Below are 69,643 nucleotides of genomic sequence, written 5' to 3'. Positions count from 1 at the left end.
ATTTATGTAAAGTGCTTTGCAAACTTTAAAGTGCTATACCACCATCAGTTATTTTTATTATCTGTCTGTACAGTGTCTCTTGAATTGGTTCCCTCCTTTCCAAAACCGTTACCCTCACCACTCACATAGTGAATAGAGGGGCTGAAAGATGTGGGTTCAAACCCTGCCTCTGACATGTAGTAGCTATAAAACCCTGGGAAAGACCCTTCACCTCTCTGAGCCTCAGTTTCCTCTTTTGTAAAATGAAGGGGTTGGACTCAGTGGCCTCTAAGGTCCCTTCACCCTAAGACCCCAGTTCACACTTCTGTTGCCTCTTACCTGCAGGCTCCCTATCCCTGCCTCTCCCAGCTCCATCATGTCCCAAACACAGCTGCTCACTCAGCTTCCTAAAAGCCAGCTCCGATAACAGCACTCTTCAACTCAAAAACCAACAGCATTACCTCATCAGACAAATGAGGTCCAGCCTCCTTTGCCTGGTTTTCAGGGCCCTCCACAACTGCCCGACTTAACCTTTCCCATTTTATCCTAAGCTACTTGAATTCACACACCCCCAGTTATGCAGCTCCCGCAAACCTGAGTACATGCCCGGGCTTTTCTCCCTCCAAGCCTTAGCTTATGCTGCTCTCTCCTGATTACCTTCACCCCCTCACTATTGGAGCCCTTCCCATTTTTTCAAAAACCTCCTCAAACGCTATGTCTCCTGGGAAGTTCTCCCTGATACTTCCAGGCTGATGATCTATCCGTTATCCTTTATCCAAATTCCTGTAGCCCTTCATTTACACCTCCCTGGGAACTGGTGCCATTAGTCAGTCAATCAGCGAGTCTGTAAGCATTTATTAAGCACCTACTATGTGCCATGCACTGTGCTAAGCTCTAGGGATACAAATATGAAAAAAGGCAGTCTTTTTTATTTTTCTTTATCTTTTTATTATGATGTTATGGAAATGCTTGTTTTATTCCATGAATTAGAAAAAAAAATTCTTAAAAGACAGTCCCTGCCCTCAAAAAGCTTACAATCTGGGGGAAGACAATGTTCAAAAGGAGCTGAAATCAAGGCGGGGAAGGAGCTCCTTGTCAGTGAAGAAGTCCCAAGACAGCCCAGCCAGGTAAGAAATGCGACGTTTTGGACCGAACTCCCTCCTTAAATGGATGTTTCAGAGACCGCGGCTTCACTCTTCAGAGGGACCGGGATAAGCGTGAGGCGGCATCCCCAGGCTGATGCGGAGCGCCCGATAATGAACCTTAGCAGGTACTCGATGGTTTGTCCACTTGCCTCGTCTCCCCTCCTGGAGCGTGAGCCCCTGAGAGGCAGGGCATGTGTTGTTGAGGTCTTCTTTGGGTGCTTCACAGCCCTGACACAAAGCCTTGCACGCAAAAAGTCCTTTCTCAGTGTTTGCAGAAGGAATGGAGTACTCTATTGTGCAGTGAAGATGTTCCCGGCGCAATTTCAAGTTGGATTTCTCACTGAAATGGAGTCAATTTGCACCACCTACTGGAATAGAAAACTACGCACACTCAGATTTCAGAACGGTGAAATCATATTTAGAACTCGTGTAGCCGTATTCCCAGAATGTTGAAGAGAATGGCCCTTTTGACATGCTGGAAATACCAAATGCTAATTTACAACAGGGAATATTTTCTAAATTCAACTGTTTGGCCGTCAGATTTAATTATCGAGCTAAATTAACAAACGGTACTGTTGCTTATAAAAATAAAATGATTAAACCAATAACATCAACCAAAGAGATTAAAATGCAAATTAGAAGGCAAGCAGAAATCCATATATGTTATCATTTGCCCACTTGGTCTTATTTAAAAAAAAAAAGCATCCAAGCAGACAACTGGAGAATGATAGGAAACAGAAGCAAACAGGACAACAAAGGAAACATAATTCAGCATTCATTGAAAGAGAAGTCACCCAGTGAAAATGTGATAGCCTTTATATTCTCAAGCAATAATCATTGTCATGGCTTAATTATAGGCTGAACACAAAAACACAAAATTTTCATTTAGGCTTTTTGATGTTCCAAGAAAAAACCCAACCCCAAAGCTTTATTTCTGAGTTTAGAGGAGCAGCATTTAATATCATTGTGTAATTGACATGCCCTTAGAAAAACGACACCTGTAATATCTGCTACTCCCCCTGAAACAGCTTTGGAATGGCAGCCTAATCCCTTCTTCCTCCTCAAGACCATTTTTTCATTTTTTTCATTTATTTTGTACTTGTTATGAATAGTTTGTCTGAAAACTGATTTTTAAAAGATGTCAAATAAACTAGTTATTACTGGCAATGTCAACCAAAGCATACAGAAGGTTGATAAAAATGTTTTTATAAATAAGCCCTCCCAAAAATAACATACAAGAAACAAAAATCTGATTCACATTCACATAAGAAAAAATCATTCTGCATGTGGAGAATTCCAGATTTTCCTTCTTGGACAATTGACCTCATACAGGATGGGATCACAAGGTTTCATGGGAGCTACAAGAAAGATTTCCTTTATCTAATTAATTTTCCTTTTTTTATGATTTTATTTTAAAATATCACTTTTGGTAGAAAAGAAGGTTGTTAGTTTCAACTGGAAGGTCCCTTTATATTTAAAGTGACAATTTTTTTTGTTATACTCTTATTAATTTGTTTATTTTTAGTTTTCAACATTCACTTCAATAAGATTTTGAGTTCCAAATTTTCTCCCTATCTCACTCCTCCCCCACCCCAAGATGGCATGCATTCTGAATACCTCTTCCCCATATCTGCCGTCCCTTCTATCACCACCCACATCCTTCTCTTATCCCCTTTCCCTTCTATTTTCCTGTGGGGCAGGATAGATTTCTATACCTCATTGCCTGTATATCTTATTTCCCAGCTGCATGTGAAAACAATTTTAACATTTGTTTTTAAAACTTTGGGTTCCAGATTCTCTCCCTTCCTCCCTCCCCAGCCACCCTCATTGAGAAGGCAAGCAACTCAATACAGGTTACATATGTGTAGTCATGCGAAACACTTCCATAGTGGTCATGTTGTAAAAAACTATATTTTTCTTCATTCTATCCCACTCCTCATTTATTGTATTCTTTGCTTCTGATTACCCGCTCCCTCAATCTGCCCTCCCTTCTATCATCCCCCCCTCTGTTATTCCCTTCCCCCTTATTTCCCTGTAGGGTAAGATAGATTTCTATGCCCAATTGAGTGTGTATGTTATTCCCTCCTCAAGCCAAATCCTATGAGAATAAGATTCACTCATTCCCTCTCACCTTCCCCCTCTTCCCCTCCACTGTAAAAGCCTTTTCTTGTCTGTTTTATGTGAGATAATTTACCCCATTCTACCTCTCTCTTTCTCCTTCTCCCAGTATAATCCATTCTCACCCCTTAATTTTATTTTTTAGATATCATCCCTTCATCTTCAACTTACCCTGTGCCCTCTATCTATCTATCTATCTATCTATCTATCTATCTATCTATCTATCTATCTATCTATTTTTCTTAATACTATAATACTGACAAAGGTCTCATGAGTTACAAATATCATCTTTCCATGTAGTTTAAACAGTTCAAATTAATAAGTCCCTTATGATTTCTCTTTCCTGTTTACCTCTTCATGCTTCTCTTGAGTCTTGTATTTGAAAGTCAAATTTTCTATTCAGCTCTGGTCTTTTCATCAAGAATGCTTGAAAGTCCTCTATTTCACTGAATGCCATTTTTCCCCTGAAGGATTATACTCAGTTTTGCTGGGTAGGTGATTCTTGGTTGTAATCCTATCTCCTTTGCCCTCTGGAATATTATATTCCAAGCCCTCTGGTCCCTTAATGTAGAAGCTGCTAAATCTTGTGTTATCCTGATTGTGTTTCCATAATGCTTGAATTGTTTCTTTCTGGCTGCTTGCAATATTTTCTCCTTGACTTGGGAACTCTGGAATTTGGCTATAATATTCCTCAGAGTTTTCCTTTTGGGATCTCTTTCAGGAGGTGATCAGTGGATTCTTTCCATTTCTATTTTACCTTCTGGCTCTAGAATATCAGGGCAGTTTTCCTTTATAATTTCTTGAAAGATGATGTCTAAGCTCTTTTTTTGATCCTGGCTTTCAGATAGTCCAATAATTTTAAATTATTTCTCTCCTGGATCTATTTTCCAGGTCAGTTGTTTTTCCAATGAGATATTTCACATTGTCTTCTATTTTTTTCATTCTTTTGGTTTTGTTTTACAATTTCTTGATTTCTCACAGAGTCATTAGCTTCCATTTGTTTCATTCTAATTTTTAAGGAAGCATTTTCTTCAGTGAACTTTTGGACTTTCTTTTCCATTTGGCCAATTCTGCTTTTGAAGACATTCTTCTCCTCATTGGCTTTTTGAACCTTTTTTGCTATTTAGGTTAGGCTATTTTTTAAGGTGTTATTTTCTTCAGTATTTTTTTGGGGGGTCTCCTTTAGCAAGTTGTTGACTTGTTTTTCATGATTTTCTTGCATCACTCTCATTTCTCTTCCCAGTTTTTCCTCTATTTCTCTTACTTGCTTATCAAAATCCTTTCTGAATTTTTCCATAGCCTGGGACTGCTTCATATTTTTCTTGGAGGCTTTGGATATAGGAGCTTTGATTTTGTTATCTTCTTCTGGTTGTATGTTTTGATCTTCTTTGTCACCAAAGTAAGATACTATTGTCTGACTTTTTTTGTGCTGTTTGCTCATAATCTCAGCCAATTATTTGACTTTTAAACTCTTTTCTAAGGTAGGTGCCTGCTTCCATTGTGGAGAATGTATTGTCCCAAGCTTTGAGGGTTTTGTGCAGCTCTTTTCAGAGATACTTCTAGGGACCTGTAAATTTTCAGTTCTTTCAAGGTGGTATGATAAGGGGCAAGATGTTTACTCCTTTCCTGGCCTGTGTTCTGGTCTATGAGTGACCACAAGCACTCTTTTCTGCCTTGGAACTGTGAGGAGGAGTCTCTCTGTACCGCCACTACGAGCTTCACTGCTCCAGAGCTCCTCCTTGCCCCAGGATCACCACCCAGAACTGTGACCCAGATCCAAGCACAAGCAAAGTAAGAGAATCCTGCCTCAGCACCAGCAAAAAGATCCGTGCAATGCCCCTCTGATCAGCCACTTGATTCCCCTTCTGTCTATGGGCTGAGAGCTTTGGAAGCAGCCGCTGTGTTGGGACTGGGGCCGGACCAAGCTCCTCTCTCACCATGGTTAGACACACTTTTTCTACTGACCTTCTAAGTTGTCTTTGGTGTTTGTGGGTTAAGAAGTCTGGAAACCACCATAGCTCCCCTTGATTCAATCCCCTGAGGCCTGCTCTAGGTTCGCTTTTGTTTGAACTGAGCTCCTCTCCTAGCCTGGTACAACAGACCTTTCCAATCAACCATCCAGGTTGTCTTGGGCTGGAAATTTGTTTCAGTCTGTCTTTTTGTGGGTTCTGCTGCTCCAGAATCTGTTTAGAGTCATTTTTTACAGGTATTTGGAGGGGTTTGGGGGAGAGCTCAAGCAAGTCATTGCTTTTACTCTGCCATCTTGGCTCACCCTACAGTGACAATTTTAGGGGGAAAAATGGAGCTAATTTTCAACTTTTTGGGTGATTTTTGAATATGCCAATAATGACTTCCAGCTGGCCCTCTCCCTACCATGCAATGGTCCAGTAACAGCCCCTTTCCAGATCTCCTTTATATGTCACCTCCCCTTATTAGAATGCAAGCTTCTAATATTTTTACTACAAGGTATGGCTCTCTCGGGGGGAGGGGCATTAAATAAGGGGAAATTAAGTAAGTAAAAGAACACAAAAAAGATATTTTAGGAATTTGTTATAAAAAAAAAGAATGGAACTACTTTGAGGACCAATACTATCTTGGTTGCCTATATTTACATCCTGAGTGCTTAACACAGTGACTGGGACATTTGTTGTTCAATAGGCTCAGTGGTATTTGACTCTTCGAGACACCATTAGGGGTTTTCTTGGCAGAGATGCTGGAGTGCTTTGCCATTCCTTCTCTGGCTCATTTCATAGATGAGAAAACCAAGACAAACAGGGTGAAGTGACTTGCCCAGGGTCACACAGCTAGGAAGTGTCTGAGGCTAGATTTGAAATCAGGTTTTCCTTACCCTAAGCCTGGCACTCTATACACTATGTCACCACCTAGTGGCCCCCTGGCACATTGCAAGCACTTAACTTCCACCGCTATCATAATTATCTACATGAACTGCTTTTCCTTCTGTAAGGAGCTAAGTTACTTATTCTATGTGCCACTTAGTCTATACACTTATCCCTACCATGTCATGACTTTTCCGTTAGGTTGGCATAAAAAATTAAATAGGAATTTTGGGGGAGTTTTGTGGAAGCCACAGACAACACAAAGACTATGACCAAATACTTAACCCAAATTTTACAGCAAGGTACTGTACACACCCCATAAAAGAAAAAGGAAAAATTAAGACTTCTTCTCTGGTATGAAAGGAGGGCTGACATTTTTTACGTGGATTTTTGAGATTGTAGGGATGCCATGCCCCTAGAACTGGTTATGTGGAAGGGATAACCATACTCCATACAATTACTAGGTCTCCTTGAAATCTATGACAAGAGACTTATAGGTGAAGTTCACAAGGACTTGAACCCTAAGACTAAGAATCCAAAAGGGCCGTAGCAACTCTCATCGAGGCTGGAACCATTACGGCGAAATATCTCTCCGACAGCAAGGACCCGGCTGCAGTTTGGGCTGTGCCCTTCCCAAAATATGTTTGGCTCATGCCTCAATCCAGGAAATGTCAATATTTGACTCACTTTGCTCCCGCAAAAAGGCCCTCAACAGCCCTGAGAGTACATGGGATAAGTTATAGATTTGTGTGTGTGTATAAATGCACATTTATACATATACTTATAAACATACGTATGTAGATACATAATGTATATAAATGTATATGATTTACCAACAAAAAAATAGAAGGAGCTCATACACAGCCCATGAGCAGTTGAGAAAACTCTCCAATTTCCCACCAGTATCTCTACAGACCTTATGACAGTATTCCATATGTTCTGGTATTGCTAAAAAAAAATGGATGCCCCCCTCCCCATGATAAAATCCACATGACCAACGGGCCAAGCCTGGGTTGGCTCCTCCATGTTGTAAGGTTGTAGTTGTATGTCTTGTTTCTTGCTTCTCAGGCCCTGCCCCTCCTCAGGTCCTGGTTTCTATGGTTTCTTAGTATAATAGGGGTCTGCATGTGGGTCAGTCTCCCCATTACACTTTCAAATTTTGAAAAATTTGCCGTAACACACTGTCTAAGCCCCCCAATCCTTAACAGTCCAATGGGGTCCCTGGGGAGGCATAACTGCTGTCCCTCTCCTTACTCCCCCAGTGCTATACAGGAAAGAGTCTCAAAGCAGTCAATTTTGGCACGATCTTATTCATTCCCAGGTGAACAGGCAAGAATTACAATTATCCCCAAATACATGTTTTGCAGATTTAATAAGGAATGATTTACAAAATTTACCAAAGATAACTATCTGCTTAATACTCAAGCGCCTGACAATGCTCCAATGGCCTTCCTTGATCCAAAAGCAAAAAAAAAAAAAAAGGGAAAAGAAAAAGCAAAGATTAATGTAAGATTCCTGCCTCAGAAGCCTGCCAGGTCCACATCAAGCTTTCTAGATCACAAGGGGCTCTCCCTGAAGGGATTGACTCTGAGTGAATCAGAATTCCCACCCCTCCTCCCTCTCAAGGAAGAAATCAACTTGTTCAGGCTTGTTCCAGGCAAACCTGGCTGCATCTCTGGAAGGCTGGGCTAGGTCTCACTTTCCCTGTTCCCTCAGGCCCCCCTCTTCTCTCTGCTAATTAGACCAATTAATTCCCACTAATGTAACAGTGGTAGCTTGCACTCCTTCTCCAGGGTAAACAGAACACTTTGGGTGGGAGGCCAAGTGGGAGAAGTCCTGTTCCTCATTCCGTGTGAGTCAGAGCCCATGCAGTAAGCCCCATAGATCATGCCTCATGTGCTAGAATCAAGCCTTGGAAAGAGCTGCTGAGCCATAGAGAACCGTGAGGGCTGAGGGAAGAGGAGGGTTTTCCAGAATCTTCTCCAAGCATTCTTTAAAGCAAGACAGACATCTGTATGTCCAGTCAGTGACACGTCCCCTGTTTGCCTGGAGACTAAATGATTTCTAAAGGTTGTTACTGAAGTTGACTCTTGCACGTGGTTCCCATTACCATAGGATAGATCAAGAAATCATTGAGGCTTTCAGGAAAAACATGAAAATCATATTAACATTGTTTTGTCCAAGGATCAGAGGACCTTGGATTTAATGCCTTTCTAAGAATGTGCATGATCCCACCTCCAGAGCCTTAACCAGCCAAAACTGCACATGGGGTAGTGATGGATGGGGTGGGGAGGGGCAGGGGAGGAAGGGTGGTACACAGCAGGTGGACCCCCCAGGGTCACACTACAGAGAAGAGTCTGGGGTGGGAGTACAGGCATCCAAAATGGCATCTCAGGGGGATAGTGCCATCATGGGTTCAGTCATTCCAGGCTGAGGCAGCCTGACCCCTGGTGGGTCATAGGCATGGCGGTCACCGGGCAGTGAAGGCATAGGCTCCTACAAGTCAGCTCCTACAAGTCCGCTCCTTGGACAAAGCCTTGTTCACTCTGCATTAGTTACAGCCCATCCCTAGTCCACTGGAGTGATTTTGTGGGTAAAGAGCCAGAGGTCTCCTTCCAAGAGTAGCTTCTTTCCGGTCTTTCATCTGCATTGCTCTTTCCTTCTGACTGACCAATGGAAGAATAAAACTGGTCACGAAGACAAGGTCAGGTGCTTTTACAAAATGATGACAGACAAGAAAGCAAATGGATGCCAGACAATTTGGGGATTTTCTGCTTGTAAAGGGTCCTTTATACAGAAATTGGAAAGCACGCCAGGAAATGGAGACAGACCGGCCCTTTTGTTGATAAAAAAGTGATCGCAATCCTTTGTGATACAGAACTGAGCTCTGGACACTTTTGAAGTATAGCTGGTGGGCAGGAGAATGCTGATGGATGACCACCTCCAAGGCTTCTGCCTCCCCCACGTAAATGCGAAGGTTAAAAATGGCCCATGGGAGACCCCTTTCTGGATTCCCCCAGAAGTATGTGTCTGGTGTGACCTTCCCTTCTAGTTTATACCATCACAGGACTGCCCATTGAGTGCATGACAAACAAAGGGCTAAGGTATGTTTTCAAGGCCAGCAGGGAACACAATTCTTATATCAGATTTTTGGGAACATGAGCCAGTGACTGGAAAGCCTTATGCCCTAGTGCTGAGGGATGACATCCACACCCCCCACCCCTCAAATTACTTACTCTTCATGGAGACCAGGTGGTAAATGTGTGATTAGCAAAATGATTCTTTAGCCTCTATAGAGAAAGGCCCAGGACCCTGACTGAGAACTCACATGAGACCCCCAAGGCGTGCCTGAGAGTGGCATTGCCCAGGAGATTACCAAAGCAGAAGCTTTCCCCTCCAAAGGCTCTTGGGCTTTCTTGTCTGCAATGCATGCACATCCACAGAAGTTTCTAACCCTGTCTAAAATGTCATAAGACTAATGAAATTGCTTTTGGGATTACAGGGGCCCAAGAACCAGACAAAGGCTCTCTGTGACTACTGGGAAATTTCATGGGATCACAGATTTGGAGTCAAAAGGGTTGAGGCTGCTGAATTGAACCCTCCTCACTTCATTTTACAGATGAGGAAACTGAGACAGAGAACTGTTAAGTGACTTATCTAAGGTCAATCAGGCAGTTTTAAAAAGATACTGTTCCAGTTATGAAGCCAGTGGAAAAAAGGCTGCTCCCAGCCATACAATAAGCCAATGGAGAATGTCTACATCTGCCCTGGTTCTCTAGTCTTCCCGTGGCCAGTACCCAGTCTTCCTGGTGGGTGAGGATCTAGGCAAGTGCTGAATCCCCATCACATTTAAATTATCAATTAAACTTTTAGAAAAGACACAAAGTATCCCTTTTTTGGCCATCCACTTGCCTAGGGTTTCGGGCTTAACACAGGGCAATGGCGAGGTCTTGTAACCCTGGACTACCATGTTGGTCTACTTGCCATCACCAAGGGCCCCTCCCCCTTGTGTCCCCTTATCCCTCCTGCCTTACCCCCCCCCCAGGGCCAGACCCCACCCAACTGCCAGACCGCTTCTGGAAGAGATGGGAGTCACAGACTTGGTTCTCTCTGCCGAGGGGAAGGCTCACCAGGACTTGGGGCCTGGCCAGCCAAAGTCCTGAGGTCCTCTAGACCTACCATTTGCCCCTCCCTGTGCCCTCTAAACTGGGGCCCTGTCCTCTGAGCTACAGATACAACTCAAAAACCCCCTGGGCTGATCATCCACCAGTTTGATGGGTTCCCCATCCACTGAGAGTGTGAACTCCCACACCAGGGGGATTGTTCTAGCACTGAGCCCTGGGCTAGGCAGATAAAAGCCCTCCATCCTTCCTTTACTCACTCGGGAAACCTTTCCCAATGGCTTCTCCCTCCTCCCCTTTAGTGCCCTGAAGATTACTTTGTATCAACCTGCATCCAGTTTGTATTTATTTACTTGCCTTAGGTATTGCATATCTGATGGGCTGGGAGCTGTCTCTGACTTAATGCTCTCTAGTAAGGATTGGTACACAGCAGGTTATGGATTAATGCATCTGTACTGACTTCATGCAGTCTTTGGCTCTCCAGGCTGGATGTGCACTCCTCCCTCACCTCCACCTCCTGGAATCCCTAGCTGCTTTAGTCAACAAGCACTGATTAGCCTCCTACTGTGTGCCAGGCACTAGGCTAAATGCTGGGATAGAGAGGAAAACAGTCCAATGGGGGAGACAATGATGGCCCCCAAGATACCTGGAGACAAAGAACCCAAGGGTGGAAGTGAGGGGGTGGAGGGGATGGGGGGAGGTGGGCTCTGCCCTGCCAGGCTCCTCCCACTGGAAATTCCTTAGGGGTCGTCCAGGACATTCTCTACATTAGGCTCCAGAGCAGGGAGGGGCAAGGGTCACTTCCGACACCCTCTCATTTTTCTTAACAGGACAACTGAGGCCCCAGAGGTCAAAGGACTAGCCTAAAGTCGGGGAGGATTCACACTCAGGTCCTGACACCCCCTTTCCACAGTCCTATGGGGCCTCCTTCATCTCCTCCCTCTCCCCAGGGTAAGAGGGGCTGTTTCCAGTGCCTACTACGTGCACACTGTACTGTGTATAGAATAGGTGCTAAATAAATGATTGTACTATGAATGAATGAATGAATGAATGAATGAATGAATGAATGAAGGCCCATTTGCCCTCCCCTCCACCGCTCCACACAACAGGGATTCAGCCCGTTCCCTCCTTGCCCAACATGGGGAACAGGAAGGAGAATGCCTGCATTTGGGTCCCAGCTCCACAGTATATTCCCTGACTGCTGTCCTGGGCCTCAGTTTCCCCCCTGTACAATGAGCCCCTTAAATTGCGCGTCCTCAGGCCGAGCCCTCATCCCAGGCTCCCAGAGTCTCAGTTTTCCTCTTCAGGGAAATGGGGGAGCTGGTTGTCTTGCAGCCACGCCCCCGGGCGGCAAGGAGGGGAGGGGGGAGGAGAAGGGCGGGGGAGGAAGATTAGAGGAAGGCGGAGAGAGGAGCTATAAATCTCGTGAGACCCTGTCTGTCGCGGGGGGGGGGGGGGGGGGAGCCCGCGCATGCCCAGGGGAGAAGGGGAGGTGGTCAGAGCTCGCGAGATTTTGCATGGTTGCGCTTCCGCCTCCCGTGCGGCCGTCCTTCCTTCCTTCCTTCCTTCCTGTCAGGGGCGGAAGTGGTGCGGAGGAGCAGGGCGAGTCGCTGCCGAGGCGGCGGAGGGTCCCTCCTTCCGCCCGTTCCGGAGGGAAGCCGGAGCCGGGCCGGGGCCTGGCCTGCGGCGGCACCATGGCGGAGCCCAGGGAGGCCGGCGCCGAGGCACCACCGGGGCCCAGCGGGCTGAGCGTCCTCCCGGGAGAGGCGGCCGAGGAGCCGGCGCCGCAGGTAACCGTGAGCGGCCCGAGCCGCCGCTTTCTCCTCGGGCGGGCAGCGGGCTCGGGAGCAGCTCGTCTCCGGCGGGGGAGGGGCGGGCAGGCGCTTGCAGGCCTGGAAGCCCGTGCTTCCTTCCCCACGGCACGCCGGGTCGGGCCTCCCGGCAGCGAGCGCGTCTTTCTCCTCTTTAACGTCGGCGGGGTTTGGCCCCTGAGAACAGCTGCCCGGGCGGAGGGCGTGGGTGCGAGTCAGGGGGTTTGGGTGGTGCCGGACAGAGCGCTTCAGCCCTCGGGGCCTCGGTGGAGGGGGTCAGAGTTTCTGGCCGCAGTGGGGGTCTCGGCTTCCTGGCCGAGCAAGTCCAGCCCTAGCTCGGGCGGGACTCGGTCCGGCGGCCCGGGCATCTTCAGACCTGGGCGGTACCTGGCCTGCCCCCGACCTCGGAATCCGGGCCTGTCACTGTACCGAAGTGTGAGGTTCAGAGCTGCAAGGCATCTTACAGCCCCCCCCATCAATGCACCCAGTGTGATCTGTGTGCACCTAGTTACTGACAGGGAGTCGAGGTAAAGAAGGGATTAGAACGTTTGAGGTCAGCGAGGTGGCTTTTTTTCTCATAATAAACATGTACTGAGATACTACAAATACTTGTAGATGGACTCCAAAGTGTCACAGCTAGCCGGAAGCCCAGATCTTCTGGATTTAGATGTAAGATTTCTTCTGCTGCGCCAAGCTGCTCCTGTTAATTTTGTGGTTGTTCAGCTGTGTCTGACTCTTCGTCACCCCGTGGACCGTGCTGTCCGTGGGGTTTTCCTGGCAAAAATACTGGAGTGGTTTGACATTTCCTTCTCCGCGCCTCTATCAGTTGGTCAAAAGGCATTTATCAGGCACGTGAGCACGCCTTGCACTGATCCTTAGAGTCAAACTGAGACCTGGGAAGGGCCTTAGCTTAAAAGGGCCGGCGCCTCCCACTGCATCCAGAGCCGTTTCCAGTCTTGTAACCTATGGCTGGCCACTAGACCCACGTGGCTCCGGAGGGGAAAGTAAGGCTGGTGACCTTGCACGGCCCTCCCTCACTTAAATCCAATTCACTTGTGAGTCATGGTGTCACCTTCCTGATGTCACGGCTCTCTTTGAGAATGAGGGATAAACAGCAACGGCTGTTCCACTCCTCAGAGGGGTATGCATAAGAGGAAGACAGCACGTAAGCAGTCAGACAACGGTGCTGGCTGTGAAGGTAATTTAGAGGGAACGTGGGGAAGGAGACAAGCCGAGAAAGGCCTCCCACAGCAGGCGGAATTTGTGCTGAACTGGAGAAAGCCGGGAGACCAGAAAGTGAAGGTGGGGCTAGCAAGCATTCTGGCGTGGGGGTATAGCGGTGCAAAAGGAGTGGAGTCGGGAGATAATGTGAGATTGTGCAAAGTTCAGCAAGTAGGCCAGAGTCTCTTGGTTATAGAGTTTGTGGAGGGCAGCAAATGGTGAGAAAATTGGAAAGGTCAGAAGGGGCCAGGTTGGGCAGGGTCTTGTATGCCAAAAGAGGGGTTTATATTTGATCCCGGGAGTAAGGGGTGAGGTTGAGTTCTGACTCGTGACAGTGAGGCCTGTGCTTTAGGAAACTGACTTTGGCAGCAGAGCGAGGAGAAACCTGAGGCAGGGAGACCAATGAGAAGACCACGGCAGTGATGAGGTCCTGGCCTAGCCTAGCCTGGTTTCTTTTATTGGGGCTGAGGTACTGGAGAGATGTCAGGAAGGTTTCAGAAACACTAACCCGTGAAACGTTGGGAGGCTGGAAGGTTGAGGAGAGCACTGAGGAGGGAGGTGAGGGCACCAGGAGGTAATGGGCTACAGTAAGACCAGAGGTCCCAGACGTTAAGAGTAGAGTGTGAGGTCACGTTGGACAGGTTCACTGAGGAGTCAAGATAGGAAAGCCTGGGCCATCGTGGGGTGATGGTTGTGGTGAGGACAGAGAGCAGGTTCGGGGGTCCTAAGGCAGAGGGAAAGATGGAGTTAGAATAGATTTCGTTCAGATAAAGGAAGTGTGGCAGTCACGAGCATGAAAGTAGAACAGTTGTGTGAGGTGGCGAATGAAGGATATGCCTGTCTCTGGATAAATGAGGTAGAGTGGAAGAGTAGGTTATGGGGAGCGCAGAGTATGAAGAACTGGGAAGACACTTAGCATTTGTGAAGGAGCATCCCTGTGTATTTCAGAGTTCCCCAAGACCAGGTCAGAGGAGGTGGAGTTCTTTGAACTGCAGGGAGCTGTTTTATAGCCCATGTCGTCTCCTTTCCCAGGCAGTGCGCCATGTTGGAAAGGACAGCTTTACAGGGAACGCCTTCTCTGGGCAAGGAAGGTACAAACCTTGAAAGCACTTAGGAAGGTCTTTGTTGAAGGTTTATGAGATGTGTTTTCTTCCTATGACTGAGGGTGGTACTGGAGAGCACTTAGATTGTAGCTGGAGGCCCTCTGTTGCTACTGACTGATTGGCTCCTTTCAGTCTGATCTGGGGCTCAGTTTTTATATGTCAGATGAGGGAGTCTAAGGTCAATTCGTGCTGTAAAACCTGTGAATCTTTTATATGGGAGACGTCTTATCCTCGTTTGAGAAATAAAGAAATACTCAGAGGTTAAAAACAGCTCATATTCATATTCTGTTTTCAGACTCGAAAAGCACTTTCCTCATAATTCCGTGGGAAAAAAACGAGGTAGATATTCCAGTCTTACGAAAGGAAAGACTGGGGCCCCAAATCACCTCAATTTAGGAAAGTGACTTCCAGGGTCACACTGCTAGTAACTGACAGTCTGGGTTCCCTAGTCTCATACAGTTTTGGAGTCATAAATCTAAAAGGGACCATCCAGTTCACATAGGCCGCCCTTCATTTTACAGATGAGGGAACAAGCCCGGAGGTATGATGAATGACCTGCTGAAGATCACACAGTTAATTGGCAGCAGAGCCGGGTCTAAGGGGCTATTCTGAGCTAGCCGTGGTGTACCTAGCTGAGCCCCAGAGAAAGAGTCTGACTAGGGCGGGGCCTTGGGGAACGACCCCAGTGCCTGGGATGCACGGTCAGGCTTGGAGGGGATCCAATCCAGAGTGTATCTGCTGGCAGTGGGGCAGTGAGTGAGGGAGCATTTGTCCAGTGCTCCCCGAGTGGGGAGGGTACAAGAGTGAGTGCCCTCATGGAGCTACGTTCGTACTGGGGGAAGCAGTCCTTCAAAGGAAACTCAGCTGCAGCACAGATAGATGGGCCTGCAAGTGCAAGACGGGGGGGGGGGGGCAGAGGCCGCAGATGTCAGGCTGGGGATGGAGCCAGGGCCTGTGTGGACCTGGATGGCAGGGGGCACAGAGGGAAGGGTATCCCATTGGTCTACCTTAAGCTTTGAGGTTAAGCCCTCACCTACCCATAGAAATGACTTAACCAAAACCCTTTCTTGATTATGTAAATTACTTATGGCCTGTTTCTACATTTTATTTATTCTGTGCCCAGGGTCACTCAGCTACTCAGTGTCTGAGGCCAGATTTGAACTCGGGAAGATGAGTCCTCTGACTCCAGGCCCTGCCCTCTTTCCACTGTATCACCTAGTTGTCCCTTTACATTTTATTTAGGACAAGCCAAAAAGTAGCTTATGTGATAGGTCATTTGTAAGCTAAAGAGTAAAACATAAGTTATAATATTGACTAGTTGTGTTATTTTGAAATTAACAGACAGGAAGGGCCACCATAAATATAAATTTCTCTAGAAGCAGGAATTAACAATGTGGAATTAAGTCTAGTGTGATAATTTTCTCCCCTAAATAATGGTACAAAATTTTTGGTTCCTTTTAGTAGCCCTGATCAGAGAATTTGTTTTATTAAAAAACTATCGAGCATTTTTTTCTGTGGTTCTGGGAGAAACGTGAGTGATATGCTTTTGCCAAACAGGGATCGGTGTTACTTCTGGGAGGCAGCGAAGTGAAGAGTAGGGCTGTGGTGAAGTATTCATCTGCCCCTCCCCGCACTGCTTTTGCCCGCCTTGAGGAGAAAACGGACCTAAAGCTTCCGCCTGCCAACTGGCTACGGGAAAGTGCCAAACTTGGCCCAGCGGGAACCACCATTCTAGGCAACAGTAAGAGGAGCAAACCCTTTTCCAGGTAAGCCAGCGTCTGATACGGGCTGGACTCTCTCTGTTCTTGCTGAGACTTTACATATCTGTAATGACAGTCATCCTGGAAGCAGTGATGATGCTCTGTCTTTAGACCCTTTAAAAAAGTACCTGTGAAAGGGTCAAATTATCAAGTTTATCGTCTGCAGAATTTCCACAGGAATCCGTTTGAGGGGCCCTTGGCTCTTCTGAAATGCTCAGAGGCCTGCAGTCACCTGTTGCTCTTAGCCATTGGTTTTCTATACATGTAAACACCAAAACACCTGATCTCTCACTGAGTGAATGGAGCTAATATTTGCATGAAAATTGGAAACTTGGAGGGGTAGACTCAAATGGCGGGGATTGGGGTGTGTCCATAGGCATGAAGTGGCATGCTTTACAGTAACATTAGGCATCTTCACAGATACGTGTTAGTGTTTGCTGGAAATTCTGCTGATTGTGGAATGACAGGATGGGTATCTAAAGGCTGAAAGATGCTTAGAAATGGTTGCTGGGCCAGCTCTCTCTTTGTACATGCTGCAGCTGAGGCCCAGAGAGATGAAGCAGCTTCTCCGTGCTTGTATGGATAGTGAACGCTCTTGCTTGCAGTCCTGTGCCTTTTCGGCTTTCCAGCATGGCTGCTGTTCTGTATATCTATTGGGCCTGCTGTCAGTACACTGAGATCTGTGCTTGTGTCAGGGTGGGGCCTCGCCTCAGTGCCGACCGCAGCCCCACTGCTCAGTGGGTGGCCTCTGGACAGTGGTGGAGTTGCCACCACCGAACCAGGCGGAGGAACGTGGAGCCATTGGTCTGCTTATTGCCCTTCACAGGTGCTGTGAAAGGAGATTGTGGATCTGCCTGAAGGCTCATCCAGGAACCAAAGCTGTCACGTAGAGGAGTTTGAATCTGTGGCTTCGGTGTTTCATGCTTACTTTGCATTCATAAACTCCTCAGAGTTGAGAATTTGAAGGAAGTAGGGTGCTGGGCCCAGCCTCTCATTTTACAGAGGAAGAAGCAGACTCATAGAGGTCCTGTAGAACACTGCAAGGATTCAGACTGAGCTCCCTGATTTTAGAGCCATCATTTATAGCACTTGTTTATTTGAATGACTCCTGTCTGGAGGCTTATTTCTCTTTTCATTGAATCAGTGAGTCCAGGGAACCATTCCTCTGAACAGAGACTGCACTGGCTTTGGAGTCCAAGGCTTTGGGTGCAGATGCTGTCTGCTCCAGGCACCATCTTGAACAGGTCACTTCACCGTCTCTAGACTTACATTTTCTCATTGGTAGAAAGAAGGAATTGGATTAGGAAAGAAATGATCTCTGAGGTTCCCCCTAGGTCTAAATCCTGTGAGCTTCTACCTTGGGAGGCTGCTGGTACCTGCAAGGCGGGGGAGCTTTGACGCCTACTCCTCCATTGTGTCAGGAGAGTCACTCCTAATTGTGGCTACTAGGTATGGTCCTATACGTGTTACAGCTTGAAGAAATGGGAGGAGGACAGACAGGAATGTTGACAAATCTTATTCAAAGGCTGTGAGTCAGCTGTGTACAGCATCCCTTTTAAAAACGAGTCATTTACTGGACCCACATCTTTACGCCACTTGGCTATACTTAAAACTGTGAAATGGGGATGGTTCTCAAGATCTTTTAAGTCCTTGATATTTCCACAGTGTTAACAACCTGGGCTAATCAATATGTTCATCTCTTAATCTTCTGACATCTGTTCCCTGTATCCAAAAAGCAACATAGAGTGACCAGGCTAGGAGGTGATTTAATCCAACCCATTCATTTTACAAAGGAGGAACTGAGGCTTGGGCATTGTGTGATTTGCCCAAGGTCATGTAGCTAATAAGTCTCAGAAGTAAGACTTTATCTTGTGTCTTCCTGAGTCCATTGTCACTTAATAGATGAGAAATCCGAGTTCCAGAAGGTAAGTGGTTTGTCATAGCTTGTTAATGCTGGAACCAAGATTAGAACCCAGATCTCCTGATTCTGACTCTAAAAGTCTTGCCACAGCATAACTGCTGAGTCAGGATAATAAAATAACAAAATTACTTACTCTTAGAATTGTCTCAGGATCACTGTGATTTCTGCATTTCTGCATTGATGGATCTGAAAGACCACCAGATGTCATTTTGGTGTTCTGCTCTGTTTTTTTTTCCCTGCACCAAAAATTAAATATCTTTAGTTGGCCGATTCCTTGTCCACAAAGTGGATTTTAGAATTTTAGGGGAGGGGAACAGGCATTTATTAAACTCCTACTGTGTGCCAGACCCTGTGCTAAGTGCTTCACAGATGTCTCATTTGTTGAGTTTTATAATCATAACAATATTGAGTAATTTTAGTGATTTAAAACAGTCTCCTAAAACAGGGATTCTTAACCTTTTTTGCATCAAGAACCCCTGTGATAGCCCTTTGGCAGTCTGGTGAAGCCTATGGACCCCTTTTAAGAATACATTTTTAATTATAAGGGGGGGGGCAGCTAGGTGGCTTAGTGGATAGAGCACTGGCGCTGGAGTCAGGAGTACCTGAGTTCAAATCCAGTCTCAGACACATAACACTCACTAGCTGTGTGACTCTGGGCAAGTCACTTAACCCCATTTGCTTCACTTTAAAAAAAAATACATTTTAAAAAATTTGTAGTTAAAGGAAATGCTAGATTTCAGTTAAAGCATGATGAAAATAAAAGTGTGATTTTTTTTTCCCTCCACCCAAGCTCACAGGCCCCTGAAATCTGTCCATCAGCTTCATGGATACCAAGTTAAGAAGCCTACATGTGTTCCCTTTTAATCCATGGTTTCTTTCTCTCTGATAGTTTTGGTATGGCGTATGACTTCATTGACTCTGTTGGAAATGACGTGGACGTGGTATCTGATTCAGAAGTATGTACCCACCATTGCTCGTCCCTTGACGATGTCAGTCTTTAAAGTTGGCTGATTGGGAGTTGGTCTGGTTCATCTGCCCTTTGGGCAGAGGAATTGAGAGGGGGGAGACTTCAGTGCGTGGGGAAGTAGAGCCGGGATTTAGGGTGTCTGTGGCCCATGATTCTTACCGTTTTTGAAAACTTCAGCAGATTAAAACAACAACCAAAAAAAGATAGGTACATACCCATGTGAACATGGTTAATGTAGCACATTATGTAATAATTCCCTGATCCTGCTTTTTAAAGCTTGGGTATCTTAAGTGTAACTTTTGATAAAAAGTATTTATTTATTTATTTGTACCTAAAGAAACTCAGCTGGGTTGTTGTAATCTAAATGAAAGCTAAGACAAGAATTTCTTGCCACATTGGTGTTTTTTGTTTTGTTTTGTTTCTCTCTTCTAAGAACATAAAAAAGCTGCTGAAGATCCCCTATAGTAAGTCCCATGTGAGCATGGCTGTCCATCGCATTGGAAGGACTCTGCTTCTGGATGAGCTCGATATTCAGGAACTCTTCATGAGATCATCCCAGGTAAGATGGTTAGAGGAAAACCAGCCATCATCTTTGTTAAGATGTTTATTAGTGTGTTGTCAAGTGTCATCTTTGCTTAGGATGCATTCGTCTCAGTATTGCAAAAAAATAAATTGATTCTCTGATGTTTTGATATAGCAGAATGTGCTTTGAAAGATCCATATTTGCATCTTTATGGGTACATTTATGCTATCAAGGCACATTATAAGCTCTCCATGCCTTATTCTGAGCAGTTCTTGCCTTTGCTTTCCCAAAGTCCATCCTAGAGTGTCCGTCCAGTGCTCTGAAAACCTTCCTTCTGTTCGTTTAATATCTGGACGTACCAGAATGGCATTCAGATTGTTCCTTCTGCTGTTTTTCGTTCTTGCAACATGACCAGCCTATCTGCTTCATTCTCCAAAGTTTTGGTCTTAGAAACCCTTTATCATTTAAAAGATTATTGAAGACCCTCAAAGAGCTTTGTTTTGGGGCTTTATGTCTGTCAGTATTTGCTATATTAGAAATTAAATGTCTTAGTGTTATTGTGAAAATGATTTCGACATCATGGACCCCCTGAAAGGGCCTCAGGGTCCCCCAGAGTACACTTTGAAAACCACTGTACTAGACGAAGCTTTGTGAAGATGGGTACTGGATCCTACTTTAACTTTAAATTTTCACATAAAGGTCTTTTTGTTCAATAGGCACTTAATTGTGGTTTTTGAATTTAGTCAGGAATACATATTTTTCATCATCTGTCCGGTGCTTAGCACAGTGCCTGGCATTTAATGAATGGTTGCTTAATAAATGTGGGTTGACTGACTGGCTGTATTGTACTCACTTACAAGTCATTGTTAACATATTGCAGCCAGTTTATGGCACCGTATGTCTTCATTTGCTCTGCTGCTCTCTCCTAAGGACCTTCTTTACATGTGAATCCACCTCTGTGTGTGGTGCCCCCTCCTGGAATGTGAGCTCCTGGAGACCAGAGATTATCTTGATCTTGATCTTCTGTTTGTCTCTCTAGTGTTCAGTAACAGTGCTTTGCACATGGTAACTCCTTAATACAATGTTTAATTCATCCATTCATTTTGTAACAAATTCTTCTGATCTATTCTATGATCTGTCTATCTATCTAATAGCTATTCTATGATCCAGTCATATGGTGTTAAGTAGTTTTGCAAGATTAGCTGTTTGGGATAATGAAACTCCAATCAGTCAGTCAACATCTGTTAAGCACCTACTGTGTGCCAGGCCCTGTGCTAAGTGCTGGGGATACAAAAGGAGGCAAAAGACAGTCCCTGCCCTCAAGGAGCTTACAACCCAGTGGAAGAGATGACATATAAATGGTATATACAAAGCAAGCTCTATTCAGGATAAACAGGAACTATTGACAGAGGGAAGAGGCTAGAATTAAATGGGGCTGAGGAAGGCTTCCTGAAATAATCCAGAGCAGATCTCTGTAAGAACACTGACCCATTTCCTGTTGTGTCCATCTGTTGCCCTCTGGCTTCAGTAGATTGTCAGGCTGAACTAGCTATGATAGATCGCTCTCTCCTCAATTACTTTTGGATGTTTTATCCAGTGATATCCTGCTCTGTGTGTCTGTGTGTCCATATGTCTGTCCATCAGTCCTTCACAGTGGTTTTCAGTTATTTAAATTGCTGTCTTAAGAAATGACATTCATTAAAATTATCAGTATTCTGCAAGGGCATATTTTATTAAGTAATGTCTGAGAACGGAAGTTTTTTCCTGTCCTCTAGGGAAGGGACCTGTGACCCATGATTTTGACCAGATTTTATGGTGGCATTTAATGCCCTCTAATTTTGCTCAGACAGGAGACTGGACGTGGCTCAAGGAGTTCTACCAGCGGCTCATCGATCAGAAGTGGCAGAGGAAGAAGAAGAGCAAAGAGCATTGGTACCAGAAGGCGATTCTTTCCAAGTTCTTATATTACAGGTACTCAGCGCCATACTTTATCCTTCCTAATTAAGGAATCTCTGGCTTCAGACAGTCTGTATCTATTGACACTAGTGAGATGGCATTGTATTTATTTAAATGTTGGAGTTTTGTGTGCATAAAAGTTTTAAAAGTTTACTTTGAGCATTTTAGTCGAATGTTCACAAGAGGCTCCCTGTACTTGGCCAGACAGCTTAGCCTTGTCAGCAGGAAGCGTTGGGAGGTCCTGTTGGTGCCCTGGGCACCATTCTTGAATGGTGGCACTCAGGCATCTGGCTTTGTGTTTCAGCATTAATGGCGATGGTGCCGCTCAGCCTGTCCCCTCTGCGGCAGAGCCAAGAGCCCCTCCCAGCCCAAATCAGACACACAACGACACAGAAGGGGCTTCCTGGCCTGCCCCTTTTGAGATGCCGGCCTCTGTTTCTGATGATCCAAGTGCGTCTAATCAGGTCAGTCAGCCAGCACGTCAGTGCTCACTTGTGGCAGAGAATAAAGGGGACGAAAACTGAAGGGCTGAAGAGGAGGATGCACTGCTCTCCTCGGGACTGTGGATTTGAAGAAACAAGGACTCTTTTGTCCACTTAGCCTAAATTGTTGGGTTTCTAGAGCTCCTGTGGAGACAGAATTAGAATTGAAGATACAGTTAGTACACAGAAGTTCCCCGTTTTTTCTTAGTTTCACTACCACCTATGGGACTCCAGGCAGTGGTGAGTCTGTGGGTAGTCAATTGTCTACCTCATAGATTGTTTGAATTTTGTGTTTGGAGCACGTAGGGGTGCTTAGTCAATGATGCGACTCGCTGACCTGCCCAGCCTGACCATCCTTCATGGCTCCTTTGTTTAGGGGCCCCAGGAAAATAGCAGAAGTCCCCATCTCACTTTTCCTTCAGGCTAGACGCAAGAGAAGATGAACACTGAGGCTCGGGGCCTTTTTGTGTGTCTCCTTTTCAGTTTCTGGCTTCCCTTTTCCCCTCCGCATGGCTTTTCCCATCCCTGTCCCTGTTTAACAAAGAGGGGAGTGCCCCCATATGTGGTCAGATGGCATATTCTGTTTAGTCTGACAGTAGTGTTGACAAGCTTAGAAAACCAAATGCCAGAGAAGTGAGTGAGTTCATGTGGGCGTTTTCATTTTCTTCCATCACAGATTTAACAGCATGTGATCATTTTGTGTCCTTTTATTAACTGAAGTATTACTGAAGACGAGTGACTTTAAACATTTCCACATTCTTAATTCTAAACCATCTTATAATTCAGTCCAGTAGCATTATGCGGTGATATTTAGTCATATTACCCTTTTAATGAATTCATTTGAATGCTCCAGCCGGGCTAGGGTGTCCCTCCTATGCTAACCAGCTCTCTTTAAGGAAGCCTCCTGCATGTTATCACAGGCAAGAAAATTCTCTGTCCTAGTCTGTCCTAGTCCTTTTGGACCAAAAAAGAATGATTGTAACAAGTTCAGAATCTCAGGAATTTAGCATAATTTATTCTTACGGTTTCAGCCAATTGCGATGTCTTCCTTGTCAGGTTTAGAAATAGTCAGAGGATGAACCTTATGTGTGTGTGCCAATATATTATTACGTATAACAAGTCAAAAGTGTTCTTTGTTTTTAAGTTTAGAATGGGTTTTTAAAAAGCAGTTTAAAGCATCTTAAGGAAATGCCTCACTTAATAATGTGCCTGTATTTGTCACCTAAAATTAAGAAAAGTAAGCTTAGAACTATCTGATAAATATAGGCAATGTCCTTATAACTCCCTGCTTACAAATGACCCCTAACATACCCCTGGCCTGTCCCCCTCCTCTGCGGCAGTGAAGTTCCCTTTCCCACTTGGAGGTGTCTTGCAATGAAGCCTAAAAGCCAAAGGGTCAGAAATAGGTAAAGGGAAGAAGCTGGGGAAGGTGGGGAGAGTTTGAGGGAGCAAGCACCAGGCAAGACTCGGCGGCACAGCTGCCCTGCACCACGTAAACGTCTGCCCCTTTGCCGAAGGAGTTGGCATCACCGTGCTGCTCTGCCAAAGGTGCCATCAGCCAGAGGCATCAGTCAGCCAGGCGTTCCCTCGTCAGAATCTTTGGGAAGATTCGGGAGCTGTCTGTTGTGTGCCTCTTATGGGTAATCTGACTACGTTGGGTCCTGGGCGCTGGGAGATGAGGCAGTAGGCAGTGGCCCAGGGTGGGGACCAGCAAGAGGGGACTGGAATGAGAAGATGCCCAAGACAAACTCGGCCCCTTTCAGAATGCGCTGGGGGTGGGTGAATCTGCGCCCAGGAGGGAAGGAGACGCCTCCTTTTCTGTTTTCTCCTTGGTCCCAAGTCATATAAGCCCTGGACCCCAGAAGTTAGGGCAGTCATAATATAGATCAGCTACAGCAGGGGTGGAGAATCTGTGGCCTCCAGGTCACTCGTGGCCTTCTCGGTCCTCAAGCCTGGCCCTTTGATTGAATCCAAACTTCACAGAACAAATCCTTTTCTTAAGGGAATTTGTTCTGTGATTGAAAGGATTTATTCTATGAAGTTTGGATTCAGTCACAGGGCCATGCCTGAGGACCTGGAGGGCCACATGTGGCCTCGAGGCCGCAGGTCCCCCCCCCCACCCGAACTGCATAGGACGCACAGCGTCAGTTCTATGTTATGCCTGTTAGAGAGAGAGAGAGAATGGGTAAGAAGACTTGGCTGGTGGGAAGGTCCACACACACCCAGCTGCAAAGACTCGCCTTCAGGATGTGCACACTGAGCAGGTTCTGGGTCCAACCACAGTCTGAATTAATGGTGCTGCCTCCTGGACGAGCAGAGTGAGGCCGATGGCCAGATTTGTCCTGTGAACCAAGAGGTTTCTTCCTCCTCCTGCCTGTAGTGCAGTCAGCCACGCAAGCATGAGTGGGCTTCTCCCACCATTGCTTAGGCTTCTTTCCTTGTGTGAGTCTGTCCTTTTGGTCAGACCATTAGGTCAATGAGAAAACAAAAAACTGGACCTTAAAAGTAAGCTTTTGATGTTTTTCAAAAGGCAATGAACCTCACTTGAGGAAATTCTGGTCTTACCCTCCTATCAATAATTTCGGTGTGAGTCATTGTGGCTGGGGTGCTGCCCCAGCCCCCGGGGTAAAGATGCCATAATGGGGGTGTTGGGGCTCCGAATAGACTGGAGGATTGTACTACTTTGTACTTGGAATGTTTGGCTTAGTGTACGTGAAAAGTAGGCGCTTTTTTATGATGACAGCAGAATCACTCCTTATCCTTGCACTTTTCACAGGGAAGTGAGCCTCTTGAACCCTCATATATAGTGGGGCATGTGACCTCAGCCCCAAAAGAACAAAACCTGACTACTTTATTCAATGACGGTGAGAACAGTCAGGTATGCTTTCTGTGGTATCTGAGCTCAAAGACCTAATTCTCAATTTACTTAATCATTTAAAAGTTGGTCTCAGTTGGAATCAGTAGGGGAAGAAGTCCATTTACTTCTAGAAATAGCTTTTTGTAGCATCTGTGATACTTAAATAACTACTGTGATTGTATAGTGTAGTTTCTTTGTTCTTTTTTCCTTCATCTTTCTTTCATAGTCTTTCTGTGGATCATAGGTGAAAATGTGGTGCACTTAAGGTGAAAATTTCTAATTTAGTGATTTTTTTTTTAAACAAAGGGTCTTAAAAATGACTTTGTTCGGAATATCTTGTGGACCTTTGAAGACATACATATGTTGGTGGGCTCAAACATGCCCATATTTGGGGGAGGACGATATCCTGCCGTTAGCTTGCGCCTCAGGTAAGTTGAAAGTTGCTTCCCTCTCCTGATGTCCTTTTATGCATTTTTCTTTTACTGTATAGTTCCCAGTGTCACTGTGAAATTTGCTTTAACGTCTTATACTGAGAAAGTTACGAAGTCATGGCAAATGCACTGAACTGCCAAGAAATCTGTCTTCTCTGCTTATTAGCCAGCAGATTTCTGGACTCGATAATAGGAGTAACCAGAATGGCTCGGGGCCTGTGAAGGTCATGGGAAGTCACCTATGGCAAACCAATTTGGAAACTGCCAAGTGCCTTGTAAATGTATTGGTCTTCATCGTGATCACTATAATTGATAGGCTTGTTTTGTGGCACTGCGAAGTAGGATGACTGCTCCTTTTTGTTTTGATGTTTTCCCAGTTGTAGCTGCTGAAAAAGGGAACCAGGGCTTCTAACCTATGCTGAAAATCCTTTAAGCTCTCTTTTTGGCATGGGAGGCTTTGGGGGCTGGCCACTGGGGAGAAAAAAAAAACTTTTGTCTTGGTCTTGAACCTCAATCTCAGAGTTTTGGTGATAAAATTAGTAGGTAGAAATGTTTAGCTGTTATCTGAGAGGGCCTTTCCTGAGTAGCTATTGGAGAACTATCCTTGGGTAACTGAGAATATTTAGCCATCGCACAAACCCAGCCCACTTGTGTTCTGGCGTAGACAATCCACTTGTGCTGGACTGTGTGTGACGCTCGTCCTGGACTCGCTGGCTGTCTGCTGCGACGTTTCATTCTGATGTTAACTGCGGGTGCCCTCCTCTGCCCCACTGTTAGATTCAGCACGAGTTGAGCTTCTAGGAATATGCCAGCTCAGTCTGCTGACCCAAGAGTTGTTCATTTTCAGGGATAACAACAAACCGATTAATGTGCTGACTGGAATTGATTATTGGCTGGACAACTTGATCTGCAATGTGCCCGAGCTGGTGATGTGCTTTCATGTGAATGGAATCGTACAGGTACGGGGAGCTGCAGATAGCTGTCTTTTTTGTTGCTTGTTAGTACTGAAAACCGAAGTAGAGAGGGGTTTTCATGGTATTTCAGGAGAGGAAATCTATACTAACCAAAAGTAACGTTCAGGGAGAAACACCAGTGCTTGTGAATGTTTCACTGGTGGTGGTGATGTTGTATGTAAAATGGCAGGGACAGGGGGCAGCCCAGCATTTTCAGGAGGGCCCTGGGGGTCGTAGAGCTAAGAGCCTCGTGTGGCTAGAACTCGGGCAGAGGGCTGTTATTGTTCCCATTTTATAGATGAGGAAACAGGCTCGCTGAGGTGAAGGCTTTGCCCAAAAGCACCCAGCAAGGAAGCGTCTGGGGCCAGATGTCACCCCAGCTCTCCTGACCCCAGGGCCAGCGTTCGCTGCAATCTCTAGGTCTTCTTCAGGCAGGCGGCTTTCTGGCCATGCCCTCCTCCTTCTTGTACTTGTGAAGTGCGTATTCTTCCATTCAGTGCTATGCTAGAGTCCGTGTATATCTTAGCCGTCCCTCCCAGGTGTGTGCCCTCTGCCGCTTGAAGTATGCCTGGGTCCTTGATGGTGCCATGAGGCCGCCCTGAGCCAGTCAGCAAGCATTCAGGTGCCTACTGTGTGCCACGCTCCAGGCTTGGCTCTGGGGAAAGAGACAAAGAAGTGTAGGGCCTTGAGGCCTCCTTTCCCACGGATGTTGAACTATTGATAGCAGCTTTGGGGCTGCAGTCCTTCAGCAGGTTTGAATCTCCTGCCGTGTCAGTCCTCACCCAGGCTGCATCTTTCTCCTCCTCTTTTCCACACTCCTCAGTGGCTCCCTCTTTCCCCTACTATAAAAGTACCCCTGGGGAAGCCCTGGGGTCTGCCGTTTTCCCTTGTGGCTTATCCAGAGGCTATACCTGCACAAGTCTTCTGCTCCTAAGGTTTTCTTTTAAATCTAGTCCTTCGTCTTTATCTTGATAGAAATATGAAATGATCAAGACAGAAGAGATTCCCAATTTGGAAAACTCCAATTTTTCTACTAAAGTGATAAAAGATATTGCCCAGAATATTTTGTCATTCCTGAAATCCAATTGCACCAAAGAAGGGCACACCTACTGGCTGTTTAAAGGTAAGCCAGTTTCTGGGATGGCTCAGAGCTGAGCGGGACCATCGTTTGGGTGGCAGAGCCTTGCGAAACATTGGGGTCTCTCTTTCAGCCAGCGGCAGTGACATCGTCAAGCTGTATGACCTCACCACCCTTTGTGAAGAAACTGAGGACAAATACCAGAACCCCTTCACGGTACCTGTGGCCATTCTCCTGTACAAGTGAGTGGGGGTGTGCCTCTTGGGGAGAGGGCGCCAGAGAGGAGGAGCATCCGGTCTTCCACAAGGCCGTGCAGACTTCAGCAGGAGCTGTGATGGGGTGGGGGCGGCTCCCATGGAGTCGTCTTGGCCAAACGTCTGTGTGTGGTTCTGTGTTCTTTTGTAGGGTTGCTTGCAACATGATGATGAAGAAAAATCAAAATAAGAAACACTATGGAACAATCAGAACATTGCTTCTTAATTGTCTGAAATTACTGGACAAGGGAAGACACCCTCAAGTAAAATTATATTTTATATGTGCTTTAAAATTGTGCCTTCAGAGGTCTGGTGTGTGTGATCATCCGGAGTCATCTCAAATGCGTTTAGTCAGCATGGGGAAAACAAGGGATGTGGGGGCCTTTGTTTGGTTTGGAACGTCATCTCCTTTTTAAGAACGCCCCGGTTAGTCTGAATCATTCGGATGTTGGGGAAGTGAGTAGATGTGTGATAAAGTGTTCTGATGGAGGGTGGATTTGCCAGGTGTTCTCAGGCCACACTGCTTCTTACTGTGGTCATGTCTGATTGTGGGTGCTTGAGAACCCAAGGTCAAGATCGATGGAGAGGTGACAATGTACCTTCCTATCTAAATGTCTCACGCAGTTCATTGAGCAGAAAAATGGGATGTTTGTCTTTTATTCTCCCATTCTCTGGTTTCGCACCAGTCATCTGGCCTCTCTTGGCATTCAGAGCCTCCCTGTTGCCAGGCCCTTTGGGAAGGCGCTGCCAAGAAGGGGTAGATGAGGCTAGCAAGTGGATCAGACCTCCGAGGGCGGCCGTTACTTACCGTCCACTTTCCAGAGCCATGGACCGAGAACAAACTACGACGCCCTCGTTTTGTCAGCTTGGACTCTCTACTAAATCTTGGTGGCTGCAAAGAGAAATTCCAGCCTCGCCCTTTGGGGCCTTTTCAGTTGGAATGGGGCCTAGTGAGAAAAGTGCTTCTTCAGGAGCTAAGGGCCTAAAGCTCGCAGCCCATGTCTGCATGTGTCCTTTTACAAAGTGCCTTCCTCAGTAGGGGAAAAACGTCAAGCCATTGATGAGTTGGTATAGGAATTCTCTCCACTTTGTGCAGAAAATGAGATAACTTTGCCTTGCCTTAAAATGGACAGTAGTGTACATTCCGACAGTGTAACAGGGAACCTTTCTCATTTTGTGATGCATAGATAGCAGTCTCTGAGGATTTTTAAACATCCTCAGTTTGGTGACAAGAAATTATTTTGAAGAATTGACCTGTTCTTGGCATGAGTGCTTTGGATGGCTTTCCTCCAGAGCTTTCCTTTCTGTAATACTTTTTCAGTTTCTCTGATCGTACCAGTGAGAGCCTTTGTTTGGTCCTGTTCTGTATCTAAGCCTTGTCATCCACCCTTGAGCTGGAGGGCTTCTGATCTCCCTGAGAGGCCTGTGTGTGGAATGGGACTCGTCAGCAGGCATTTCCTGCATTGGAAATCGGCTTTATTGGGATGGTTTCAGTTCACAGTAGTCACTCATCCCTATTTCTCTGCTTCTTTTTTGTTCAGATTATTGCTTCGGCCAATTATATGCTCTCCGAGCTCTTTCAGTTGGATGAACCGAAAAAGGAAGAAAGTTCAGAGTCTCCTTTAAATGAGAACTCTGAGGAAAGTTACAGCGAGGACGAGGAGGAGATGCCGGACAGCGACGAGAATGGGTCCTATGGCACCAGCTCTGACCCCCCTGACGACCAGAAGGCCGTGGCCGTGATTAAGTCTGTGGGAGAGCTGTCCGTGCCCGAGAAATACAAATCCATTCATCAAATCCGAGTGAGCCATTGCAGATTAATAGTGTGATAGAGATACTGGTGCGGTTGGGTGACATTAAAAAAAAAAACCAAAACTGGTCAGATCGTTGTTCTTGACTTTAAACGGTTTCACTGTGCCTTAGGTTTACGTAACCAAATTTCAGCTTGAAGACAGCCGACTTCCCCCCCAAGTCTTCTCATCTCCAAGGAACCCTTCCTGGCTTGTTTAGCTGGGGCTCCTTCTCCCTTCCCCATCCTGGATGCCCTTGGGCTCATGATTCACTTTGTCTGTTTTCAGTCTGAAGTTTAGAATGTAACCTCTTTATCCGTATTATTATTAAATATAATTTTCTTGTTTACTTTGGCTTGTCTTAGTTTACTGAGGTCTTTGGATCTGGACTCTTGCCTTCTAGTGTGTGGTTTTTCTCCAGACTTCATGTTATCTGAAAGAAGTCCCGCGTGCCTTCTGTCTTTCGTTTTTATCAAGTCATTGATAGAAAAGTTGGATACAGAGACAGGACAAGTCAGCACTGACCCATTAGTTCTGTTAATGTGCTCTCAGTACTTTTAACCCTCAGTCTTCTAACCCTGATAAAGTGTCTTGGTTTATAGGCTATACTTAAAGGTTGAATGATAACGTAAGATTAAAATGCAAAGACTTAAGTTATTCCTGCCATTAATTGTTTTCCTTAAAAATTTTATGAAGTTGCTATTGCTGTAATGACAGCCACATAAGTTTGTTCGATTTTTTAAAAACTGATCTTTTAAAATCTCCAGTTTCAGAAGTTGCATGTTAGCTCTTTATATTGTCCAAGAATTCCATTAGTACAACAGGAGCTTGAAGGTTTGACAACAATGAAGGTTTAATTAAGAATTCCTAACGAAGATAGAGTCTTGCGCTCCACTTATGACATACGAGTTATGCCCTTGGCCACATAATTGGGGAGCAGGCTCCCGTGTGATGCTTTGTGGTTGCTTGGGGGCCGCTGGAATATCGGGGCACCTCCTCAGCATTAGTTGCCTAAGTCATTTGTGCTCTGCAGGGCGAGCAGAGTCACTGAGGTCCTCTCTGTACTTGCTCTTAGCCTGGGCTGACTCAGCAAGTTAGCTGTGTGACATCAGGGGCCCTGTTTGTGAAGGGAGAGTAACTGTGTGCTCATCGGGGATTGTGTCCAGTGCGTATTAAGGTAACTCTCCAATTTGCCTCCTTCAGCCCAGTTGTGCGTTCCCTGTTTGTCACGACACCGAAGAGCGCTGCAGGCTTGTGCTCAGCTATGTTCTAGAGGTCAGTTCACTTTGACTCTGCATGAGCCAAGCCACCTTTAGGTTGGTGCATTTCTGCAGTGTCTGGGAGGCCGTTGGGAACGCTTGGAGGGGGCCGGCAGCTGCCGTCCACGGCTAATGTAAGCAGTGGATGGAGAGCCGGGGGAACTTGAGTTCAGAAACAGCCTCAGACACTTACTGGCTGTGTGACCCTGAATGAGTCACTGAACTGCTGTTTGCCTCAGTTTCCTTAACTGTAAAATGGGGCTAACAATAGCAGCTCCCTCTCAGAATCAAGTAAGATGAAGTTTGTAATGTGCTGCTTAGCACATAGGCGGTACTGTAGAAACACTGATTATTGTTCTTTGGCAGAAAGAGCACGGTGAGGTAATTTCTAAGCCGCTACAACCAAGGGTTCCATCGTTTTCAGCCAGCGTAGCTCTGACTGGGGGCGGGCACATGCAGAAGCAGTTACTTATTCATCCAGTAGCTCACGTCTTCTGTTTATACCTAATATTTAGTGGCCTCCAAATTAAACGCACGCTCAGTGCTTTTCTTTCTTTTTCTAAGGGTCTAAAATCTGTGGATGGCAGCATCAAAAAAGAAAGTGACCTTCCTGCTGCTGACCCTAACACCCCGATCCCATTAAAATATGAAGATGAATCGACCAGTGGTGGTCCCGAGTGTCTGGAAAAGCAGATGGCCTTGTTTTTAGATAAAAGTAAGCTGAATTGATGCAAATAAGACCTTTGGAACGGAGCTGCCCTTTTATAAGGCTTGTATCGAGAAGGCTGAGAAAAGAGTACCCCTGAAACGGGACAGGAAAACTTGACATTCCAAATATGAGGAGAGGGAGCCAGGTTCTTCCTGCCAGAGTTGGGCCCTTTTGGAGGCCCTGTCATCCCCTGAGCTTTCTGTCACTGCCTGGTCATTAATTAAGTCATTTAGGAATCAGAGAATCTCGGCTGGGAAGGGGTCTGGGGCCAAGGAGGCAGGCCTTGTTTAAGGAGTCGACCCCCTTCCGACCTGGGAGTTGGGAGCAGTGCTTCTACGGAGCTTGAAGACAGCTCTCATTTTCCCTGAGTTTTCTTCTGTTCAGGCTGCTGTTGTGGCTGGCAGGGGGGTGGGGCACGTCTTTGCTTCCAGGCTTCCCTGGGAGACCAAGGATTAGACGAAGATGGGAGGGAGTCTGCCTGTGGGCCTGGAGCCTAGGGCCTGGAGCCCGGGCTGGGGCCTTTTTTCCTACCCAATGCAGTGTTGTCCTCTCTCTCTCTCCTAGTGGGCTCCCTCCAGGAAGGCCACTGTGCCAGTCAGTCTGGAATGACCCCAGGTTCTTGGCAACATAAAATGAAACTGCAGCTAATCCTCAAGTCGTCCAAGGCCTACTACATCCTGTCGGATGCTGCAATGAGCCTCCGGAAGTACGGACGGGCCCTGCGCTACATTAAGCTGGCCTTGCAGAGCCATGGTGAGTGACTGAAGGTGGTGTAGGTCAAGTGGCTTACTGACCGTCAGAGCTGGAGGCGGGGCGGGGGTAGGGGTGGGGGGTCATCCCACTGAGAGCCAGGGCAGCCCCAAGTGATAGGGAGTCTTTGCTCACGTTAGGCCACAGTCTGCCTCGGGGCCACTCCACCCCTTGCTTCCCCCCTGCACATGATCTTGGGAGGCAGCTCCGCCATGGCCTCAAGTCTGCTAGGCTACACATGGCGCGGAATTTCAGCTTGGACCTCATGGTCGCTAGTCTAGGAGACCCTCCCACGAGGACTCATCGTCTGCTTGGTGGTGTTCCTTGCTCTAAACCTTGCACTCCACCTTCCTGCCCACTTCTAAACACCCTCTGGTTATGGGGCAGAAGTGGCACAAGGGAGGTGACTGAGCTGGAGGGAAATGGGGCTGGGGACCCCAACCCTTTAGGTTTGTTTTGTTGTGAGATATGTAGCCCTTCTCTGGTTGGCTGGCTGTGTGCATCTCCTCGGCACCTACTGTGTGCCAGGCTCTGTGCTTAGCCCCACAGATACAGACACAAGCAAAGAGAAACAGCCCCTGCCCTCCAGTGGGGCAGGAGAACACGCAGTAGGGAGGGGAGCTGAGGCATGTCTGAGGGCAAGGAGGGGGGTCCTCGTGTAGGGCAGTGGTGGCAAGAAACTGTTAGAGTGGGAGGCCTAGCCAGGGTGAGCCAAAGAGTGGAGACCCCGGCCAGTGGCTCGCCCAGGGAAGAAGGGCTCCAAGAGGGTCAGAGATGCCGGGGGGGAGGGCCCAGGAGTGAATCCCTCCCCTCCCCTCCCAGTCCCCCTCTGCAGGGGCTGCCCTTCCCCATCAGAAGGGCTGTCGTTGAGAGCCTCCCACCCTCTGACCACAGCCTCCTAGCCTTCAGCCTCTGGGTCTGTTCTCTCTGTAGGCCTGGTCAGCTTTATGCTGGCCTGGTTGTCCTGGCCCACTCCTGGCCTACTGAGGTCTCCCACTGCTACAGGAAAGCTGGTTCACCAAACCCCCTCCCTTCTCATCATCTTGATCATCGCCAACTTTGATAAGGGCTTTATTGTTGGCAGAATGTCTTATTTGTCTCTTTGGATTCTCACAACAACCCTGGGAGGGGGAGCTGTTATCCCCATTTTACAGATGAGGAACTGACCTGCCCAGAGTCACCCAGCTAGTCAGGGCCTGAGGCTGGATTTGAACTCAGGCCGTCTCCATAGTACACCTGGCTGCTTTGCAGTCTCTGGCTTTTGTCCTCATCACTCGAGTGAAACAGGCTTCTTCAGTTCCCAGGGATATCTCAGTTCATAAATCCAGTGACCCTTTCTCAGATCTCCTCCCTCTTGGCCCCCAAAGCATTTAACTGAGCATTTGGGATTCTCCTGCCCGCGTCCTCTGCCCCAGCATCATCAGGGGTCCTTCCTTTTACCAGGCTCTGTCCTGAGCCCTCTTCTCTCTCCCCTCCCCTCTCCTCTTCTGGTCTTATCAACTCTTAAAGGCTGGATGACGTCTCCCAGGTCGGAAGGTCCTGGCCCCCTTTGTTGGGTCGTCTCAGACTCACGCGGCTGACACCGAGCTCCCTTTTCACCAGAGGCCCTGCCCCTTCCTGGCTTGGCTCTTTCCCCATGTCTCTCGTTTGCATCCATTGCTTTTTGGGCATTCCCACAGAGGCTGCCCTTGGCCGGGCTCTGGCCTTCCGGCAGGGCAAAGACACGGGTCAGACCGGGTCGTCCCCTCCCCAGGAAGCTCTGGGGGCCCCGGCCGTCCTTGCCATCCGGCACCCCTCTAGCTTTCCGTCCCCATTTGATGGCCTTCCTTCCCTGAGGTGGACACTGCATCCACTCAGAGCGGCCTTCCTGCCTGGGTCTTTCCTCCCCTGGAATATTTTGGAAGCCATTGGGCAGATGCTTTGGGCTGTTTGGGTCAGCATGTGTGTGTGTGGGGGGGAGGGGTGCATGTGTATGTGTGATCGCCCATCATGTCTTCCCCTTGAGGGTCGCGCCTGGGCCCCGCACATATCGGTCACTCCGTAGGGGCCTTTTGAGGCGCCCTGCGTGGGGCGGGGGAGGGGCAGCTCCGGTGGCTTCAGGCGCATTAATTCTCGTTTCTTTTCCCTCCTCCGATTTCCCTGTAGATACTTATTGCTGCCTCTGCACCAATATGCTTTCTGAAGTCCTCCTGTTTCTTTCTCAGTATTTGACTCTTTGTGGTGATATCCAGTTAATGCTTGCCCAGAATGCAAATAACAGAGCTGCGTACCTGGAGGAGTTTAATTATCAGACCAAGGAGGACCAAGAGATCCTGCACAGCCTGCACCGGGAGTCCAGCTGCCAAGGTAGGCCGCGAGGGCGCTGGGTCAGTCTGGCAGACAGGGGGCGCCTTTTGTGGGTGTTGGAGGAGTGTGCCGCTTTTCTCATACGCGGGTGTGGTGGAAATCTGTCCTGGTTAATGATAATATTCCCCAGCATTTCTGTAATACCTGCTATGTACCAGGCACATCTTTTTGATCCTCAGCAGCCCAGGGAGGTGGCCCTGTTATTATCTCCATTTTACAAATGAGGAAACTGAGGCAGGCAGTGGTGAAGTAACTTGACCGGGGTCACCCAGTTAGTAAGTGCCTGAGGCTGGATTTGAACACGTCTTCCCAAGTCCAGACTCAGCCTGTGTCCTGTGGCGCCCCCTAGTGGCCTCAGTGAGTTATATTGAGCAAGCAGTGTTTTTGACTGAGTAGAAGAGGCTGTTCTTTGCCTCATTTTTTACCTAGCCTCAGTCACTGAATGGGCGCTGCCTCAGACAGATGGAGACCTGGGAAAGTCCCCTGCTGCACTACATCCCAGGCCGTCTCTGGTCCTGATCTCTTATCTTTCCCAGGCTGGTGACTTTGCACAGCCCTCTGTCACTGTAATCCAGTGCACTGGCGAGTCGTGGCATCATCTTCCTGATGTCACGGTCCTCTGTGAGAGCGAAAGACCACAGCAGACGTTGGTCACACACGTCATGCGGCTGCTCGGGATCTCATAGAGTGATTCTTGGGCCAAGAATGCTTCTATCTCCTTTTTTACTTTCTTCTTCTCATAAGGTTCTCCCATCTAACTCCCTTTTGCCGTGGGCTTCCTCTCTGGAGAGGACAGCGCTCAGTGAAAGCCAGTTTAATAATTCGCTTCCTGTGGGCTGGGGAGAGACGGGCCGCAGGTGGGCTCACCTACCTTCTGTAACTATGCAAATAATGTTTATTCAGTCTAAGTTAAGACTTAATGTGGCGAGTCTGGCCCAGTGAGGGAGGGGAGGGACAGAGCCCGTTCTATTTGTGGTACATGTCACTCTGGCATTTATCTCACTCTCCAGAGGTGATAAAATGTCCCCAACAGGTGACAGGAAGAAGAAAATAGAATGTGACGTTTTCTCTGGGGTTCATTTCCTCTTTAAAATACATAGGGGCATTGTGTGTCTGTGCCTCCTCAGCAGTGTCCAAGACAGATTTGTTTATGATGAACGCGGTGGCAGATTCCTCCCTTAGAACATCCTCACATCATGTTTGTGGCTAAAGTGTTTATTAAAGCATGGTACCTTTCCCGTATTTAAGCATGACGTCGATCACCACGTGTGAGTGACATGTAGCTGGACCTTCTTGATGCCTTTCCATCTGGTGGGGGGTGACCTCTAGTCCTCAGTAGCTTAGATGAATAGCCTTTCTCTGCTCTGATGAATAAACCACTGCATACTGGTGGGTGTCACCTTATGCTGTAAACCCTGTTTGGCCTGGGCTGGCAGAGCATAGTTTGCATGATGGCTTTGTTTAGGAAGCTTCTTGCATTCTTAAATCACCTTCATTTTTCAGTCTACCCTACCTCCTCCCTTACTCCCCAAACTTTATAAAATGAAGAAGAAAGAAGGAGAAGTGGCCTAATTGGACAGGCTGTGTGGGGGCCCCCCTCCCAGAGAGTCCTTTCTGGGACAAGGTTGTGCCCTCCAACGACAGACTCTTAGTTGTCACGAGCCAATTTGTGGGCGTCTTCCTGTGCTCGGTCACCTGGCCTGGGTTCCACTCACCATCTCTGCAACTTCCAGTCCGAAACGGCCCTCTCTGGCCGTCATTCCACAAAGCCGCCTGTTCACATGTGAGCTCCCCGTGGGCAGGGTGGCCTTAGCACAGTGCTTGGCACATAGGAGGCTCTCCACAAGTGATTTTTAATTTCTGTCCGTTGCCCCTGGAGGCGTGGCCCGCTTCCTCATAGTGCTCCTGGGTGGGCACGGGATACTGGGAGTGATCTGGGGCCACCCTGTGCCTCTTCATCTTCTGCTCTGAGCCTCCTATCCCTCTGTCTGGGGAACGTTCCCTGAAAACTTTCTTCGGACGTAGTTGGGGTCGGATTATGCTTCTGTCTGGAAGTGGTCCTGACTTGTGCTGACTGAAGCTTCTTTTCCCTGTTTCTTTGTAACAAGTACCTAGGTCAGGACAGAGGGGAGTTTCTCGGGAATTGGGGATAGAGACCTTTGGTGGACTCTAGCTGACCTTTCTGGCTCCTGGGTAACCTGTCAGTGCCTTGCACACAGGAGGCCCTTGTCTGCTGTCTTCTCTTGTCTGCCCAAGGCCTTTAGATCTTCATCGGACGCCCCTTCCTTACGTGCCAGTCCTTGGGTGTAACGGGGAGAGGGATGCAACTTTGGTCTGTCCCAAGAACATGTCTTTAAGACTTGTGGCTGGAGGGATTGGGTATGCGGGCATGTCTGTCTTCTGTCGGTGAGGGTAACCATTCAGCTTTCTTCCTGATCCTGTCCTGTGGAAACCCTAGAACATGGGATATGACCAGCTAGTGTTCAGTTTCACGATGTTTTATAACAATTGCTTTTATTTCTTTTTCTTAAAGGTTTTGCTTGGGCAACTGACCTGTCGACAGACTTAGAATGCCAGCTTTCAGTTAGCTGCAAGTGCTATGAGGCTGCTAATGAAATTTTGCTGTTTAGTGACTTAAAAAGCCAAAACCCCGAGCACTACGTCCAAGTGCTGAAGAGAATGGGAAACATTCGCAACGAAATTGGCGTCTTCTACATGAATCAGGCTGCCGCTATCCAGACAGAGAGAGTGGGCAAGTGTTTCTTCTCCCCCTGCTTCCCCCCGCCCCAACAGGCCAGGAGCTTAGTGACAGCATCTTCTCAGAAGGGGTTAGGAAGACACCATTGCTGCTGGAGGGAAGCCTTCCAGAATGTGAGCCCTGGGCGGCCGGGATCCTCGCTCCACCAGCCCTGCCTTTAACTCTATCACAGAGTCTTGAGCACAGGCTTGGGCACTGGGGCAGGGCGTGGCCCCCCGAGAGGGTGTGCTGGGAGCAGGTGGTCTCAGTGAGAGTGGTTTCCTGCCTTCTCACCTTCATACTTGTAAACAGTTATCAGTGTTGATTGGAAGCTCAGAGATGTTGCGGACCCCTTTGATTTGATTTCCTAGCATCTGGAAGAATGCTGTTGGCAGGCAGGTAGATGGTCTTGGCCGTTCCAGGGCCACGTGCGTGCGTGATTTGGTGCCTGTCCAGTGTCCTTGCCCTGAGCCACTGGGTGTGTAGGAAGAGGAGCTTTCTGGGGCGGGTTTATCCTGAGACGAGCTGTGGAGTAAATGGCTTTTTTTCCCTCTGTTAAGTGAGCAAAAGTGTGTCAGCAGCAGAGCAACAGTTGTGGAAGAAAAGCTTCTCTTGTTTTGAAAAGGGAATTCACAACTTTGAGTCGATCGATGATGCCACTAACGCCGCGCTCTTACTTTGCAACACGGGCAGACTCATGCGCATCTGCGCCCAGGCCCATGGTGCCGCAGCCGCGGCAGCCGGCGGTGAGGAGGCCAGGAGGGAGTTCTCTCCTGAAGAGGCGCTGTACTATAATAAGGTAACAGCCGGCCCTGGTCATTAAGCACGTCACCGCCCCTCCAGGTGGCTCTGTAGAGTTTGGCTGATTTTCTTAGGGTTGGGTTTTGTTCTTTCTGAGTCAGTGGGTTCAGGTCATCATGGAGTGGGGGTAATTCCTCCTTCTTCTTGCTTGTATCTGTCAGCTGCGGGTCCTGGGAAGGCTTTAGGGGCTGGCGAGGGACAGGCCATCGGTTTGTCTTGGCTGGCAGAGGCTCTTCACCTAATAGACGAGATGGTGACGCTTGTGGCCACAGCACTGAGTCTGAGTCTTAGGTCCCAGAAGACTCTCAGTCTGCTTCTGTGCAGGGAGGACCAAGCCCTTGGTCATTGAAGGAGGGAGAGTTGGGTCTAGTTTTTGAGTGATTGGTCCATGGCCTGGCCTGCCCTCGGCAGCAGTGGAGCCATCTGTCCAGTCCGGGTGCCCCAGTATGCCAGAAGCCTCTGTGCCCGAGGTGTCCCCGGTCACCAGTGGCACCAGAGTCACTGTGGAGCGCCTGGGGGAGTGTGGAGGAGTCCTAACCACCACCCTGCCAAAACTGCCAGGACGGGTGCAGGCCCCTCCTTCTGTCCCTGGGGCCAAGAATGCAGTATGTGCTTAATAAGAGCCTGTCCTCCACCTGGAGACCGTCCCCACCATCTTGTGCTGCATCTCCTCTGGCACATTGGAGGCCTTCCTCCTGTGACCAGCCCTGGCCCACGTCGTCCTCGCCTGCCATGCCACTTGGATGCAGCATGTCTTGGGGACGTGTGGCAGCCTGCCGAGAGTCATAGCGCCCCCTTCCACCGACTTTTGTAATTCAGTTTTTCTGCTAAGTGTTTTTGAGAGTCACAACCAGATGGTCACAGTCAGGTTCCTTGGGGCGGCAGGGGGATGGGGAATAGCTTAGGGGTCGTTTCCCAGGAAGATCCCTATTCATTTCTCAGCCCATCTCGCTGTCTCTGCAGCATTCATCCCAGATAGGTCTGTGAATGGAGGAGCTGCGTCTCCAACTGCAGGTTGTGATCTAGGCAAGATTTGTTGAGTGGTTAAACCTGCCTCTTATGTTGAAGGGAATTTCCCTAAGGAAGTTGGGCCAGTGTTCTTGGGATCCCCGCAGGGAGTCTGAAGTTACTTGCAAAAAGGAGAATTTGGAGGCTGTGCGCCTCAGTCTGAGTTTGGGGGCAGGCGCAGCATCTCCTGGGAGGTTGGCAGACATGGGGCCATTGTCCGGCAGGGGTCATGTCCATCAGGGAGACGTGGAAAGGGACAGCCTCCTCTCCACTCTGCAGTGTGTGTGTTTTGACTGTACCAAGAACACAGTGGTGTCTGATGCCTTCTGCCCTTGTCTGGCTGTCGTGTGACTGGAAATCTTAATGTTTTCTTTCGTTCACCCCTTGGGTTTTGTTGTAGGGTTCGGGTCCTGCCTCTGATATGTGCTGGCTGTGTGAGGCACCTGGGGCAGTGGGGAGAGTGCAGTGTATGGGGTTCAGGGGCTCCCTGAACTTCATCTCTTCACTTGAATCCAGCATTCCCTCCAACTATCTGAAGTCATTCTTCTGAGAAGGGGAGTAGGTATAACCCAGCAGTCGGTCGCTTCTTTCACAGGCTATCGATTACTACTTGAAGGCCCTGCGGTCGTTAGGTACAAGAGACGTGCACCCCGCCGTGTGGGACTCGGTCAATTGGGAGCTGTCCACCACTTACTTCACCATGGCGACCCTCCAGCAGGACTATGCCCCGCTGTCCAGAAAGGCTCAGGAGCAGGTCACTCCCAAATGCCCTCCCAGCACCCTGAGCCCCCTGTCCGCCATGGCCCTCAGGGGCCCCTCTTTGCCCCTCCTCAGATGAGCTCACTGTGGGCTTCCTCTGACCCTTCTGCCCCCGTCCTGGTTCCTCTGCTGGTGCTTCTGGTCCTTCCATGTTGTATGGTGGGTCAGGCCCGCACAGGGCTGCGGGGTACTACACATGCACCCCAGAGGGCCCCGTAGGGCCCGGCGCAGAGCTGGGGGCCCCAGGGAAGCCGAGCCAAGGCTCAAGGGAACGAGTGGGGTTGGTTATCAAGGCATTTCAGCTTTCTTGCAGGTTTGAGCACTTTTTAAGTGCTCACACTTAATCCTGGTATTTTTTAATAGGTTGAGAAGGAAGTTAGTGAAGCGATGATGAAATCCCTCAAATACTGCGATGTCGACACCACATCAGCCCGACAACCACTCTGCCAGTACCGGGCCGCGACGATCCATCACCGGCTGGCGTCCATGTACCACAGCTGTCTGAGGAACCAGGTAGGCCTGCCCTCGAGGCCAGCTCAGGGCATAGTGGGAGGGCCTTTTTCCTCAATGCCCACATCTCTGTGTTGTGGGCTGCTTACAGGTGGAGGTTGTGGAGAAAGTGATGTGGGTGGTTGTCCACTTGAGGCGTTGTATTTAGGTCACAAAAACGGCTTCGTGGTTTGTTTTCATGATCCTGTTGAATCGCCATAGTGTGTGAGGAAAGCTGGTAGCTCCGACCTCCCTTCTCCCCCTCCCCCCACTTCTTTCTTCATAAATTGTTTTGAGAGCTCAGGAGAAGCCAGTGCCCTCAGTGACAGGACTGCGCCTCCCTCAGATGAGCTCGTCCTGTGGATGTGGGGCGTCTGGGACCCCAGCAGGCCCCTTGTGTCCGGTGTGCATTCCAGTCGTAAGGTCTGAGGTAGAGGGCCGTTTTTAGATCTTGTCTGCACTCGGTCATCATCATGCTCTTGGACAGTGTCTCCAAAGAAAAGTTTCTGTGTGTGGTGTGCCCCCCATGAATCAGCCTGAAAAGTTAGGGCCCCATAGCCATACACACGCCCCCACCCCCGCCCTCACTTGTTCCAGAGGCCCCTGACCACACTGGTTTTATTCCCAGCTTGCTTTAGGGCAGTGAATCCCCGATAATTCTAATTCTTTTCCAAAATGATTTTCTTCATGCATTGAAGTGGAACTGAGTGACAGGTAGTGAGTGGCCTTTGAGGAGAGAACATCGCATGCAGAGAGGCTTCTGGTGACTTGTGTCCAGAGATGCTGGAAGGGGAGGCCTGTGGTCAGTCTGACCACCCCCTCCGGGCACTCCTTAGGCTACAGAGTCAGAAGCTGGGCCTTAGGATGACCCCACCAAGGGGCACTTGGGACCTAAGCTCTGTCCCAAGGATGCAGAGCTCTTCACATGTTTTCTGATTTGATTGGCAACCAACTCCCCCATCCCAGAAACCTCTGGTCTCTCCCAGGGCTTTGTGAGCCCTCTGTGGAGGGTCCCGAGTCAAGCGGTCACCCGCTTTTTTTTTTTGGTTTCAGGTTGGGGATGAGCACCTTCGGAAGCAGCACCGGGTCTTGGCTGATCTCCACTATGGCAAGGCCGTGAAGCTCTTCCAGCTGCTCACGGATGCTCCGTGTGAGCTGCTGCGGGTACAGCTCGAGAGGGTGGCCTTCGCCGAGTTCCAGATGGCAAGTGAGTCTGGGCAGGTCATCCCGGCCGTCCTGTGCTGGAGGTGGGCCTTGGGGGGAAGGGAAGGCCCATTTTGGCATTGTCCGCAGGTCTGTTTTTTACCTGCTTCTCTGAAGTGAAGCAATTATTTCTAATGATCTTGCGATCCTCCAGTTATTGGGGCTGGTCCTCTGAGAGTCTTTGCATGACCCTTGGATTATGCTTCACCCACACAGAATGGAAATTGGTTGAAAATCATCTCAGCCACGATCAGAGCTGAAGCTGTAATAGCCTCTTGGGTCTCATATGGCCTCTGGCCCTTCCAAGAATTGACCTCACAGGTTGTATGAGCCATCGCTTTTCTTTTCTTTGGCTTTGAAATACAGTTGATTTTTAGACACAATTAGGATGGTGCATTAATTGTTTAGTGAACTTATTGTGTATATGGTTTAGGTCAGTACTCCTGCAGAAGAGAGAAAGGGAAGGCTTTTACTGTATATTCAGCAGCAACCTATTTCATGCTACTCTGGATCTGTTGATTTGATTTCCATAAACATGCTTTAGGGTTGTGAGGATCCCATGGAGTTGGGGAGCCAGCTCCTCCTTGCAGCATTGACTGTGTGAGCCTGGGCCTGTTGTTTACCCCTCAGTCCTCTCCGCAGCTCTGGAAGACTTTAGATTGTAGAGAAGGTGCTGACTCTCCCCCCCAGAAGGCCTCATTCCTATCCCTGTCCTGAAGTTGGGGCGGGAAGGTTTTCATGCTCCTTATTGATCTTCCGTGGCCTTGAACCGTGTGAAATTCTTCACTAGAAGCTTCTCTGGGTTGGTGAGTCACAGCATTGGCAAGGCAGCAGGGGCCTTGGCCGCCATCTTGGCTAACCCAGCTACCACAGGCAGCCTCTGAAAGGGGAAAACCTTGAGTTGGGAGGACCTACAGCCCTCCAGGGAAGTCCATTGCCATTCCTGACGTCAAGGCTACGTTTGCCTCTTCTGCGACGTCCACCCATTTCTCCTCTGGGGCCTCGTCCCTTTTCTGTGGCCCTCCTGAACGTGCCCAGTTCCTTCAGCCAGGCTTCGTGACGCAGCCTGCAGACCCTGACCCATCCTTCATCTTTGGCACAGTCTGTCCTCCATGCCTAGTAGCTTTCCCTCATCTACCTCTTAGGATACCTACTGTGCCTCAGAGCGCAACTCAGACAACAGGCACGCTCTTCTGCCAAGCACCGTGTTGACCGCTGGGTACACAAAGACATGGCTGAACCAACCCTTGCCCTCTGGAAGCTTACATTCGAGAGCAGAACATAACCATCGAGGGGAGGCAGGAAGGTTTCCTGTGGAATTGGTGATGGAGTGAGGAGGGAGAATGTTCTGGGCCATTCTGACACATAGTAGGGGCTTTGTGAAGACTGGTTGATTTTCACTTGTGTGTTGTTGGTCCCAAGGAAGACTGGATGCGAGTGAAGAGGGTTTAGCGCAGAAATGTCGTCCCACTGAAAACTGCTGAGAACAGACTCTCCTGACTAGCGTCTGTTCTCTAACAGATGAAGTGTGCCATGGGCCTGGGGTGGCCAGACTGATGGCCCACGGGATCGATGGCGGCCTGAGAGCTAGCGCAGAGCTTGGGGAGTGGGTTAGCGTGGAGAAGGCCCATGGGTCTAAACCTGGCCCACCTTGGCGACCTCACCTCTGTGGCTTTAGTCCCCCTGAGGACCGGGAAGGCGGTGAGCTTCCTCACATCTTCTGTGACCTTGATTGGTCCTTGGGAGCCCAGAGTTCACATTGATCTCTGCCCTTTGCCCCTCACCTTGTTTTCTGCTTTCCTCAGTTTGCCCCATTCATTGAACCCTTCCTCCCAGGCATCTCTAGGCACCGCCGGACTCTGTTCTGTTCATGTAACGTAAAGCATTTAGCCATTCTCCATCAGGTTTAACACTGTATTCATTCACTGGCTGTGGCGATCCCCGTACAATGTCATGTTATCATTACGAGGCCAGAAAAACTGAGGTGACCCACTTGTGTCTAATATTGTAGGTCAGAACAGCAGTGCGGGGAAATTGAAGACCTTGTCTGGTGCCCTAGACATAATGGTGAAATCTGAGCATGCGTTCCAGTTGATCAGAAAGGAGCTCAGCGATGAGTGTGACCAGGTCAGTGTGGCACGGAGGGCAGTCCAGGCGGAGGTTCTGGGGAGTGGCTGGCCAGGCTGTCCTGGATCTGGGCAGCTGGGCAGCTGTGAGGGGCTGATGATGCCGATGCTGAAAGCTGAATGGTGGGCCAAAACAACTCTGACTTTTCCCTTCCCGGCCATGGAAATGAGTGGGTTTGCTCTTTAAAAAGAGGAAACCTCCCAGGAAACAAGATGATTGGTGGTCTTTTCAGCAGGCCGGCTGCCGTTCCCCAGCCCCAGGTCCTTACTGTTTGGACCCTCCTCTTCAGAAAGGATCCTGGCCTTCATTTCCCACCACTGCAGATTTGAGCCTTTTGAGAGATTTTATTACTTTGGCTTTATACTCTGCACTCCCAATTGGATTTTTCTTCCATTTTATTTAGATAGTAGCTTCTTGAAAACAATCCTTAAAAAACCCTTAATCCTAGATCAGAGTTACAGATGACTTACAAAAATAATTACACAGCTGGTATGATTCGATCAGATAAAAATCAAAGCACAGATTCTATATTGGAGATAAATCTTACTTTGGGGGCAGATTATGTCTTGGAGATGAGTGGCGGAGGTGCTGACTTGGCTTCTAAATGGGCCCTTCAGCTTACTGCTTGCTTTCTTTTGAAATCTGAGCCCTCTGACATCCCTTGTGGTGATGATTATGCTCATTGTCGATATGATTTCTGACTGATGTCATTCAGAAGCATAGTTGCAGGTTTTTATGGATTAAATTGATTCCCAGTTACTAAGGAAAATGCTAGGAAGGTAATTCTAATGAATAAATGAATGAAGCATTTGCTCGGTGTTTACTATGTGGCGAGCACTGTTCTTCTCAAGCATTTGCTTTGCAGGTGTCAGTAACATGTGTTTTACAAATCACATTTTGCCAAGCCAGGATTCACACCAGCCACGTCTAGTGGTGCCTCTAGTGGTGCCTGGGCAGACCTTTGCTGCAGCTGTCCTGGGTCCTGAAGCTCACACACGGCTGTTGTTGTTCAGACGTTTCAGTCGTGTCCGACTCTTCGTGACCCCGCGTGGGGCTTTTTCGGCAGAGACACCAGAGCGGTTTGCCAATTCCTTCTCGGTTCATTTTTACAGATGAGGAAACTGAGGCAAACAGGGTTCAGTTTCTTGCCCAGGGTCACAGAGCTAGTGAGTGTCTGAGGGTGAATTTGATCTCAGGTCTTCTTGACTCCACACTCTATCCGCTGCACCACCTAGTGCCTTCACAGGTCAGTAGGGAAAGGCATTTTTGTTATTTCGAAAGCAGTTGGATGAAGTGTATCATTGTGGCACATTTGGTGATCCTTTGAAAAATGCTCAAACCTTGACCAAACAGAGCTGGGATCTCAGACCCAGAGGAAGTTACAGCAAAGAGGCACCAGCGTGGCCTGGGCAGCCCTGGAAGCTGGGGACCAGTCCTGGCTTGGACCTTGGGGTGGCTATGTTGGGGCGCAGCCCCTTCCATCAGTGGTTGTCACGTCCTCGTTATGTGGGAGGCGTCTTAGGATTCTTCTGATGAAACGAGGCTTTCCAAAGACCCTCCTCAGAGAAGTTAGCCCAGTGGTCACCCGCCCCTCTGTCCCCTGCCCTTTGTCCACCAAAATTCTTTAGTTTAGCCAAACTGATTGTGGTGAAATGAGTCACCATCGTCCTTGACGGAAACCCCTCTCCTGAGAAACGAGGGCAGGGGAATGACGAGGGGCGACCTCCGCAGCATCCCCCCCCAGGAGATGCAGGAAGTTGCTGCTGCTTCCTTCCCGCGTCCTGGCCCGGACGTAGACTTAGTCACTAATAGCTGTCTCACGTACTCCTATCCCTTGGAATCTGGACCACACAGAGCTGACGGGACGACTCTTTCCTTGCAGGTCAAGAGTGAGGAGAGCGGCCTGGCCCCCGACCCCTCAGCCACAAGCCTCCACCGAGAAGAGGTCATGAAGCTGCTCAGCATCTTTGAGTCGCGCCTGGCCTTCCTCCTGCTGCAGTCCATCAAGCTGCTGTCTTTAGCCAAGAAGAAAGTGAGGTCGGTGGAGGTGCCTGGGCATCTGTCCCCGGGTGTAGAGTCGGCAGAGCTTTCTCCAAGCCTGTGGCTCTTCCCTTCCTTTTAGGAAGCTGTTTTGAGCTGATGCTGACCCCCTCCCCAAAGGGCCAGCTGGTCAGGATGGGCGGCCGGCCAGAGAGCTTTCATCTGCCCTGGCCCATCACAAAGTTACCCTCACGGGGAGCAAATTAACTTCAGCGTTTACCAGTGATTTGTGTGGAAGTTGTGTTGTTTCCCAACAACCCTCTGGACCCTAGCATTGTCTCTGAGACAGACAAGTCTGAGAGCCGGATCTAATGTATTTACTCCCCAGGTGACATCAAAAGAAAGGTTTTGCCAGTGCCCTTTCATCCCTGTGTAATAAAAATAACCATCGATGTAGTGGTTCAAGGTTTCAGAGCACTTGATCATTGGAGTCTCACACTAGCTCTGTGGAGTTGGTGCGACAGATTTATGCCCATTTTACAGGTGACTTGGGTGGCTAAATGACATGTCTTGGGTTGCACAACCAGTGGGTGTTACACGTGGGATTTAGACTCAGATATCCCCAGCTCTGGGCCCAGCACTTGTTACCCCACAGTACCGGCCATTCTCTGTGTCCAGGCTGATGTGGATGTGGTCCAGTCAGCGCAGCTGGCTCCCTCCTGCTCTTGGTGCTGAAGGTATCTAAAGAGTCTAAAGGTGGCAGTGGCGAATAGCGTGTGTAAGGATGTGCAGCTGGCAGAGACCCCACGGCCCCTCTGGCCAGCTGGGCCTACGAGGGGCTCAGCTCATTGTCTTTTTCATCTCCACGAGATGGTGCCAGTCTCCATTGTGATGTCTGGCTAACGTTCAGGTCTCCCACGCCATTTCTTGTTTTCTCAGGGCAGGTGAGAGGTCCTAGGGTCTCAGGGATTTTCCTCGGGGGAGGGCGGGCTTTTTTTTGAGGTTGCTGAGAGTCAATTTCAGTTCTCTGCCAGACGCAGAATTTCCGGTTTAGCTCATTTGTGCTGGTTTTGTCCAAGGTTTGCTAAGTAAGCTCAGACTGTTCATGGGATCCTTTTCTTTGGACAATTAGTGCGTTTATGTGTTATTTCAGGAGTTGTCTGACTGTTGGCAGGGAGAAGCTTGGCTGCTCACTTACATTTTTCTTCATTAACCTTCAAGTGAATACTAATCGATAATTCTGGTTATTCAGGAGGGAAAAGTGTCCCTCGTGAGCCTCTGGGTGGGGTAAGGCCCGATCGACCCCACCAGACTCGGCAGCATCCATGCAGAGCCAGAGCCTCGGGGAAAGCAGGGTGGTTGGCTGCTGCCGTGTGTGACACTTGAACACTTTGTCTCTTTTCCTTTTCACCGCTGGTTTTGTGGGACGGAGAGCTTTGGCCTGGGCTCTACTGAGCAAGGCATCTTGTTGCTTTTAGCTAGTTAGGCTAAGCCAGTCTGTGAAAGTGGGTGTTGCCATCGCTGTTCGTATTGTTAAAATGCTCTCTCTCCTGGCAGATTTTCATTTGTTTTTGCAACATGTATTAATGCTCAGTGCTCAGCAGATTGCTGGGAGACAGCTAGACCTTCTGGTGGCTTTGGGGTTTGTTTCTGGAGCAAAACACTGTCACAGAAATGCAGATGACCTGCAAGGTAATAACTGTCCTGGAGAGGTCTCTGTGGAGGAACCAGGATTCCATGGGTTTTATCTTGAAGAGATCTGAAAACTTAGGGTTTGGTGAGGTTAGTGGGAAGAAAATGTTCCAAACATCAGTTACTCGTCTTCTCCAAAAAGACAATCAGACAGCTGTAATATCCTTCTGCACATTGTACATTGGTCGGGCTGAAGAGCTGGTTGTTGAAATTAAAAGCTAGAAGTGTGATCAGAGGCAAACGGGGCCCTCTGGGTCAGACAAGGCTGCCGGACAGGGGCTCGTGGGCCTCTTGTGCGGTGATGTCCACTTACCAGTGAGAATGGATTCTGGTCGTGGTCTGAGCTGCCGAGGGGAATTATGTGGTCAACTGGCCAGAATGACCCGGCAACTTTAGGGTTCTGGCCACTTTACCACATTCCAGCTCTTCTGTGCTATTCTCATAATTATAAGAGTATGGATATTCTTTGTTCAACATGAACTGTAAGACTGAAAGTACATCACTGATATTTTCTCGCGGCAGCATGATGTGACTGCAGGAGTCCGGGCAGGTCCCGGGTCACCGTCCGGTTTGGCCACTCGCTCCCTGGCTACTTATGACCTTGGGCACGTCACTGTGAGAGGGAGACAGTGGAACTGGGTGACCTCTGATGTCCCAAACACCAGCCATGGGCACCAGAAGTCCAAGTGGCCCAGATGTAGACTCTTCCCCCTACACTCCTGCCTTTTCTTTTGCCTTTCAGAGTTCACTGAATTGCATTCCAACCCTCGTTCCAACTCCTTTCCCTTCGTGAGCCCCCCAAGATCCTCATCATGGCTTCTGTGTGTAGGAAGTGCTAGTCCTGAAGACTGTCAAGGAAAGGGGGCATTTAGGAAAGCCATGGGCCTAGAAGGCCTCTAGTCTCTGCTCCACCCTCCCTCACATCACCCGTTGTTTGCTTGGGCAAGTGGCCTCGTCGGCCTCAGTTGCATCATGTGGTCCGGCCCTCTGGAGCTGCGGAGAAGGGCTGGGTGTTCTCAGAACTCCAGCTTGTGGGCAGAGGCCTGGACATTCCTAGCTTGCCAGCCCCAGGTTTCTGGAAACAGATCTTTAAGCAATTGGGGAATCTCATGGAAACTCTCGTAAGCTTTAGGACTGTTCTGGAGTAAGGATCCCAGGAAAGCCGGGCTGAACCCTGGGAGGCCAAAATCAAGTTGGACTGGCTGGCCCCCGGCCACTGAAACCAGGCAGTTTGTCTGCCTAGGACACCCCCACCCGCTGCAGTGACTTTGTCTGTGGCCCAGAGAAGAAGTGAGCTTGTTTGACTTGAGGGTTGACCCGAAAAGAAGTAGAATACATTGGTGAAGACGGGGTCAGGAGAGATGGCTGGGCAGGGCAGGTGCGATGGGCAGAAACACCTGGTGTGGGCTGCCTGAGGCAGAAAGAGAGTGTGTGTGTGTGTGTGTGTGTGTGTGTGCGTGCGCGCGTGTGTGCGTGCGCGTGCGTGCACGTGCTCATCACTGACCACTCCCCCTTCTCCCAGCAGTCACTCTGAGGACGAGGAGGCCCTGCTCAAGACCAGCAAGCAGGTGTACTCCCAGCTCCTGCGGGCCACCGCCGGCCAGCATGCCACCCTCCTGGAGAGAATCAACGTGATCCTCCACCTGATGGGCCAGCTCTCGGCCGGCAAGGAGGCCGGAGAAGCCACGCCACCGCCCCCCTGAGCGGCCGGCTGGCCCATGGCAGAGCGTGATCAGTGCCTTGTAACCATGGGGGGCTGGGGCTGGCCGTCCGTCTGGCCGTCCATGTGGTGCTTCGTTTCATTGATGATGAGGGAGATGCCGCATCCTGACCGCAAGGGAAGGACAGGGAGGCCTTTGCCCTCCTTCCAGGACAGGCAGACTCTGACGTGGTTGGGCGGGGTTGGTGCTTGAGGCGCTGCCCGGAGGCCTGGACGGGCTCGTGATCCTGAGACTCTGAGCGCTCTCCCGCGGCTGGGTGAGCCGGGGCCCGGTGGGTGGGAGGGAGAGGTGGTTAACCTCGGATCCGAGCGGCATTCCCAGAGGACGTCCAGGAGCTGCCCACGGAGCCCTGAGAGTTGTGACCGTGCACAAACAGGTGCCTTTTTGAGCTTCGAGACAGGAGTCTTCAAACACAGTTTGGCTCTTGGGCGGTTCGCTTGAGTATCTCACGCTCCGGAAGTCTTAGTGCTACTCTGACCTACTATGGCAGTTGATCAAGAAAGAAGATGCTATTATCCCTCTTTTCTTTTTGAACTTGAAACTGTGAATAAAAGGCGAGAAAGATATTTTAAATAAATAAATGTATTTATTAAAAATAGATGCATCCATCTTTGAGTGTGTTTTGCCTTTCGGCCCCTTCTCATCAGGGCTGATTCAAGTAGGAAGTGGTTCCAGTGAAGGCAAGAAAGCCTGAGGCACTGTGTGCAGCCCTGGTCGGCTGGTACGGTGCCCCATTTGTTTCTTTGTGGAAACACTTACAATTTCGAGCAAATGCACGTTTCTTACATAAACTCTCCTGCGCTCAACTCTGGTGGCCATGTTGGTGGTGGTGTTACAGAACCTGGTGGGCTGGGCTGGAGACAGCTGTCACACTCAGGTTCTAAATTGTCAGGTGGGCTTTGCTTCACTCCCCTGAGTCCTTCCTGGGATGCCCCCTGCAGAATGATGGCCCACTTGGGTGCCCGGGGCCCCCCAGCTTTGAGGGGAGGTGGTGAGGATGCATCTCCATCATCTCCACCATCTCTACCATCTCTCTTCTCCAGCATAGGGATCCTCACCATCTGTCTTATCGATTGACAATGTTTTTCTTATCAATGGCACAGATTTACACAAATTAATCACCGTGTACCCCCTTCAAGTTATAGTTGCAAACTTTCCACTCTGTTTCTCTTCGTAGCTAATAATGGTAAAAACAAAAACAAAACACTCTTGGGAAGCATGAATATTTCTTTCCCTAGACACTGGGCATTTGGTAATGCCCTGTCTCATTGCTATGAGGGTTTTTGTGCTAGCCTGTGAACAGAAATCTCCCAGGACAGAGAATTGGGGTGTTCTCCCAAGCTCACCCGGCCAGTCGAGTCACAGTGGGGCAGGGACTCAATCCTGCCTTGCTCACTTCCAGGCCAGCACCTTCCCCTCCTCTCTGCCTCAACATCCAGAGCCATGGACGTCTCCTGGGACCGATTCCCTCGGACTGCAGTGGAGAACGTCTCTCCTTGGCTTGTTTTTGTCAGGGAGCATTTTAATGATGGAAGGAACGTGGCACTGATGGTCGTCCCCATTGCCTGCCCAGCTCAGCCTATCCCAGCTGGTTTCAGACAAGGTCTGAAGGTCAATGGTCACTGCCCTCTTTAATTGTACTGAGCGTCTGCTGCTACATTTCTGATGAAAAGCCCTTTCAATACAATGTCCTCTACAAGGGGCAAATGCATGCGTATGAATTTGGCACAACGGGATTCTTCACTCCTTGAATGTCCCATCTTTCTAATGACAGTCTTCCATCAGTCATTCCACATCAAGCGCTGTAGTTCTACTTTTTTTTCAGATGAGAAATGGTTTTTTTATGTCCCGGTTGTGGTTGTTAATGGGAAAAAACCCAGCCAGCCAGCTTCCAAAATGTGCTTTGAGATCCAAACCTCTTCTGCTCCAAGTTGCCATCCCATCCTAAAAAAGGAGAATTAGTGCATTCAAGTGAGCTGGGAAAGCTCCTCAGAAAAGGAAGTTGGTGATAATACTGTGGGGTTCTGAGAAGGCTTTGGCATCTGGGATCAGAAGGCTCTTGCATTCTAATCCCAACAGCTACCATGTCTGCCCTATCCTGCAGTTTCTTTCTCTGAAAGGAAGGAAGGATTTTTGACTAAAGATCCCCAGGATCTCTTGGGATTCTAAAACCCTGTGATGCTACAGAGTTCTCCTGTAACTTCAAAGAACGTTCAAATGACAGGTAAGCACCGAAAGGTCACCTTTGTGTTCTGGGTAGGGCCTTGTGGCTTCTGGCCACAGAAGCCAGCCTCAGCTGTTGCTGTACACGTTTTCACCAAGTCCGCAATTTGCGTCGCGATGAGACCAGTTTCCCTCCCCTTGATAGCTAACGTTCTCTTCCCCTTGGTGACCTGGGCCTTCTCTTTGCCCCAGGGACTCGTCCCTCCCACTGCCCTTTGCACGGTCCAGCCTTGTTCCCAGAAGCTGCCAGCGCAAGCCATTCCCTTTGGGTGCATGTCTGGGCAAGATGCCTGGGCCCCACCCTGGTGGACCCTCAGGGATGCTCTTACCAGCTCCCCCCTTTTCGTCTCTGCCTGAGCGTTTCCTAGCCAGCACTTCTGTCTGCATTTTGCTCCTTCATCTTCAATGTGGAAGGATGGACGTCACAAATGTCGAACCACTTCTGAGAGATGTACTCTTTGGGAAACAGCGCGTTGAAAGCCAGTGAGGAATTCTGCTGGCGGTCTTTGTCATTCACCACTCTCCAGTATGCATTCCCTTTGAAAAAAAAAATGGCGCTGTGTGCATAGGAGAAGTAGGCCGAGTCTATGTCCCTGAAAGGATGGCTTGAGGGAGCTACTGGCGGGAAAGCGTCAACCATCCTCTTTGGATAAGAATTGTCCACTTGGCGTCTGTCCACATCAAACGCAAACACCTGCAGAGCACAGAAATGTGAGGCCAGACCCCATCGTCTCACGCACCCAAGATGCAGGTGGCTTTGGCAACACCGCCCAAGAGGAGGCCTTCCACTTACCAAAGACTCTTGGAAGAAATAAATGAGCTGGGTCCTCCGGTCGTAGAAGGCCGTGTCCAGGGGGCTCGGGATGCCGGGAAAGCCATCCGAGATGAGCTGGGGATAGGTCCTCCCTCGTTCATCTTCTGGGTAGGCTCGGTCATGGTCGCCATCATACCGCCAGTAGTGATTCCCTGATAAGCCGGCAGAGGAGCAGAGTAAGAAGCGTTCCAATGCAGCGCCTGTTCAAGCCCTTGGACGGTGAGTGCCCAGGCACCGGGACAGGATTATTCCCAGCTTTGCGGAGTGCCGGTTTCCCACGCATCCTCATCATTCTTGTTTTTGCCATTGCTTTAATGTCTACTCTGTCTGTCTGAATCAGCCTTCAACGTTATTTTATTCTGGCATATCCGGTGCCGTGGAAATACCAGTGATGCGAGAGCTGGGTTCCAGTCCTACGTGGGATTTCCCTTCAAAGGCCTCTGTGATCAGGAGTTTAGACCAGTGGGGATAATTCCCAAGCCTGCTGCTTCTGGCTGGAAGGTCGAGGGACCTGCATGGGATCTGTCATCTCACACTTTCCTATTCGCTGTGAGGTCTAGACACATGCAAGGATTTGAGATTAGGTTAAATGAGAGTGGTGTTTGTAGAATCTTTTTAATAATGGAGAACATTTATGCAGTGCCTGATGTGTGCCAGGCACCATGCCAAACATTCATGATTACTGTCTCATGCCATCCTCACAACAATCCAGGAAGGCAGGTGCTGTTATTGTCCCCATTTCATAGATAAGAAACAGGCAGACCGAGGTGAAATGACCTTCCCATGCCCACTGGTCTCAGCAGAACGCCAGGCCATGGCCTAGATCTCCCAACGATTCAGCACTGCTCACAAACCATTCTACAAAAGTGTCTTAAATTCATCAACGAGCAAAGAGTTGACTACGTGTGAAGGGGAAGGTACAGTGCTGAGAACAATTGGGTAAAAAGGAATGACCACTTGGAGGTGGGGCTACTCAAGTACCCTTTTTTTTGGTGAGACAGTTGGAGTTAAGTGACTTTTGCAGAGTCACCCAGCTAGTGAGTGGTATGTGCCTGAGGCCAGATTTGAACTCAGGTCCTCCTGACTCCAGGGCTGGTGCTCTGTCCACTGTGCCACCCAGTGCCCCGTAAGCACCCATTCCTAATTAAGCTTACGCTAAGTGTTCCAAGCAGATTAAGAGGTTTATCAAGCCCGACTCTAAAAGGGGACTGCATTGGAGCGGCCCCCCACGAGAGGCACACTCCATAGTTAAGATTCCCCAAGAGATGCAGTGTAAATGGTTGTACTTGAGGGATTTTTAACACTGAAAGATTCGCTTCAAGCCATGGGAGACTTGGAAATGTAAAAACCCCAGTGCCGAGGCTATGATATCATCTGTGTGCTGATTTCTGCTTAGGTGAAAGGGGAGGGAGATTTTTGAGTCAGTAAATAGATTTTCATTTGGGGCAACAGCAGAAGTCCCACTTTTTGTGTTTGTGACCCCCCTTCTCCTTGTGGGGGTCCTCCCCGGCTCCTAACTGTGGGCCATTCCAGGTGAGCAGAGAGAGCCACGGCCCTGCCATCCCCGGGCCTCAGGCCCCCCGTGTGGGACAGACCAGACCACCTTTCTGGTTCCTTTGGGTACACATCTTCCGCGTGGTAACTGCGGTGTCTCAGGGTGTGTGTGGGGGCATGGATGGGAGGCCGACCTCCTGGGGGACGTTGTGGTCTGAGCTCGGAGACCAGGGGAGCTCCGGAGCCTGGAGTGGAGCAAGTGTCTCTTAGTGCTGAGAAAGGGACCAGAACGGAATCTCCACCTTGTAAAACAAGATCAGCTTCGATTTCTGGCACAACTTGTAGGAAGGATCATTGAAGTTCTGTGTCAGCGACCAGAGAAGGAAGCCTTCCCCACCCCAGCCCCTTTCTGGGCCCTGCCAGGGGAAGGCTATGGTCTTCCTAGGTGTTAGCAGAGAATGTGGTGGAATCTGCCGTGCTCTTCCTCTGAAAGCTGGAAGCATGGCTGCCCAGAACCACTGTGGTCTTAGGCCCAGCAAGAGAGAACTCAGCTAGGTGGCGCAGTAGATGGAGCACCGGCCCTGGTGTCAGGAGGACCCAAGTTCAAATCCGGCCTCGGACACATAACACTCACTAGCTGTGTGACCCTGGGCAAGTCACTTAACCCCATTGCCTGAAAGAAAAAGAACTGGCTTCTAGAAGTAGGAGACGTAGGGGCTGGGTCTGAAATGAAGTTTGTGTCTTCCCCGGTGCCCAGCACAGTGCCTAATTAATTCTTGCATGTTGTGGTCTCTCACTGACCCCCTTCCTTCCCCCCAACCCAATCTCATGCTCCTGGCTGGCTCTGTCCCACAAACATGGCGGCCTCAAGGCTTGTTTCCCACCTCACTTACCCTAGCCCAGAGTCCCCTCCCTTTCCCTTTGCCTTTGTCCTTTGAGGCCTTCCCAGACTTCACTTAAATGTATTGCTCTCTCTCTGCTTTGAGCTCCTAATAGAGCTGACCTGTTTTTCTTATTTTTGCACTTTCAACCAAAAAGCATGTATTGAGCACCTGCTGTGTGCCAGGCATGGTGCTTGGTACTGGGGGTTCAGAGACAAAAAGTGAGTGAGGCCTGCCCTCAGGGAGCTTACATGCCACTGCTGTACGTTGTTATTTATGGTTTCATGTGGCCCATCTCCATTGGTCAATGCTTGTAGAGTTCCAGTACTGACCTGGTCCAGCCTGTTTTTGAAAAGGAATCATCCCAAGAGGGGCCACTGAAGGAGAGCTCACTCCCTTTCAGGCAGCCCAGGCCATCTGGGATCCCCTGTCTTCTGGACGGCCTCTCCTGGTGAGGAAGGCCTTTGGGTGCAGCCGAAGTCAGCCACTGCCCCCAGGGCCCAGAAGAACAAGCCATAGCAGCCCTTCAGACAGACAGAGGGCAGCTGTAACGTGCCCCTCCGGGCACCAACCCTTCCTTAAGCACTCCCAATTCTTCCAAAGTCTCTAATATTTATGAAGAGCCTATTGTGTGCGAGGCATGGCGGCTGTACAAGGAGCGCTCCCTTGAGGCCCTCTCTTCACCTTGCTTGCTTTCTGTGGACACGGACATACTCCAGACTGTCAGTGCCCTATCTGGAAGGTGGCCCCCAATCTGACCATAAGACCCCAGAGGTGCTCTGACCAGGACAGAGGCTCATGCCCCCACCCCCACCACATGCCAGGAGCTGTGACAGGAGCCGAGGAGACAGATAGAAGACATCCCAAGCTCTGTCATCAAGACTGAGAAGCTAATGGAATCAGGTTTTTGGAATTATTGATAAGATCAGATTAGCTTAGTTGGTTTTTCTTTTCTAAGTCCACCATTGATCTACAGTGGCTGCCATGGTGGGGAGGAGGGCTCCACTGTCTCTAGCATGTGCTTTCAGGATGGGCTTCTCCCAAGGTTGGTGGGGCTGTGCACAGAGAACACAGTCCATGAAAACCTGCTCAATCACATTGCTGGATAAGGGAGAAATGGAACCACTCCAAGGAACTCACCTTTGAAAAAATAACGTTCATCTCTTCTCCACGTCCACACGTGGACATAAGCATCGATGTCACGTGAGGGAATTCCGTGCCATCCAATGGGGGTGAGGATTGGATCCCCATAGCGGGTCCTATTGTGGCGGTTCTCGTAAAGCCAGTACCAGCCACTGCGGAAAAAATACGTGCTAAAGCTCACGACCAGCTCCCCGTGGCGTGTTCTCTCTTTGCGGATCCAGTCAAAGGCGGTGTCAAATGGTCCTTCACATGACCCTGATGCAGAATAATCCACAAGAATTTGTCAAACGTGTGTGGAGGGGCACCAGGTTCAGCACTGGGGATACAAAGGCAAGAGGGAGAGTCCCTCCCTGCAAGAACTGTCTGTTGGAAGAACACATGTACCTAGACAGGTATGTTCATAATCAATATCTACCAGCTGCCACATGCCAAGCACCTCATAGGCATTGTGGATATGTTTACAGAGAATGAAACAGTGTTTACTCACAAGGACATTGTGTTCTAATAGAGGAACAAGGAAGTATACCCATCCATCCATCTATCCATCTATCCATCCATCTACCTATTTTCTCTATCCATCTATCTCCATCTATCGCTCTCTCTATTGCCTCTAATCATCTATCTCTCCATCTATATCTCTGTCCACCCATCCATCCCTTTCCAACATTTATGCATCTAGCTTTCCCTCAATCCATCCCTGTCTATTATCTCTCTCTATCCATCTATCCTTCTATCCATCTATCCATCCCTGTATTGATTATGTCTCTTTCTTATCTCCATCCCACTCTCTATATTGTCTCTTCATCTGTCTCTCTGCTTATATCTCTATCCATCCATCTTTATTATTTCTCTCCATCTATATCTCTATTCTTCCTCTTTTATCTATCCATCCATCCATCCCATCTATGTATCTATCCATCCATACATCCATCCTTCCATCTATCCCATCTATCATCTATGTATCTATCATCTATGTATCTATGTATCTATGTATGTATGTATGTATCTATGTATCTATCTATTTATCTATCTAATCTGTCTATCTATCTGTCCATTCATCCATCCATCCGTCCGTCCATCTGTCTATCTACAACATAAAGTAAATGAATCCCAACAGGCACAAGATGCTTTGGGAGAGAAGGCACTAGCAGTTGGCATCAGGAATGTCTTCATGCAGAAGGTGGTCCTCAAACTCTGTCCTGCAGAGAGCAGGGATGTAAGGCAGGGGTGAGGCAGCCAGTGTCAAGGCCCAGAAATAGGGGATGAAGTGTGTCCCAGCTAAGAAGCTAAGAGGAGGCCAGTTTGTATGGAGGTGGGGGAGGGAGAACAAGCACATATAAGCACCTACTGTGTGCCAGGCACTGTGCTAAGTGCTTTATAAATATCTCATTTGATCCAACAGCCCTGGGAGGTAGGTGCTATTAAGATCCCTATTTTTTAGTTGAGGAAACTGAGGCAGACAACAGTTAAATGACTTGCCCAGGGTCACACAGCTAGTAAGTGTCTGAGGTCACATTTGAACTTGTACCTTTCTGACTCCAGGCCCAGCACTCCATCCACAGCACCATCTAGACTGGGCTCCAGTTGTGAAGGGCTTTAAAAGCCTACTGATAATCTACAAAATGAATACAAGGTAGCTGCGGGAAAGAGTGCCCTTGCAATTAGAGGCATCAGAAAACCCTGGGTGGAAGGTGATGAGTATGTCAGCATGAACATGGGAGATGGAAGGAAGCATGGCTGATCTTCACATGCACGGAGAGCAGCAGTGGACAAGAGAGAAAACTACGAGGTTCTCTGAATGCCAGGCTGGAAGGAGTTTGTATTTTTTCCTGGAGTCAGCAGGGAACCCTTAGAGTTGACTGTGTTATGGGGTGACAATCATTTTAGGAAAGTTACTTGGTAGCTACATGTCAGATAAACCATGATTGATGAGCAGAGACCTAAGACAAGGAGACAGGAGGATATTCACTGTAGTCCAGGTGAGACATGGTCAAGGGCTGTGGGAGGGGGTGGGGTGTAGACATGAGATGGCAGACGTGGGGACTGGGAAATGGCAGCAGCCATGTCTGCCGATTAACTAGGTTATGTGGAGCCAGAGAGAGTGAGGAATTGAGCATGACCCCTGGGGATGCAAACCTGAGGGAGACGTTAGTGAGCTCGGGCTTGGACATCTTGAGTTGGAGATGCCGATGGGATATCCAATTTGAAACATCCAATGGGCAGTTACTGATGGAGGGGGGAGATAGGCCAGGGTGGGTGGAAGGAGAGAGAGAGATGATGGATGATGGATAGGTAGACAGACATTGATAGATGATGGATAGGTAGATAGACATTGATAGATGATGGATACATAGATAGACATAGATAATAGACTATGGATACATAGATAGACATAGATGATAGATGATGGATAGGTAGATAAATAGATGATAGGTGATGGATAGGTAGAGATGGATTAGATAGATTAGATAGATTAGATAGATGATAGATGATAGATGATAGATTGAGAGATTATATATACATATAGAGAGAGTGGGGAGGGAGAGAGAGAGAGGCAAAGAGAAAGAAAGAGAGGCAGATAAGTAGGATTGATAGACAAGTAGAGAGAGGGTAGGTGGAGAGATAGGATAGATGACAGAAGACATAGATGATAGATGATGGATAGGTAGACAGATAGATGGACGATGGCTATAGATAATCTGAGTCATTAGAGACAGTAATTGAATCCACTTCCCAGATTTCTCCTTAATGTTCTCTCTACATTTTGGCTGTCATCCTCATTTCCTTTTTTTTCCAGAGAAACAGGCAATTTTCAAGGGAAGAAATCCAAGCTATGAACATCTGTCTTTTTAAAAAGTGCCAACCCACTAATTAGAGAAATGCACATTAAGACGACTCTGACGTGCCAGCTCACACCCGTTAGCCAGGCAAAGTTGAACGAGGAAGGAAAAGACCAACGTTAGAGGGACTGCCAGGAGAAAGGCCCACTCACCCTCATCAGCAGAGATATGAGCTGGTCCAGTCATTCTGGAGAGCAGTTCGGAACGATGTCCCCAAAGCTACTAAAGTGTTTGAAGAAACCCTTTAACCCTGCACCGCCGCTAGGTCTGTCCCTTGAGGAGATCAGAGAAGGAGGAAAAAGAGACCGTCCCAAGACTTCCCCAATTATCGACAGCAGCACTTTTTGCTACGACGAAGAACTGAACACGAAAGGGGGCGTCCATCGGTTGAGGGATGGCTGAGCAGATGACGATGGATGGAGGCGAGGGAATATTCCTGTACCGCAAGAAGTGATGGATGAAAGGGATGGTTTCAGGGGAAACCAGGAAGACGTGTGCGGGCTGATGCAGAGTGAAGCGGCGTCAGAGTAATTCATACGCTGGCCGCAACGCGAAAGATCGATGGATAGACTGAGCGGGATCCCAGAGCGCGGAGGAAAAGCACGCGGCCGGCTTGCTGACACAGGGCGCGGAATCACGGCCGTAGACAAGGAAGGGGCTTGCGCCGATTGTCTGATCGTGTTGTTAGGTAAGCTTTTTATCTTGGCGGTTCAATGGAGGGAGGAGGGGAAGGGAGACGAAATCAATGCTTGTGGTTTTAGAAAGGAAAAAAAGGGGGGGAGAATGGGACCAAGCGGTCACAGAGGGGCCGGCCTCGAGCAGAAGGGCCCCCTCTTCAGGAGAGACAGAGGAAGGGGCCAGTGCTCAGGCTTCGTAAGAGGCGCAGAAAGGTGAAAGGCCTCGATTTTGTTTTGTTTTGGGTAAATTAGGAAGCGCAGTCTTTAGGTGAGAGTGGGGGGAGGGAGGAGCCGGGAGAGGATGCTGGGGGCTTGGACAGAGAGAGAGAAGAGACAGAATAGCTATTGTGGACAATAGGCTGGACTATCAGTTAGCGAGAAGTACAAGATGTCCCTGCTATAGGGACGGCCCCAGTGGACTGATAACATCTCTCAGTCGTGTGGTTGCCTCCAGCCCCATTCAGCATCGTGAGTAGAGCAGAGGGCGCGAGGGGTGGGAGCGACCCAGGACTGGGGTTTGGTAAGGGGCGAGCAGTTAAGGGAGAAGGGCGGTGGGGGGGCTGAGAGGAAAGGATCGTGGCACGTCGCACGGCTTCCCTGAGGAGCTGAGATAGGGAAGGCAGAAGTGTAGCCAGAGCAGGGGAGACGCCTGGGGAAAGGCTGAGGGATGGGGAGAATGGCCGCGAGGACAAAGAATAGATTTGGGAGGAGTAAACAGTAGGGAGTAAAGGGATAGGAGGAGAGTGTGACTGGCTGAAGGAAGTTCAGAGTCAGGGTCACGGAAGTGGAACCCCCAGGAGTGGGGGCAAGAGCAACTGTAAACCGAAACTGTCAAAATAGGGCGGGAGCAGTGGTGCGGCGGGAAAGAACCCTGGCCTTGGAATCAGGAGACCTGCGTTCAAATCCTGCCTCCCATCCACACAAGTTTTCTGGACGACGAGAAAGTCATTTCATCCAAGTCAGAGCTTTCCACCTCCAACACGGCGGACTCTACATTGCTCCGTGGAAGAGGACTCAAGGAAAGAGTCAGAGGACGGGGATCGAACGCAGAACGCCCTGCCCGACCTCGGTTCCTCTAAAGAATGAGGGCTTGGGCTCAGCATCTCGGAGAGACGCAGCAGCAAGGGCGCAGGCCCAGCTGAGGAGCCCCGCCCAGAGCCCCCAGCCACGCTGGCGGCCTCCTCCACGCCCCGCCCCGTGCCTCAGGACACACGTCCCTGGTGGCAGTACCAGCCCAGGACTCTCTAGGTAGCGTCTCCTGGGTGGGTGGAGCCCTGCTTACACATGAAATGCCACGCGCTCCGCGGGACGTGTTTCCCTAGGGCATGTTCTTACCGTACAGTTTTTGTATTGCTTTCCTGTCTGCCCAATCCAATTCAAACCCAGTCTCCTGGGGAATATAATTCGGCTGCATTATTGATCCCGTCCTGTCCAGGTGAGGCAAGCCTAGGACGTGGCCAATTTCATGAACTGCTACCTAGGAGTGGAACACAGATGCCTTCAGTACATTCTTCTTAGGCCTTTCAGGTGACAGCCAATCGATAAGCGTTGGACTGCTTCAGTTATAATGGTTTGCTGTGTTTAACAAAACTCTTATGTATTAAAGGGAGAGGGAATAGGGATTTTGGGGGGATTTATCGGCTTAAGTTTCTCAGAAGAAATTATAAACCTAATCAGGCTCCTCGGCCCCAGTGCGGATCTCTTACTTTGAGCAGACTGATCCCGTTGTCACTTGGGGGGGATGTGAAGTGCTCATCATCGTCAAAGTGAATGTCCCCGAAGTTCCAGGCATGGGCAAACTCCTGGCCGCTCCCATCAAATGCCCGTCTGCAGCCCAGGTGTCGTCCTGGTGAAAGTGGAGACGGCTCAGATGAAGCACCGTGTGTGGGGGGAGCTGATAAAAAGCGGGCCACATATTTAAAAGAATAGGAGTAGCGAGCTCACGCTGGAACCCCCACTTTGTACAGATGAAGAGACTGAGGCCAGGACCGTAGATCTGGCTCTATGGATCTCAGAGCTCAACCTGAAAGGGTCCTCAGAGACCCATCTGGTACAACCCACCACATTTTATAGATGACGAACCTGAGGCAAGGGAGATCTGAATGATTTGCCGAGGTAAGAAACGCAGGACAGAGATAGGTTTGGGACACAGCCAGAGCTGGTCAGTGTTTGCTGACCGACTGGCGGACCGTCGACTCACCCCTTCCAAATCCCAGCCTGATATCGATGAGGGCTGCGGGAGAAAGGCGGTCCTCTTTGAATGTGAGCGGAGTCACCTCGCTCCACATCCGAAACGCCAACCTGAAGATGAACCTCTGCTCTTCGATGGACAGCTGGCTGCTGTAGCCCTCCCCGACCAGCCTCCATCTCAGCAGCCTCCTGCTGAAAGCTCTCTGTCCCGGGGCACGGACGGGGCTCGGCTCCTGCTCTTGCCGCCTGGGCGGCGGCGACAGCAGTCGCAGGAATCGTTTCTTACGCGCTTTAGCACCCGGGCCTGTGCTTCCTCCCCTGGGCGTGATGTTCAGAAGCGCCCCGTCTCTTCGAGTCAAGCCTGTGCCCGAAGTCGGCGGCGGCAGGTCCACCTTCGGCATGGGCTGGCGGTCAGGCATGCCGCAGCGGGGTTGGTTCATGGCCGCCAGGGTGGCTTCATCCAGCTGTCCAGTCACCGGTAACTGGCTAAAGGACTGGAACTTTGCGATGGCCTTTACGAGGCCTGGGTCTCCAATGAGTCCGGCCAGGAGTTTCCCTCTTTGCCTTGGCATGGAAGTCGCCTCCTGTACGCTGGGGAGATCTCTGAGCCCCGCAGGAGGTTTGTCATCAGTGCTGGGCCCCAAAACATCCGAGGAGGAGGCCGTTCCCCCACTGGACCCTTCTGTCCAGCCATATTTGGCTAAGAACAACTGAAATAAAAAATAAAAATATGACTCCAGCACCTTGTGTCAGCTTGGCATCTTTACACAATTAAAAACATGGGTCTGTGGGCTCCTCAACCGAGTAGGTGAGCAGGCAGTTAGTAGGTGCCTGCTGTGTGTCCAGCCCCTGCCTTCAAGGGGCTTCTGTTCTATCGAGAAGACACGTGCAGATATAGGTATATGGAAAACCCCCAGAAAAGGGATTTAAGCTATCTTTGGAGGGAAAGGCTTGAGCAGCTTGGGCAGAGGGGCAGGGCAGGAAAAGCCTCCTGCACAAGGGACGATTTGAACTGAGTCTATGAGGAGGCCATGGAGGACGCTTAGCCTGGCCTTCAAGGTCCACCACGGTCTGGCTCCCATCCACCTCTCCAGCCTCTCTACACTGAACTAACTCAACATCCCATCTCCTGCCTTGGACCATTCGCATAAGTGACTCCATTCCACATGCCTGAAGTATATGCCTTCTTTACCTCTCAGTCCATCAGCAAGCATTTATTAAGAGCCTCCTAGGGACCAAGGACCCTCAGAATCCTTTTTTTTGCTTCAAGGTTTGACTCACTCTACATTACTCCTCATATTCATTTAATTGTGCACATGGTCAGCGTCTGTCAAGTGGCTGGCACATTGTAAGTTTCTATTAATAATCCATGTTTTTTATTCATTCAGTTGTATATAAGCCTGTTGAGTCAGGGAGGAAGGAGGGTTTTTTTTTTGTTTGTTTGTTTGTTGTCTTATCCCTGGCACAGTATTCTATACAGAGAAGGTGCTTAATACAGGTTTATTGGATGGACCTCTTTTGCAGGACATATAATTGTTAAGTGCAAGTCATTCCTGACTCTGCCAGCCTGCCTCCTTTGGTGAATATCTTAGAGAGAGGAAGGATCCTGCCTAATATGCTGGTGCTGGTGCTCGTGTTGGAAGGTCCAGCCATCTCAGTTAGCCCCATTTTACAGATGGGCAGAGTGAGACCTCGGAGAGGGGAGGAGGCTTGCTCTACATAGTGATGTGGACACAGCTTCAGAGCCAAGATCAGGACAGACTCATCTTGTTCTGTTGGCTTTTGCATAAGGACTCTACAAGTCAGTGAACTGCATCTCAACTTGGAAAAGCCTCACTCTTTAAGAATTCAGTTCAGCCCTCCTGAGAAGACTCTTCCTGCCTTTATCTCCACAGAGGACCAGGAAATGAAAGGTGTAAGAACTATCAATTTACCCAGTTAGGTTACAGTATTGATGGTCACTTAGCACAAGAGCAAATATTTGTATTTAGAAAAGACTTTGGCTTCTTCCTTCCCTCCCTATTGCCCTTCTTCCTTCTTTCCCTTCCCTCTGTTTCTTCTTTCCGCTCTCCTTTCCTTCCCTCCCTCCTTCCTCCCTCCCTTTTCCTCCCTTCTTCCTTCCCTCTTTTCCTTCTTCCTTCCTCCTTTCCTCCCTCCCTCCCTCCCTCTTATCTTCCTTCTTCCCTTCCTTTTCCTTCTTTTCCTCTTTATCTTTCTTTTCCTTTTCTTCCTCCATCCCTCTTTCCTTCTTTTTCTTCTGTCTCTCTCCTTTTCCATCTTCCTCCCTTCCTCCCTCCCTCTTTCCTTCCATCCTTCCCTCCCTCCCTTCTTCCCTCCTTCCTCCCCTCCCTTCCTTTTCCTCCCTCTTTCCCTTCTTCCTTCCCTCCTTCTTTCCTTGCTTTCTTTCCTCTCACCTTCCCTCTCTTTTCCCTCTTCCTCCTGCCTTCCCTCTCTTTCCTTTTCCTGTCTCCTTTCTCTTTTCCTTTTGTCATCCTTCCCTCCCTCCTTCCCTCCCTTTCTTCCTTTTCCTCCTTCCTTCTCTTTCCTCCTTCCTTCTCTTTTCCTTCTTCCTTCCTCCTTTCCTCCCCTTCCCCCTCTTTCCTTCCTTCCTTCCTTCCTTCCTTCCTTCCTTCCTTTTTTTCTCCTTCCCTCCTCTTTCTCTTTCTTCCTTTTCTTCCATCTCTCCCTCCTTTCTTCTTTCCTCCCTCCCTTCCTTCCTCTGTACAATCCTTTCCTTTCTTGCTTGCTTCCTAGAAGCTAATATAGGAGTTGTTCTTGCTATAGTTTAAAATGCCACAAAACAGCAGAGCTGGGAAGGACCTCAAAGCTTCCATATCAGTCATACACCATGTCTACAACATTCCTGGCTGGTGATATTACCATCTCTGTTTGAAGACCTCTAATGATGGGGAACCCCCTACCTTACAAAGCAGACTAGTCTTCTTTTGGGTAGCTCCAGTTATTAGACAGCTGAGGATGGGAAGACAGACTGGAGGTAGAAGGGACTGCAAGTATTCCAACCACCTCATTTTACAGATGAAGAAACCAAGGTTAAGAGAGATGAGGCAGCGTGGCCAAGATTGTTTATGCACTGAGTGACAGAGTTGGGATTTGACTCCAAACCTAGCCTCTTTCTTTCTTTCTTTCTTTCTTTCTTTCTTTCTTTCTTTCTTTCTTTCTTTCTTTCTTTCTTTCTTTCTTTCTTTCTTTCTTTCTTTCTTTCTTTCTTTCTTTCTTTCTTACTTTCTTTCTCTCTCTCTCTCTCTCTCTCTCTCTCTCTCTCTCTCTCTCTCTCTCTCTCCTCTCTCTCTCTCTCTCTCTCTCTCTCTCTCGGCAATTGGGGTTAAGTGGCTTGCCCAGAGTCTCACAGCTAGTAAGTGTCAAGTGTCTGGTCTGACGCCGCATTTGAACTCAGGTCCTCCTGACTCCAGGGCTAGTGCTGTATTCACTGCGCCACCTAGCTGCCCCTCTCACATTTATTTAAAGTGTGGATGTTCCTATTTCCACTAACTGCCTCACTGAGTTGGTGTGAGGACAGTGCTTTGTAAGCGGTGAAGAGCTAATGTGTACTGGCTCATGAGTCGATTTAAACAAAGACTCAGTTGCCCAAAAGGGAACTGGGGCGATCATGTGAGAAGAATGAAGGATGACCTAAGAGATGGACGGTCTAGGCTGCACCAGTCCCCACAGCATAATGGGAGCAGACCCAGAGGACACTCATGGCAATGAACAAGGACACCAAACAAGGGGGCTCTTCTGTGGAGGGGCTGGGGGCACATGCAAAAGCAGCCCCTGACATCAGGTAGGTCCCATTCTAATAGGGGAGACTTGGTAGTCTACTAGGTGCATGTGCACACACATGTACATAGACACACATACGTGTATATGCCTATGCACACATGCACATGGGTACATGTATGTGTATACATACACATCATAACTAGCCTTTGCAGACAGCTTTAAAATGTGCAGGAGCACTTTGCAGATATCTCATCTGAGCCTTTACAGACAAGGAAACTGAGGCATAGGGGTTAACCTTGCCCAGGGTCACACATCCAGGGAGTGTCATAGGCAGGTGGACTTGTGTGTAAATATAGTATCTTCTAAAAAAACAGAACACAATATAAGTTCACAGTTTCTCTACCATCCACCTTCCTGTTCTTTGTACCTTGAAATGTTTATATTTATTAAGTTCAAAGTTAAACAAAACAAAACAAATTAAGAACATTGTAATTATGCAAGAAAAGCGTTGAAGCGGTCATGCCCATGAGTTCAGAGATCCCACCATAGAGATGGCTCTGAGGAAAGATTTGTTGTACCACATGTTTACAGCAGCAATCACAAGGAAGAGGAAACCAAGCAGGTGCCCATCAGTGGAGGAATGGCTGACCGCATGACAGCACGTCCACTTAATAGAATTACTTCCAATGTGAATAATTCAGAGAAATGTGATCAAAGAGCCCTGGCTTTAGATTCAGAAGTCCTGGGTTCAAATCCCACCAGTGACATTTACTCCCTGTGTGACCTTGGATATGTCCCCTTCTCTCCGAGGGCCTCCGTTTCCTCATCTGTAAAATGAGGGCATTGGACCGAATGGTCCCTGGGGCCCCTCCCTGCTTCAGCTCCAGGATCCTAGTGTCCTCTGGTCCAAATGACTCAGAGCAAAGAAGGCAGAGCCAAAAGAACAACACATACGGTGACCACAGTGAGAATGGAATCAAAGTCAAGAGATAGCAATGTTTCAGGTGGATGGAGTGGATCACGGTGGCGCCATGTTTTACCCCATGCCAGGGAAAAGTGCTTCAGCCTGCTTCCTGGTCATAACCACAAGCTGGATGGGGGTAGGGACCGGCTGAAGGTTGTTGCCGCCTCTTGTACCAAAAGAGTGTGAAACCCTCGACACGTGGTGGACCCGGGGTCTCCCTGCTGTAGGCACTCCCTCCCTCTGCAGATGCCAACCATGATCCGTCCACTCTCCCCTTGTCTGGCTGATTTTGTCAGTGCCTCTACTCCCTAAATCCCAGGGCAGTTATTGACAGCAAGGTTTTGGGCTTTTTTTGCTCTTAAATCAAAAGGAAAACAAATCTGAACACTCCAGAGAACAGCTCCATCACGGTGGGCATGTTGTCCCTAGAAAGCGAAGGAACAAAACATCTCCGTTCTTGGTACACTGGATGTGCCTGATAAACACTTGTGGCCTGACTGATGGCTGGATGAAACAGCATGGATGGTTTGTGCCTGCCTGTCATTGGGAGGAGTGGATCACAGAGCTTGTGGAGGGCAAAGTTCTCATGTCCAGGGTCCTGAACGGAAAGCAGCATTTCCACAGTCCTTGAGTGAGGGTGTGTGTGTGTGTACGTGTGTGTGCACAGGTATGTGTGTGAATGTAGGCATGTGTGTATGCATGTGGGCATGTGTATGTGTGAGTGTGTGCATATGTGTGCGTGGGGGGGACTGCCATGGCAGGGCATTCTCCTACCTGAGCAGAATGGAGGTCAGTGACAGGCTCTGCTTGGTGCAGAACAGACTCCTCTATGTCTGAGTGGTCCCGAACGTGGAAGAGTTTTTCTGGCTGGGCGGGCCAGGGGGCAGCCAGAAAGCAGAGCAGCCATGTCCCGGGCAGATAGACAGCAGCCCACATGGCACTTGTCAGACAGAAGGCCCCCCTGGCCCTTTCTCCCAGCCTCTTCTTCCCTTCCTGGAAGAGCCTCCCTGCGCTGGAGGATGGGACCCACTCTTTATATCTTGGAGGTGCCCCCCTTTTTTCTCCAAGCTCTCATGTGATAATTCTCACCACTCTCTGAAGTGTGCTACCCCGGCGTGAGCACACACACACACCCGGTCTGAGGGAAACCTGCCCTTTGAAGGCCCGTAGGCCCCCTCCCCTTCCGCCCACCTTCGCTCGTGCCTCAGAATCTGCCGCTTGTCAGGGACCCAGTCGTCCATCTGCAAGCGCTGTCCCCTGCCCCTGTGATCTCATCAGCTCCCAGTCAATCAATCAGCAGGATTTCTTGAGCACCTGCCCCTGGCCTATTCTCCCTCAATATTCCCTCCTTGGTGACCTCACTGGCACCCAGGACTTATGGTGACTCTCATGTGTCTCCAGTAGCAGACTGGACATCTTGAGCCAGATATTCCAGGCGTCCTACAACGCAACGTGGCCAAAATTGACCTTGTTATCTTTTCCCCAAACTCTCCCCTTCTTGTTTCCCCTGCTGTTAAGGGCATCATCACCTTCCTAGTCCCCCGTGCTCACAGCCTGGCATCATCCTCAAAGCCTCACCTTCTCTCACAGCCCATATCCACAGGTTGCCAAATCGTGCTGATGGTACCTTTGTAACACCCCTCTAATACACCCCTTTCTCTCCCCTGACTCTGCCACCCTGATTCATCACCTCCTGCCTGGACTATTGTAAAGCCTGCTTGGGGGAGAGGGATTCTGCCTGCCTCGAGTCTCTCCTCACTCCAATCATCTTCCACTCAGCTGCGGAAGGATCTTCCTAAAAGGCAGCTTTAATCGCGGCACTTCCTTAATCACTTCCAGACTCTTTCTCATCTCCGGGACCAAACAGAAAATCCTGTCTGGCTTCCAAAGCCCCACATAACCTGCCCTCCCACCTCGCTCACCTCCACACACCCTTTGATCCAGGGACACTGGCCTCCTCGCTCTCCCTTGGACAAGAAGCTCCCGTCTCCCTGCTCTGGGCAGCTTTTCCCACGCCTGCAGTACTCTCCCTGCTCACCTCCACTACATCTTGTTTATTCTACCTACATCTTCCAGGGTGGACGTGAGCAGGTCAGCCCACCTCTCTTACGACTATTTCAGCAAGAATCAAAAAAAAGAGCACCACTCAATAACGATCAATAATCCAAGGAGAAATCTAGTAAGATCCTTTTCTGTAGCCACAGCCAGAAGCCTGTGGACACTAGGGAAGGGGTCAAACCGGGAAACCTGGGGCCCAGGAGCACAGAGCAAAAAAGCCTTCCGGGACAGACCAGGAGTGAGCCGGAAGCTGTGAACTACGTGTAAGAAGGTCGGGGATGGATGTGGGGATTGAGCAGGAACCCCCAGAGACTGTGGCTGTCACGGAACCAGGACGAGTCAGGAGCCAGCCAAGCTCTGGCTGGAGGGTAGTGATCAGATCACCTCCTCAGAATTAGTCGTATCCCAGGGCTCAGAAAGTTTTCAACTTGCTCATCTGTGCCTCCTCAGAGACAAATGAGAACATTAGACCATTGACCCTCGTGACTATCCATGCAAAAAAAATTTAAATATTAGAAATTAGTGGCCCAAAGGGAGTGGCAAGTTGGAGGCAACGTAGCCTCCTTTGTCTGCAGCAAGGGACAAATCTCACCCTGAGCCATCATCATCCGCAGCCCTGAGGTCCATGGGTTTGGACTCAGGAACAACTGTCCCAGGCGCTCAGAAGCACCTCAGAAGTGTTATGGGAGCGTGACCGGTAGTGCTTTGTCCACAAAGAAATCACCAAAGGACTTCAGAGGCCGTCTACGTCCCAACTGTGCCTGGTGTAAAGCAGTTTCCTGTAAGGCATCCCCATCGTGTGGCCCCTAAGGCTCCACTTGAAAGACTCCCTCCCTCACAAGGTAGCCCAGGCAGGCAGGCAGCAGCCAGCCAGCACTTAAGTGCTTATGACGTGCTAGGCATCCTACTAAGCCCTGGAGATACAAAGGGAAACAAAACAAAACAAAATAGTTCCTGCTGTCAAGGAGGTCACAGTTACAGGCAAACAGCTATCTGCAAACAGGATCCACGAGATAATTAGAGATAATGTCAGAGGGAAGACACCAAGATCTAGGAGGTCCGGGGAAGGCATCCTGTAGAACATAGGACTCAGCTGGGACTTGAAGGAAGCCAGGGAAGCCCGGAGGCAGGGACGAGCAGGGAGAGCCTTCCCTGCATGGAAGACAGCCAGGGAAAGTCTCGTGTCCCTCCCTCGAGAATGGGAAGCCCGCCCTACGCTTCCTCTTCCACAGCCCCCAACCCCACCCCCTTCCCCAGTGCCTTCCTCCTGGCCTCCAGGCTGCTCTCTGCTAGTTTATTTCTAATTACGGGAAGGTTCTGATGGCTCTGCTCTCTGCTCAGGAATGAGGGACACATCGAACCGTATTTAATAGTGGTTTGAGGGCCACCCCGTTGACATTCCTTCGAAAGAGCTTCATGATGGGGTTGCAGGAGCGGTTCGGAAGGAGCCTGTTGCCATCTGGAATGTGACGGTGGATACCGCGGTAGTTAAAGCAAACAGCACTCATCAAAATCACAGCGGCTGCATTTCCAGTTCATTAGCAATCCTGTGATCCCCGCTGGCGGAGACATCTTCCAGGCGCCTGTACAAGGATGCTCCACCTAACGAACGGCAGTTAAGTCAAGGGGCGACTGACTGCCCTTCTCCCAGGAATGAGCGGATGGAGATATGAAAAGGGGCTTCGACTTGGCTATTCAAGCAACTAACTGCACTAGCTTTAAATTCAATT

General features: G+C 49.1%; 2 protein-coding genes across 6 annotated transcripts; one reads left to right on the top strand and one right to left on the bottom strand.

Moving 5' to 3' along the window:
• Nucleotides 1-11,762: 11,762 nt before the first annotated feature.
• Nucleotides 11,763-49,486, top strand: EDRF1 (erythroid differentiation regulatory factor 1). 5 transcript variants are annotated; one of them, XM_020973598.2, is made up of 25 exons: nt 11,763-11,990; nt 15,893-16,101; nt 18,906-18,972; nt 19,417-19,542; nt 21,353-21,477; nt 21,767-21,926; nt 24,721-24,822; nt 25,108-25,229; nt 26,080-26,191; nt 27,161-27,308; nt 27,397-27,505; nt 27,669-27,780; nt 29,059-29,319; nt 30,511-30,582; nt 31,131-31,281; nt 31,840-32,028; nt 34,171-34,371; nt 36,905-37,123; nt 37,669-37,907; nt 39,513-39,671; nt 40,040-40,189; nt 41,219-41,372; nt 43,380-43,495; nt 45,378-45,532; nt 48,693-49,486. In XM_020973598.2, exons 1-25 carry the CDS (start codon nt 11,895-11,897, stop codon nt 48,868-48,870), a joined length of 3,732 nt encoding a protein of 1,243 aa, XP_020829257.1. In that variant the 5' UTR covers nt 11,763-11,894; the 3' UTR covers nt 48,871-49,486. The 5 variants fall into 5 exon arrangements, with proteins under 5 accessions (XP_020829257.1, XP_020829256.1, XP_020829259.1 ...); XM_020973597.2 differs by having other exon boundaries at nt 48,690-49,486; XM_020973600.2 differs by lacking the exon at nt 24,721-24,822.
• Nucleotides 49,487-51,339: 1,853 nt separating this feature from the next.
• Nucleotides 51,340-67,096, bottom strand: MMP21 (matrix metallopeptidase 21). Its single transcript, XM_078150653.1, has 8 exons — nt 67,047-67,096; nt 66,630-66,867; nt 61,161-61,860; nt 60,667-60,806; nt 60,296-60,437; nt 55,441-55,698; nt 51,905-52,077; nt 51,340-51,805 (listed from the first exon to the last, which is right to left on the bottom strand). Exons 1-8 carry the CDS (start codon nt 67,094-67,096, stop codon nt 51,476-51,478), a joined length of 2,031 nt encoding a protein of 676 aa, XP_078006779.1. The 3' UTR covers nt 51,340-51,475.
• Between the last annotated feature and the right edge of the window lie 2,547 nt (nt 67,097-69,643).

This window comes from Phascolarctos cinereus, unplaced genomic scaffold (assembly GCF_003287225.1).
Source record: "Phascolarctos cinereus isolate Bilbo 61053 unplaced genomic scaffold, phaCin_HiC Scaffold_3;HRSCAF=262, whole genome shotgun sequence".
NCBI classification, from domain to species: Eukaryota; Metazoa; Chordata; class Mammalia; order Diprotodontia; family Phascolarctidae; genus Phascolarctos; species Phascolarctos cinereus.
This window is presented reverse-complemented; position numbering and strand designations above follow the sequence as displayed.

What these genes read in the sequence shown, in the direction of transcription:
- EDRF1 (XM_020973597.2), top strand. Translation starts at nt 11,895, where the DNA reads ATGGCGGAGCCCAGGGAGGCCGGCGCCGAGGCACCACCGGGGCCCAGC. An exon ending in ACGTGGTATCTGATTCAGAA is followed by an intron (nt 18,973 to 19,416) that starts GTATGTACCCAC and finishes CTCTCTTCTAAG; the next exon opens with AACATAAAAAAGCTGCTGAA. An exon ending in TCTTCATGAGATCATCCCAG is followed by an intron (nt 19,543 to 21,352) that starts GTAAGATGGTTA and finishes AATTTTGCTCAG; the next exon opens with ACAGGAGACTGGACGTGGCT.
- MMP21 (XM_078150653.1), bottom strand. Translation starts at nt 67,096, where the DNA reads ATGGACGACTGGGTCCCTGACAAGCGGCAGATTCTGAGGCACGAGCGA. An exon ending in CTGACCTCCATTCTGCTCAG is followed by an intron (nt 61,861 to 66,629) that starts GTAGGAGAATGC and finishes TTTTTATTTCAG; the next exon opens with TTGTTCTTAGCCAAATATGG. An exon ending in ACGGGATCAGTCTGCTCAAA is followed by an intron (nt 60,438 to 60,666) that starts GTAAGAGATCCG and finishes TTCCACTCCTAG; the next exon opens with GTAGCAGTTCATGAAATTGG.